Below are 72,089 nucleotides of genomic sequence, written 5' to 3'. Positions count from 1 at the left end.
AGGCTGCTCATCCACGCCAATCTATTCACAACTTCATTCCCTTCCCCTCTGATGAAATTTCAATTGCCTTTAACTCCATCCTTCCGACCTTTTTCATCCCATTCGGGGACGAACTACTTGTCGTTAGGCTCAAGATGGATGGCCAAAAAGCACTTTCCGTAAACCTTTGTCCATAATACATGCCGCAGCATAGCTGTGGACAGCTAGTATTTGCAATTATCTTCTTCTTTAAAACAGAAGACTTCAGGTAAGAGTCCATTTCGGCCAATTCATTTTTTTTTTTTTTTCAATTTGATGCTGGCAGGGGTATCTACAAATGACGACGTCACGGTGGTCCAAGCAATTACAGAGGCTATAATGTGCCTAGCAGTCTGCAAGATCACAGAAACTCAAAGAGGTTCAAGAAGACTTCTTTTTCGGTTTGGTTGTCCTCACTGTACTGGTCTACTGGTTATCATAGGCTCATGACAAATCGTGCTTCTGATGCAATATCTAGACCCTAAAACGCTCTCAGAAGCTGTAGACGGTTGTTATTGGATTCTACCAATGAAGCAGTATTTAGTTCAGTACCTCATTGTCTTTTTGGCAAAATTCACAGAGAAGCGATATTGGGATCCCCACAGATACTGTGAATATCTTCCAGGTAAAAGAATGGAGGCTAAAGACTACATCACCACCTCTTATTTAGTACTATCATATTAAATCCGAAAAGCAGCGTAAAGGAATTCTTAAACCCATTTTCAAGAAGTTTAAAGATGGCTTCCTGACAGTTATACCGGTTGGGGTTTTGTGTCATCTGTCAACTCTATAAATATTTATGTCTGTAAATTTCAAAGCAGAAGATAATGAGCACAAGCAGAGTTATAACAAGTCACTTAATGACAATTAAATAAAAAAAACAAGTTTTTTTAACTGAAAGTAAGGAGCGACATTAAAACTTAAAACGAACAGAAATTACTTCGTATATGAAAGGTGCTGCTTCCTCATCAACGCCCCACTCTTTACGCTAAAGTTTGACTCTTTCTCTTAACTCTACTTTTTTAAAACAGTAAAAAACTCTTTAAACAGTAAAAATTCCAGAGGATAACCAAATTAATTACCTAGGTCTCAAACTTAACAAAAAACTTAATTTCCAACTTGACATCAAAACACAATAAAAAAACATGCTATAGAAAAATAAAAATAATATAAAGACTACTATACACACCCTGGTTGCAATGAGAAGACTTTACTCCTATTTATAAATCACATTATGGGTTTATTGTTTATGGTTCTTGTGCAAAGATCCTGATGCAAAAATTGAAACAACCCGAAATGATATAATCTGTCTCATGTTTGATCTTAGAAAACCAACAAATACTAAGTTTTTGTTGTGGGAGGTGAAGACCTCCCTTCACAAGAGTGCAGACAGTCTAGTCTAGTATTGTTAACTTCTATTAGCATTAAAGCTTGTTCAAATAGGCAATGCATTAAACATTCCGCTATAAAGTCCCCCAGACCCAACCCCAAATACTCCCAAAACAGTCCCACAATCACCCCATCTTGGCTAGTCAAGTCTCTATCAAAGCTCACATGACGAGTTATATTCAATGGATAAGACAACAATTGAAGTGGGGGCGCATGTAACTATCCAAGATGAAAAGGAAATGACTTTCAAGAGGCCCTTTCAAGGAGCTCCAAAAAAGAAAAAACCTCGCAAATAAAAAACAACTCCCCTCCCCATGCACCAATCCCACCCTCCACATGCCCTGGAAGATATATATATATCTATATATATAAAAATAAGTTGTCTGTCTGTGTGTCTGTCTGTCAGGTGACGTCATGTTTCTGTGTCGACTGACGTCATGAAGTTAGTTGTCGTCATTTTTGCTATGACGGTGACGTCATTAAAGATATTTAAGACATATATGTTCACGTAGAAATCTATTAATGTTTAAGTTTAAAATGACTCATGAACTTACAATGGCAAAAGCCGATGAAGATGCTCAAAGAGTCTATGCCAAAAAACTTGCTGCTGATAGAGAAAGTCAGAAAAGAAAGCGTGCCGAGGAATCAAAAGAACAGCAAGGAAACAGGCTTGAGGCTAAAGAACGCAAAACCGCGCAGTTAGATGAAGATCCACCTGGACAGCGAGAGTCAAAACATATCAAAACTGAAAATGATAGCGATGATGATTGGGTTTGGGATTTTGACTTGGATAAGGTCATCAATGCCTACCAGATTTTAGTTAAAAAAACAAAGGTTCGGCGATATGTATTTCATAGTGAAGCTGAAAAATAAAGAAGAAAAAGAAAACTGAAAAAAGAAAAAATGTAAAAAACTAAAAAATGCTAAAAAGAAAAAACACTCAAAGAGAAATTACAGACCGGGACACAAATGACGACCGGGACAGAGGGAATATAAATAACAACCGGGACACTCAAAGAGAAATTACAGACTGGGATACCGGGACACAAATGACGACCGGGACACAGGGAATATAAATGACGACCAGGACACAGGTATTTAAGAATATCGTTCAAAGACAAATTTTTAATTGTAAGAAGACCGTTGAAAGAGAAATTTCTAATTGTAAAATGACTGAAGAACCTACAATGGCAACACCCGAGGAAGCTGCTCAAAACGAATGTATTCAAGCCGAAGTAGCTGAGTTGGTAAAGCGTTATGTTTCAGGTTCTAGGTCCGAGAGGCTCCAGGTTTGAACCTTGGCTTTAGCATTAATACAAAAGAAGAAAAAAACTAAAAAAGGTGAAAACTACAAAAAAATGTTTCTGTGTCGACTGACGTCACGAAGTTAGTTGTCGTCATTTTTGCTATGATGGTGACGTCATTAAAGATATTTAAGACGTACATGTTCACGTAGAAATCTATTAATGTTTAAGTTTAAAATGACTGATGAACTTACAATGGCAAAAGCCGATGAAGATGCTCAAAGAGTCTATGCCGAAAAACTTGCTGCTGATAGAGAAAGTCAGAAAAGAAAGCGTGCCGAGGAATCAAAAGAACAGCAAGGAAACAGGCTTGAGGCTAAAGAACGCAAAACCGCGCAGTTAGATGAAGATCCACCTGGACAGCGAGAGTCAAAACATATCAAAACTGAAAATGATAGCGATGATGATTGGGTTTGGGATTTTGACTTGGATAAGGTCATCAATGCCTACCTGATTTTAGTTAAAAAAACAAAGGTTCGGCGATATGTATTTCATAGTGAAGCTGAAAAATAAAGAAGTAAAAGAAAACTGAAAAAAGAAAAAATGTAAAAACTAAAAAATACTAAAAAGAAAAAACACTCAAAGAGAAATTAAAGACCGGGACACAGGGAATATAAATAACGACCGGGACACTCAAAGAGAAATGACAGACTGGGATACCGGGACACAAATGACGACCGGGACACAGGTATTTAAGAATATCGTTCAAAGACAAATTTTTAATTGTAAGAAGACCGTTGAAAGAGAAATTTCTAATTGTAAAATGACTGTAGAACCTACAATGGCAACACCCGAGGAAGCTGCTCAAAACGAATGTATTCAAGCCGAAGTAGCTGAGTTGGTAAAGCGTTATGTTTCAGGTTCTAGGTCCGAGAGGCTCCAGGTTTGAACCTTGGCTTTAGCATTAATACAAAAGAAGAAAAAAACTAAAAAAGGTAAAAACTACAAAAAAACTAATATGGCGCGTAACGACTTACGCGCGCGGGGGGGGGGGGGGCGCGAAGCGCCCCACCAACTAGGTGTTGGGGTGGCGCGATATATATATATATATATATATATATATATATATATATATATATATATATATATATATATATATATATATATATATATATATATATATATATATATATATAATATCCCCTAAAATCCCCTTTGACATAAATAAGATAATTCTAATAAGGGTTGCAATTTCAAGTTGTTAAAATCAAAGTTTTCGCTAAACATCAACCGTGATGAATCTTTGCTAATAGCTCACCAAGATTCTAAATCAGAGGAGATACTGCTTAGCTTATAAACCCTTCTTAACATCCCAATAAAGTTTTCTCTTTGGACCCCAAATCCCTACCCAACTAAAATAGCTGTGTATAACATTCCTCCAGGGATACCAAATCAGGAGCTAAAAGAAAGGCTCTCTGACAGAACTAACAACCTAATCCCGGTCACATATGTCACCCAACTGGGAAAACCAGACGCTAATGGTCGAATATCATGCAAGTCTTTATAATTCACACTTGGAGGAAACAGCAATATCACAGGCCAGATTTTACTCTTTGAACAAATGAAACCACACAAGCCTTACAAGCCAAAATCCATCCAATACCAAAAATGCCTAAAACTGGGACACTCAACAAATAATTGAGGTGAAATCTTACAAGCCTGCAGTAAATAAAAGACTACCCACCCCAAAAGGAATACTAAATTGCAAAAATAATCAGCCAACATGCATAAATTGCAAAGGCCTCTACGTTTCTTCCAATAAAATATTATGCCCTACATATGAAATCGAGCACTAACGCTCCAAATAGCTACAGAGAAAGCTGTAGCTTATCCATTTACAGCTCTCGAAAAAAATGCATCCCAACCATCCCAAAATAAACCCCATATGAATCCACCCAATACTAACACTCACAGTTAAACCAACCACATTCTACCCAAAACAACTAGTACCCCCACAAGACTCTTTCCTCAAAACAACCCAGCTAACAATCCTACCAGAGAGAAACACCAAGGTTGAGTCAACTGGCCTTCTCATCCCATGAGAAGAGGTCTGCCTGGCCACCCCTCCCAAGCAGTACTGAGTTAGAAGCAGTACCGGCAATCAATCCTCTAGATAATGTCAACTCTGATGAACAACCAAACAAGCTAAAACCTCTTCATACTAAACTCCAATACAGTTCTGTCCACGAACCTTACAACAGCCACAGAAAGCAAAAATTAAATAAATGAATTGGCAAACATCTACCTACCCAATGACATGCTCATTCAAGCAAAAAAGGATCTTCCTTTGCTCCAAGCAAAGCTAAATATTGACACAGAGTCAAATGAAAACTAAAGCAACAAAGAAGCACACCTCAATAATTCAGTGGAATGCAACATCACTTTCAGAAAATAAGTTAAATTAGCTAATATCTTTTATGAATAATAATTCTGTTAATATTGCTTGCCTTCAGCAAACCCATTTGACCCAAAACCAATAAACAAAGTATCTAGGATACAGTATCCTGAGAAAGGATAGGTCGGATCAGAGAAAAGTTGGAGGTGAAGCTTCAATTGGATAAGTAATAATATCAAATTTTGTAGAATTAATTTTCCCTATTTTTAAATGATGTTGATACAATTGGAATTAATGTTTGGCTGAGTGATCCACTAAAACTTACATAATAAGCTTCTATAATTCCAATGGCCTTACTATAGATGCTATAGATTTCCTCAGTTATTTAAGCAATTTTAATATGCTAAAAAATATAATTGTTTGCGGAGATTTTTATACCAACAGCCCTTATTGGGGGATCTCAGATAATACCACAATTTCCAAAATTAAATACATATTTTAACCCAAAAAGTGGTAAATTTTCCATAATTGACCTCCAATTCTGTCAATTTACATTTTGAATGAAATTTATAAAAAGAAAATTGATACCCTTCACACAGACCGCTTTGCCATAGTTTCTTCAATAAAAGAACCCGCTAAAAATCAGTCACATACCCCCAAATATATTAACACTAAACAAGAATAACCTTAGTGATGAAATTATAAGTCCCACCCAGGAATCATATATTTCAAAATAAAACAGCTGACACACATGCTGAAGCTTTGGCAGCTATACTAACAAATATAGCTACCCCCAAGACAACACCTAGGAAAGCAATCTCTAAACAAACCCTTAAAGCATGGTGGTCGAATGAGTGCCAAAATTAATGGAGAACAAAAAGGCAGCTAGGAGAACTTATCTAAAAAAATACCCTCTCTTGCACTATGTTTAAATAAATTAAAAGCTAAAGCTAATCTCAAAAAGGCTATAGCAAATGCTAAATATAATTACTGAAATAATTCTGCAAATAGTCTATCCAGAGAAACACGTGAGCCCATTATACATAAACTCATAAGCGACATCTTTGGAAAAACATCACCCAATCCACTCCAGTATGAGCTATTATATGATAATACATATAATGATAATGAAAAGGCAAAGTTATTTGCAACTCTTTTCTCCAATAGTAATAGCAACACCAAAGCCATTTCCATAAAATGTCATAAACCAGCCCCCCCCCCCAGGGTCAAAGTATATAACCCGACCATTCACAATTTATTAACTGAATCTTTTCTTCTTTTTTTCTTTTTCCTCTCGTTTTTCTTATTATTTTTATTTGTACTTGTACTGGGGCTGTAAGTCCAAACAAGCTCTTCGGGTCATTTGGCTGTTTTGTCTTGTTTATTTATATTAATAAACCCATCATTCTCTCTTCTCTCTCTCTCTCAAAGTACAATGCAATATAACACGTTAGCGCTAATGCTACTAGTAGCAACAACAACATACACCCTACATTGATAAAGAATCTCATCCCTTCTTATAAGCAGGAGCTCATAAATTGCTATAATCATGCATGGGCTATATTCACATTCTCCAATGTTTGTAAATGTTCCTCGTCCCTTCTATCAATTATAAAGATAAATACACCCAAATATGACCCTGAATCTTAGAGGCCTATAATGATGGCTCCTGTGCTGGGAAAAGTAATGGAGCAAACGATTTACAGCCAACTCTTTTGGTTTGCTGAGCAGAATAATATGTTATCTTATACTCAGACTAGCTTCAGGAAACACCATTCCTCAACAGATGTTTATCTCTTGTAAACAAATGCCATAAATCAATCTCTATCGAATTAAAATGTCTTAGTTACTGCATTCCTAGATTTTGAAGGGGCATATGGCAATGCGAACCACCAGATTCTTTTAGTCAAACTTACAAATCTTGGATTACCCCCAAAGCTAGGATCCTTCATAAAATATTTCATTTAAAATCAAAAGTTCATTGCTTGTTTAGGTTCAGCTTCCTCACCCAAACTACAACAACCAAAGGTCTTCCATAGGTGCTTCTTCTTCTCTCTATTTCCCTGGGACATGAACCTCCCACACACCAATTTACAATATACTGATGATCTAGTATTATGGGCAATAGGCAACACTTTTGAGATTGCACATTCAAAATTCACAAAGTCACTTTTCTTATTGGAAAATTTTTTCTCAAAAATCTGATTTACGCATTGCACCTACAAAGTCAAAAATCATCCAATTCCACCATAAGCGAAAAAACATTAATACAAAACTAAAACTAAATGGCGTAATCATTCTAGAACATAATCAATCAAATTACCTAGTTCTTATACTTGACCCTTGGGTACTTGGGGGATGGCTGGCCCCCAGCCCCCATTGCACTTCCTGGCTGAAGGGCCAAGAAACGGAGATCAGCACCGCCGGTACGGATTGTAAAGTCTAATGCCGTATCCTTTACCTTACCTTTTTTTTTATACTTGACCCAAAACTTAATTTCCACCTTCATATCACAAATACAATAAAAATCTTATAGGAAAATCAGAATAATAGAAAGACTACTATCCCCACCTTGGGGTTGCAATGAGAAACCTTTACATCAATTTTATAAGCACATGTAAGACTCCATATTGATTGTGGGCTCATTGATTATGGGACTTGCGCTAAAACCCAGATGCACAAAATAAAAAAAAATAAAAAAAATGATATAACCCGTCACACATTTGGTCTTAGGAAACCAACAAGTACCAAGTTTCTGATTAATGAGAGTGGATTATAAACAATAAATGAGAGGGGAAGATTTATTTTATGAAATTATCTGATAAGAAAAGCCTATAGCTCACATACCCTGCATAACTGGTTAAGGAATCCATCCATATATAGAGGCATTGCAAATAAATTTGCTAAAACCCACAAGAAACTCCTAGTGCCAGCAGAGTCTATTGGACCTATATTCTCCCCCCCCCCCTACGGAGTTGGTCAATCGCCAAAATAAACAGTAATTTTTCAAATTAGACTTAAGAACTTAACTCCATTACTTTAATCCAGAAGAATTTTGCTGAATTTAATACAAACCATAATACATAACTGTAATACATAACAGTTACATATACAAACCATTGCCCATTTTTTTTTTTTTTTTTTTTTATGGGTCCAAAATGTATTAGAAGGTGATAAGTGAAGAAGGTGATAGTTTGATGACCCTAAACAATTGTTCAGGTAAACAGGAAAATAGACCATTATTATAATTCTGACTCTTTATAGGCTTGAAAAGAGCTCTATTCTATTTAGGCTGAATAGAGCAGCCTAGAGCTGCTGTATTCAGCTTTGCAGCATAGGTACATACCTTCAGTATGTTCTTAGCTGCTAAGGTATAGCTGGTAATCATCAGGCAAACAAAATTGCAAAACAATGCTCTAAATATTGACCATCCAAGCCCAAGACCAATCCCCATTAGACATTTATCGCTAAATATTACCAGAGGTTATGTTAAATAAGAATAAACCAAATTTATCTTTCTTCCCCAATAAGCACGTTTCTAAAATTTATCACAGAACTTGGTTAGCCCACAAATGGAAATGTATGGGAACTAACTAAAAAGCTCTATACAGATATATATATATATTTATATTTGCTAATCACCTCAAACTTGCTCCTTCTTCTTTTCTTATTACTTTACTGGCATTTTTCAACCTTTTACTTACTACTGGTTTAGTACCATCGTCATTCTATATTGGCATAGTTACGCCTATTCCTAAGAGCGGGAAAAAAGACTTGTCATCTTGTAGTTCCTGGAGGCCAATTACTAGGGGTTCTATGATTGGGAAAGTGTTTGAGTTGTGTTTGAAGGATCTTCTTGAAATTCTTGACACTGGTTCTAATCAAGTTGGTTTCAAGAGAGGTTTGGGATGTGACCATGCCCATGCATCTTTCAGCAAAGTTATTGAAGAAGCAAGAATCTCTGGTCAACCGCTATACGCCCTCTTGAATGATATCAAAGGGGCCTTTGATAACATTTCTCATGCATCCGCTCTGCTCACTTTAATCCATGCTGGATTGCCCCTAGCTGTCATACGAGTCCTTCGCTCTTGGTATTCTGGTTTAAAGATCCGTATCTGTCCGAGTTCGTCTTCATCTCAGTCCAAATTAATTCAAGTGGGTAGAGGAATTATTTCTCCTTATATATTCAACTCTTGTTTAGCTACTGCCCTTAATTCCCTTTCCTGCTCGTTTGTTTCATTATCTCGAAATCTGTCTTACATTGCATATGCTGATGACATTATCCTTCTAAGCCGGTCCAAGTCTAGTCTTGTTTCTAATTTTAATATTTTAATTAATTGATTAAAAGGTTTGGGCCTTTCTATCAGTTTTGAAAAATGTCAATTTTTTGTTGTAAATTGTTTAGAGGATAATGTCAGGGCGACTCTCGATTGCGGCAATGGTGTTACTTTTCAGTCGTCGCCAATAGTCACTTATTTGGGATTACCTTATGCTGCTTCGAAAAGAGATTTCAAACCAGTCCTGGTTCAGCATGTTCAAATGAAACTACGCAAGGCATTTGGTCTTTTAATTCGTTTTCGGGGTCTTTACCGTCGGGACGTCCTTGGTCGTATGTATAGCGCTGTTGCTCTGCCTCACGTATTGTTCCCGTCCCTCCTCTTCCGAAATTTCAGACCTTCTGATCTTTCGCCCATTAAAGTTGCTTATTTTAAATTCTGTAAATTTTTACTTGGTTTCCCCCTTTCTTTTAGTAACACTGAGATTGTTTTAAAGCTTAATGTGAAGGATCCTGTAGTCTGTATAAAGAAAAAATATAAAACATTTGAAGATAGGGCGAAAATTAGCCTTTTAGGCCACAATTTATTTCCGTTTTTTAGTAACAGTTCTGGCCCTTCATGATTTATAGGCTAATCTAAGTGTTCGATCAATATTTGATAGGTTTTGATTGTAAGTGTTATCAGTTGTTTTTTTTTCTTTATATTATATTGTAGCGTACTCCTCATTTTTTGAGGGAAATAAAGAAAATAAATAAATAAATAAAAAAGGCTCCTCAATCACTGTTTCTTTAAGTTTCGTTGAGTTATGGCCTATAAGTGGGGATCAGCAGGAATCATGTTGAGAAACAAATTTATACTTTATAATATGCAGAATAAATGTAGCTATAATATTTTGACTGCAGCTCTACTATACTTTATCCCCCCCCCTTAATGAGAAAATACATAGCCCAAAGCACACCGCCATGCGCCTCTCTTGTTTCAACCTAACTCTCTTTTTTTACCCGTAAATTACATTTGTCCCACAAATGGGCTAAATTTTTAGACATATTTTTATCAAAATTCTAAGTCAAGTAGCTGAATTCCCTTACCCCTCTTTGCATACATTGCAATACAAAAAATGAAACAACTGACCATTGCCTATTGGAATGTAATATGTTGACATCTGCACAGTATACTTTACAATTTAAACTGTTAAAGTGCTCCAAACACCTTAAAAACTCACTATGATCAAAGAGTCTAGCTGACCATCTCTGTACACAGAGCATGGAACTCAATGTATGACCTCTGATATTTAAACTCCTAGAATCAAAAGATTTACTGCAAGATATCTAGGCTGATTCAAGATAAATAAGGAGCAACCATTTCTGTAACTCATTTCCACTCACAGAGTGAGTCAAAAGGAAAAGGGCTAAACAATCTCAACTGAAAACCCCACGTTTGCTGAAATAGAAGAAGAAGACACTTTTCATACCCTCTTTTTATGCCTCTCAAAGGCATCCTTCATTATTTCCTGAAAACTTTCATTATCTTCTGATGTGTGTGTGGCACAAATTCATCAAGACTTAGCTTTGGCTCTTCCTTGTTCCTTCTTATATCTTTGGACTTTTCATCATCATGTAGGGGAGTCCCTGGTTCTAAATAAGCCACTGGAGTTTCAAAAGTAGCAGGAGTGTCAACAAAAAATAGAAAGAAAGAAGATAATGATATTGGCAATAACAAGTAGTTTAAAGAACCGTCTTTTTTGCTACAGCTTTACATGTTGGCATTCTGAAAAACTTTAAAAAAAATGTCTGATGAAACATGAACATGGCATGCTTACGCGGGAAAAACGAGCATTTAACGCGGGAAAAAAAACGAGCATTTTGGTGATTATTTGAAACATAATATCTTACACTTTGTTATTATACCTTTGGAGACGTTTTGGCTATCCACTGTAGGACATCACTTGATTATTTTCTGATAGATATTGACTGGAAATTACTGACATTACCAATTATATAATACTCGTTATAAAATACTGTCTTATGCAATAACTGTTTACATAATACTGGGTGTTACAACTATAAAATACACCTTATGCAATGCTGATTTGAGTAACTGTACTCTTTTTTGGCTCTCTTTGGCGTTTCCCTAAAGTTGGCTAAGAAAAAAAGTATCCTCATACTTAAAGCATTTGCTTTTTTTGTGTAACTTTTTTTTGGCAAGGAAGAGGTAACAATTACAACACTTTACTTAAATTTTGAGAAAAGGAGAATTCTTAATTAATAAAAAGCAAATGATAAATCAATAAAAAAGCTACTCAATTTGTATTTTAAAAGCGCATAAAACATATCAATGAAGGATGACACATAGACCATACCCCACTCCTTCATTACCAAGATAGGCTACTTTCCACAATTTCTCATGTTCTTTTTTTTACCTTTTAAGATGTTTTGCATTTTTTTTACCTTCTAAGACCTTTTTTTTTACCTTTTAAGATGTGTTGCATCAACTAATCCCTGAAAAAAATTCCTGTAAACACAACTGTATAAAAAAAAATACATAATTTAATTTCCATTCAGTTCTGAATGGTACTACAGTGAATAAATCAAAGACTGTCACAGACAGACAGTCTATGATATCCTGCACAATAGTCAACCAGTTGCTGATCCTGAGCTTAAATTTTCAACCAGCAATTTGCATCTATTTTTTTTCTTCAATTCCAGTATTGTTTTTCCCCACCTCCTATACATGATGTATCAAATAATATGGAACCTATTCTGATTAATAAAAATAGTTCTAATGGAGCTCATGTCTCTCAAAATGAATAAATCTGCCGGTCCAGACTGTATTAATTCTTTTATCCTCCATGAATATTGAACAGTCTTGTGTCAACCTTTTTCCTTACTGTTCAAGTTATCATTAAATCTTTCCAGACTACCACTAGATCAGAAAACAGCAAATGTCATTCTAATATTTAAGAAAGGCAGAAAGGACCTTGCAGAAAATTACAGACCTATTAGCATGACCTCAGTAGTTGTTAAGGTTCTTGAAAGAATAATCAATAGTGCAATTAGACATTTTGGAGCAAGAAATCTCTTGCACAGCTCACAGCATGGCTTTTGGTCTGAAAAATCTGTTGATACCAAACTCCTTGAACCATATCACTAAGTAACTTGATATAGGAGTGCCTACTGACATGATTCTGCTTGACTTTTCTAAAGCTTTGACAAAGTTTGTCACAACCAACTTGCAATCAAATTACATGTTGTCACATGTCTATGGATAACATGTCTGGTATCCATAGTCTTTCTTCATTTAGGCATGTTTCGGGTGGAGTTCCTCCACTCAAAACATAGCATGTTTGAGCAGTAGCGTTTTGGGTAATATAATCACTTTCTAATATCTTGATCAATCATGCTCCTTCTACTAACAGCAGTAAACTAACACTATGCTGACGACCTCATTGGACCAGCCTTGGCCTGTGAAGAGCATGCCCTTCAAGAAAAGAGCATGCTTCTTAAATTCAATATTGTCAACTGCCATGTCATTCACTTTGGCAAAATGAACACTTGCCACTCTTATTTCTATTAGGTCGCCCACTTTCCTCTGTAAATAATGAGCAAGATATTGGAATCACTATTGATAATTAATTAAAACTCAGCACTCATGCTAAGAAGTCAGCTGCTGGTGCTAATTTAATGATGGGGTTGATTAAGCATACTCTTTCTAGTTGTTCCCCAAAAGTCATCAGTCTTCTGTATAAGGACTTCTGCATCCAAAGCTTGAAGTTGGAATGTCTCTAGCCTCCCCTTATTTTAAAAAAGCCATAAAAGTGTTGGAAAGTGTGCAGAAACATACCACCAAAGTGATATCTGGCATGAGGGAATTTTCCTACCCTACTAGCAAAGCATAAACTCACTATTCTTGTATACAGGAGAAATAGAGATGATGCCATTTTAACCAATAAGTTAATGAGGGCTAATACACTCCCAGAAATATTTCTCACTGTTGGCCCTAACTCAAGAACTAGACATCCTGAGCTGAAACTTGTTAAGCAGCCTACCCTATCCAGAGTCATTGCTCCACTCTTTTCCTCAAGAATTGTCAACAGTTAGAATAAACTCTCTGATGAAACTGTTACTGCTGAATCTGTGGACATCTTCAAATGAACACTGGATGTTGAGTGGTCCTCTGGGGAGTGTAAACTCAACTAGGAAGCTATGGATCAGCACAGTGTACTTGTTCACTATACAATACTGATTACAACTCAAATAGTCAACTCCTGAGCTCTACAAGGATATCTCCTTAGATTGCTCCAAGCTTCAATGTGTGCAACATACACTGAGATGGTATGGCCACCTTTTCTGGATGTGTCAAGAAAACCCTTACTGTGTCATATATGATTTTAACCTTGTGATTGCTGGATGGAAAAAAAAATCATGTGGTTTCCCAAGAGCAATATGGTCTGGCAGTCTAAATCATTTTCAAAGTAAGGCAAGAATAAGACCTGAAGATGCACCCATGGCAGCTTAAGACTGGGTTTATTGGATAAAGATAGTGTCAGCTCTCTTAATGCTGGCACCAAATCAACAGGAGAAATGAAGTCAAAGCAGGTCAAAAGTAACACAAATATATGTATGTAAATATATTTATATTTATATATATATATATATATATATATATATATATATATATATATATGTATATATATATGTATATATATATATGTATATATATATATATATATATATATAATAATAATAAATAATAATAAATATATTGGAAAAACCCGTCACAATTGAACAAAAGACGGATAAAAAACAAAAGAGAAGAAAACCCACATACAAAACACAACGAAACTTCTTGAAATGAAAATAATCACGAAGGAACTATAATACAACTATGTAAGAATGGCGGTCCACTGGTGGTTACTCGCTTCTACTCTATCACGGTACTTTTCAAGACACGCTTCCACCGCAGTAAATGGGTCAGGTACTGAATACCGCCTCGTTAGGTAAGAATTACTTGTTCTTAATGGCATCTCAAGTAGGAACTTGAGGTACCTGAAGAATATTCTTCTTATAGTTACTTTATTCGAATTTGTAAGTAACTTCCAGAACGGCGAAACGTAAAGAACATGGGGGTAAGGCAACAGCAACAAATATTTGTGCACGCAGCGACCTATTTAGATTACGCTTGGAGGAAACCGAAGCTCCATAAGCTGACCTGATCTTCTTCTCGATGTGCTTTACAAGCAGTGCTCGTGTATGCTGAAGAGTTTCACCGATCGGCAGACCCAGGTATACAATTGACTTAGAGGGCATGACCACCTGTGACCCTAGTTGGATTTCGGGTTGAGAGGCATTCCAGTTAAATAACAGTACTTCACATTTTGTCACATTAAAACTCAACCCAATTTCATCATACTCCATCTCCAAAATTTTAAAGTTAGATTCCAAAGAAGACAAAATTCTTGAAAAGTTTAGAAGGTCATCTGCAAACCCAACTAGGGACACGTCAATGCCTTTAAAAATACAGCAAGGGGCCACTTTTGACTGGGCCGTCGATATGCTGTTGTTGAACAGATCAGGTGATGATACGGCTCCCTGTTTTATACCTTTCTTCACCACAGCAAACTACGACTTAATTTACCTGACAGTTTAATACGGACCTTGAGCCTACTATACATGTCGTTCAAGGGTTTGACAATAGCACGGTCAACTCCGGACTTTCTCAGCTCAACCATATTCTGAGAATGGATACCCGAATCAAAAGCCCGCTGTACATCATATTCACCTATAGCTAGGCTTTCTTTCGAAATGTGGGCATCCAGTAGAACATTTGCAGCTACATGCAAGGCATGGGCACATCCTAAGCCAGCTTGGAATCCAAACTGGTGGGGAGGCACTTTACAACTAGCTTTAATGTCCGAAATTATGAGCTTTTCAAATAGCTTGCAAAACACAGATGATACAGTAATGGGTCTGTATGACGATGGTTCATGAGCAGGTTTACCCTTTTTCAAAACTGGAGTGATCACACCTAAACAGAAAATGTCCGGTACAATACCATGTGTTAGTATAATTTGGTAAGCTATTGCTAAATGCTCCGATAGAACTGGACCACCATTCAGTAGGTGTAGAGCACAGATTTGGTCGGCACCGGCGGATAATTTCTTCTTTAATTTTTGACAAAGGTGGGTTATTTTCGCACTAGAAATCACGAGGTAATTATGCTCTTTCGTCATAAGCTGATCGAGCTCTTCGCTAAACTTTTTATTTTTCACTTCATCTGGTGGGGAGAATTCAGCAGCAAAATAATCTACCCATATTTCCTCATCTATATCACTAGCATTTTGTCCCGTACTTTCTACAGGCCTGGCACGGAGCTTCCAGACCAAATTAGGGTTTTCAACGATTTTTGAAACTGTTTCCCGTTTGAGGCTACTACGATGTTTTCGTAGCTCTTTCGCGAACCGCCGTTTTGTATAAACCCGCAATTCATTGACTACCCCGCTTTTTGGCCGGTCGCACTCGTGCCAAACCCCCAGCCAGAACTTGGCAGCTGCTCTTGCCTTCACAAGCTCACTGTTAGAGGCCCATCCTTTCACTCGCGACCCACGTCGGACGCTACGTAATGGGACAGCAACCCTTTCAGCTACTCTCAAGGAGTGGCAAATTTCGTAGAAATACATGTTCAGTTGCAGGCGTATCTCGCTTTCCGTTAGGTCACAATCCCACTGTAGGAGGTGGAAAGGCACTTTAATTTTCTTCAAAATTTGTTCACAATTGAGCTGGAACTGCTCACGGACTACTTTTTTCCAATCACGTGCTGGCTCAGGCTTGGTTTTTGGAGCACACTGGGGACTGACGGCTGGTATTGCAAAAGAGAGAGGTAAATGATCCGAATAGGCACCGTCAGATCCAACCGAGACTGACTCTAGGTCCAGTTTGTAAGTTACTACATGATCAAGATTTGAGACGGTTTTTGCGGTACTGATATAGGAATAGCACTTATCCTTCTTAGCAACTTTAAATCCGCTTGGTAAGGCGTTCAGCAATAGTACAGCCCGAGGGCAGGAATGATCGTCGAGATTGCAGTTAAAGTCACCAAGAATTATAACAGGGCATGATTTCTGGACTAAACTGAGGAGGCACTTTCCGAGCTTCTGGCATGCTTTTGCAAACTTCTTTTCTGAAGCGATGTCATTGTAATTGGTTGGTAAATAAACATTTACGAAAAACACGCCATGCATTTTGGCAGCTTGGAACCATTCATTCTGCTCGACACACACGGGGGGCCCCGAGTTAGAGCGCGTGATTATGGCTAGGCCACCAGAGGGACGACCCCGAGTCCCAGATCTTCGCGCAGGTTGAACGAGGTAATGCATATCCGAGGAAAACTTTAGAAGGTTTACACTATCATCGGTCAGAAAGTGTTCCTGTATGCAAATACAGTTATATTCTTTAGAAAGGTCAGTTAGAAGGGGGATTCTGTCCAACACTTTACCGTTCATATTCCAGCAGAATATTCGATTTTCCATTTACGTGCTAGTGTTAGGCTGGGCTTTGTTAAAGGGACAAGCAGCATGGTAGCAAGAGTGTCTACTAGAGCCGCAGTTTAGGCATTTTTGCGGATTACTACATGGGTTGTCCTTACTAGAGCTGTGACCATCGCCACCGCAGCGCGAACACCTTTCTGGTTGTGAACAGTCAGCTGCTAAATGACCAACAGCATGGCACTTGAAACACCTCCTCGGTAGAAAGCGGAACTCTTCAATCCTGAACAGTTCTAAACAAATCTTCAGCGGGTTCGCGATAGCGTTTTCAAGTGTTTGTCGACTTGCATAGAATAACTTGAACGCTCTCGTAGATCCGCATTGCGCCACTTTGTCGCAACCAGCAATTTGACAGAGTTCACTCTCGCTAACTGAAGAGGGTACTCTTTTCATGATACCGACAAACTGGGGAACTTTGACTTTAGTGGTTATGTTCTTCCTTTTCATTGCTTCTGCAAGTTGGGTAGCGGCATCTCGAGACTGGACAAGAATCTTCCATTCATCGTTGCTACGTTTCAGAGTAAGAGAATCGGAGCTTACGTCGCTAGGGCAAACCTTTGCAAAGAAGTCTTTCCGGGATTGTGGGGACGTTAACTCAGGCGGCATATCGTTTGCTTTCACAACCACCGAGTAAAGTGGCTTTGATGGCGGATTCGCTGCTGAACGGGGAGTGGGTGAGCCCTGGGAAATAGCGTCGCTTATGGTAGTACATTGCTGCGATACCCCGGCGAGCTGCTGAGCACACTGTTCAGATGCAAGTTTGATCTTATCCGCGATAGCCCCTAATCCGGCATCAAACTTTCGACACATCTCGTTTACTTTTATTCTCACGCAGGCACTGACTTCATCAGGGCAGGTGGGCACTTCCTGCGGATCAAAAATTACGAAAGTAGGCAAGGGCTTTTTCTCTTTAGCGCAAAGGGCTAGGATTTTCGCCATTTCCATCACGTTATCAGAATCGTTTGCCGTTTTCCGATAGACGTAATCATAACCAATCTCATTGGCAAGCGTTATAAGTTTCTCCTTCGCACTAAGAATTTCAGCATGATCAAAGAACTCCACAGCTCGCTTAACAATGCTTTCAATTTTGTTCCCCGCTTGCATGGATCGCGTGAGAAAGTTCAGTACAGCATTGCGTACGAGAGTCCCCATCGCTTACGTCACAGCATTCAACGCAATTTTCGGATAGCGTACACAAGTATAAGGGAAGCGTCGGGACCTGCTCACCTATTCCCCGCAATTTAAGGGTAACTAAATACCAGCAGGTACGTACGGCTCTTGCGGCAGGCACCCGCCCCTCTTCTGCTTACAACCTGTGTACGTTTACCTATCGGGAATATTATTTCGCGGCTCGCTTTGCATGGAAAATTCTTCAAAAGAATTTGATTTTAGATCCAGATAATTCTTCAGACAACCAATCCTCACTCGACAGCCGATGAAATTCAGCAGAGTAACCTTGACTAGACTGAAGCCTATGCTGAAGTCATTTACTATCTAAATCTCTTGACAGAGGTCTTGTAAGTTTAGCCTAATTAGACAAACACATTTAAATCACACAATCTTCAATTCTCTGGTCTGTTGGTGGCTTTTTGACGAAATTTCACTGGACTTTGAATATGATAACCAAACTTTCCAAACGTTTTCGGCTGCCGACTTTTTGGCTGATTTTTCAAATTCGCCCAAAAGAAATTATATTGGCAACTTCGGAGCGGCAACAGCGACAAAAAAAAGTCGAAATCAGGACACGTTGAAATCTCTAGGGAATTACACTTATATATCACCAACTAGAAACAAATCAAACACAATAAAAATCCAAGGTAAGTAAGTATAGTATAACACTTTAGGGTCTATTAATAAGGAAAATAACACAAAATTAACATGAATTCTATAAATATGTTTGTAGTGGCCTATGTATTTATCCATCAGGGGATAAGGATTACGTGAGACTATGCATCTTATTGTTGACAATAATCAGCCTTGTATTTATGATTATCAAGCGATTTTATGAGTCTAATAGCATTCCCTGTACTTATATGTAATAAAACCACACTTTGTTCTTGATCTGGAATGAAACTGGTTTTCTGTGTCCATTTGGAGATAATCAGCTTAGCCTAAGCAAATAAAATACTAATTAGTTATATTCTAATTAAAAACTTAATATACAGACATGGTTATGTTACATGTTTAATATAATATGTTCTGGGTGACCTGTTTTCCATAATTCTCTGTTGTAGTTTCTATGATTTTGCTACTAAAGTGTTATATTTTCATCATATTTTGTTATATTTCATTAAGATTAACCTAACATCACTTCTTTGGTGTGGTCACTATCATAGGCAGTGCAGTAGTGCTGCATAAGTAAAGAGCAAACTGGGCACAATGTATTTCTTTTAGACCACTGCACTTTGTATCAAAGGAGTTAGACCCCTCATCATCATAGAAACAGCCCTCCCATGCTAACCATTTCCCCAAGCACATTCAATTGAAATTTTGAGATAGCGACATTGTTCAACATAGTTCAAAGGTCCAGAATTAAGCCTTTTAGGATGACACCCCCCCCAAAGCCCTCAGGGCAAGGGTTAAGTTATGCCCTAGGTATATATAAGATTTACATAGAAAGATTGTACAAACTACAGAGGAGGTTCATTGGATTGCTAATCAGAAGTTTAAGCGCCCTATTTAAGATTCAGAATAATGGTGGGGTGGATATCCCCCCCCAGCCTCTCACATTTTCCCAAGATGTATCTGATAGAAACTTTGAGATGGCTATTGGTTGTCCTAAAAACTTCTAAAAAGGCTTATTCAATTGGAAATTTAAAGGCCTAGTGCCCTTTTCAATAGTCAAAACTGATTAGAAGCAAATAAACCTCCTCTCATGTCCACCATTTCTCCAAACACATCCAATCAAAATTTTATAATTGTAATTATGTAATTACAATTTACAATTACAAAAATGTAATTGGAGGGTGGATACCCCCCCCCCTAAACTCATATTTTCCTTAAATCATCTGATAGAAATTTCGAAATGACCATTTGTTGTTGTAGATACTTCTAAAAAGGCTCATTCAATTGAAAATAAAAAAGGGTTAGTGCCTTTTTTAATAGTCAAAAGTGATTGGAGGACAGCTTCCATGCCCACCATTTCCCCAAACACATCCAATCAAAATTTTGAGATAGCCATTATGTTCAACATAGTTGAAAGGTCTGGAGATTATGTGTTTCACGATGACAACACTAATACAGCCCTCAGGGCAAGGGTTGCAAGTTATTTTTGACCTGGGGGCATATTAGCTTTAGATAGAAAGAGTTTTATAGAAAGGGTTTATATGGAAAAGAATTGTATAAACTTCAGAGGGTGCTCATTGGGTTACTAGTCAGAAATTTTAGTGCCCTTTTTGAGATTCAGAGTGAAAGAAGGGTGAATACACCCCCTGCACCTTGTACTTTCCAACAAAGCATCTGATAGAAATTTTGATATGGCCATTTGTTGTCATTGAAACTTCAAAAAAGGCTCATTTGATTGGATATGGAAAAGGCTAGTGTCCTCTTTAATACTTAAAAGTGATTAGAGGACAACTTACCCCTCTCCCATGCCAACTGTTTCCCCAGACACATCCAATGAAAATTTCAAGATAGCAATTTTGTTCAAAATAATTAAAAGGTCAGGAAATTATGTCTCTGAGGATGACAACCCCCCTGACCCCTCATGGCAAGGGTTATAAATTATGCCCTGGGGCATACAAGGTATATAATAGAAAGGGTGATCATATAAACTTCAGAGGGGACTCATTGGATCCAGATGATTCAAATTCACTGATTTTCACTCAGTGAAATCAGATGGTCTAGAGCTCTTTTTAAGATTCAGTGATTGAAGGGCGAGTACCCTGCCCCCCCCCACACCTTGTATATTTCCTGAAATGTTTCTAATAAAAAAATTTAAATTGCCATTTGTTGTTGTAGAAACTTCGAAAAGAGCTTATTCGATTGGAAATTGAAAAGGGCTAGTGTTCTTTTTGATTATTATTATTATTTAAGAATTAACAACACTTCTTGACTACTATGCTCCCTGCGTCAGCCCTGCAGTGCATTCCTGCAGCATGATTCGATCTCTGGGTCCCGTATTACCAAGCTAAGGTCAAATCCACTGCGCCACCACAGGACGTTCTTTTTGATGGTCAAAACTGATTGGAGGGCAACTATTGCCCCTCCCATGCCTACCATTTCTCCAAACATATCCAATCAAAATTTTGAGATAGCCATGTTGTTCAATATAAAAGTTCAAGAAATTATGTCTTTGAGAATGATAACCCCACATGGCCTTCAGGGTAAGGGCTGTACATTATGTCCTGGGGGCATAAAAGATATATATAGAAAGGGTGGTTGCACAAACTTTGCAAGGGACTCATTGGATTGGTAATTGGAAGTCCTACTGCCCTTTTTAAGACTCGGAGCAATTGGAGGGTGGATACCCTTCCCCCTGTATTTTTCTGAAATGCATCTGCTAAAAAATTTGAAATGGCTGTTTGCTGTCATAGAAACTTCTAAAAAGGCTCATTCAAATGAAAATTGAAAAAGCTAGTGCTCCTTTAAATAGTCAAAAGTGATTGGAGGGCAAACATTTCCCTAAGCACCCCCAATCAAAATTTTCAGATAGCCAATTTTGCTCAACAAAGTTGAAAGGTCTGGAAGTTATGTATTTAAGGATGACAACCCCCAACAACCCTCAGGGCATTGGTTGTAAGTTATGCCCTGGGAGCATATAAGATATATATAGAAATAATAATTGTATAAAATTCACAGGGGGCTTATTGGATTGGTAATCAAACATTCTAGTGCCATTTTTGAGATTCACAGTGATTGGAGGGTGGACACACACCCCCCCCCTAATTCTTGTATTTTCCAAAATGCTTCTGATAGAAATGTTGATATCATCATTTGTTGTTGTAGAAAATTCAAAGAGAACTCATTTGATTGAAAATTGAAAGGGCTAATGCCTTTTCAATAGTCGAAAGTGATTGGAAGGCAACTAACCCCTTCTCCCACCTCCAACATTTCCCCATACATATCCAGTCAAAATTTTGAGATCGCAATTTTGATGGAGGGGGTGGTCATGTGAACTTTAAAAGAGACTCATTTAATTTGCAATGCATAGTTCTAGTTCCCTTTTAAGAGTCAAGCATGATGGAGAGCAACTACCCCCCGCCCCTGACATCCTCTTCTCTCAAAAAACATTCACAGGGTGACCCAAAAAGATCTGTAACCATATTATATTCAATAAAAGAATCCATTTTTTAACAAATATCCTTTCTGTTGCAGGACATGAAAGGTGAACCTTTGGATGATTGTTTGCAGCTATAGTTACCCCAAAAATTTCTTGGACCAATCAGCAGAAGATATTCTCCCTGGAGACCTATTTTGCAACAAAATCATACCAGAGTGTACAAATTCAGTTTTGAAAACTTTTCCATTGTTCCAACTTTCCACCAAAATCACAATTGTTAGTTGGGTTATGAAGTTCAGTGAGCATGGGACTGTAGTGGACTTAGTTTTAAAGCCACAGGGGAAACTTATTCAGGCAGGAAAGAGAGAACAAGGAAATAAGAAAACATTGCTGTAATGGGGGAATAAACTGTTCAATTAAACATGAGGACACGCTATAGTGACTCCCTTGTCATTCCAAGGTCTTGGTTGTGTCTACGCACTGATTTTCAAGTGCTGCGTCCTACTGAGTCCCTTACTGTGGCAATTTTTTCTTCTGTCCTTGCATTCCTTGCACTTCCTTGTCATTCTAAGTTCTTGACTGTGTCTATGCACTGATTTTCTAGGGTTGCATCCTAGCCTTTTCCTCCTATGGCTTTAGAACATAAGTCCACAACTATTTTGGAGACATTTGTCCAAAATAGGTCACAAAATAAGTTGCAACAATGGAAAAGTTTTCGAAACTGAATTTGTACACTCTGGTATGATTTTGTCACAAAATAGGTCTCCAGGGACAATATCTTCTGCTAATTGGTCCAAAACATTTTTGGGGCAACTATAGCTGCAAACAATCATCCAAAGGTTCACCTTTTATGTCCTGCAACAGAAAGGATATTTTTTTTTAAATGGATTTTTATCAAATAAAATATGGGTACAGATCTTTTTGGGTCACCCTGCAATTGAAATTGTCAGACAGTCATTTTGTTACTTTAGGGTGGACACAGTCCCCCAGGGCCCACAAGCAAAGGTTGTAAGTTATGCCCTGGGGCATATAAGGTTTTTTGGGAACAAGTGGTTGTAGAAGCTTTGGATTGGATGGAGCTCATCTGATTGAAAGTCTGAAGTTATAGTGCCCTTCTTAAGAGCAAAACATGAATGAAGGCCAATCATCCCCACCCAAGTCTATCATTCCCTAAAATAAATCCAGTCAAAATTTTAATAGATCGATTTTATTTAGCCTTTTTGAAAGATTCAGTAATTATGTCTCTGGGGATCTCAACCTGCCCAAAGTCGTCAGGGCAAGGGCTGTAACTTAGGTAATTTGTTCATTGTTTATTCACAGCATATATTATTGAGAAAAGTATGTGTGTTTGAACTTTACTTTCCAAGAAGACAAAGGGCATTTAGGTGAGCCTTCCAGAGAATGTTTTGAACTAAATCAAAATGCATTATGTGTATAAGGATTGTCAAAAGGATATAACACTGGAATAAATGAGTTTGTTAATTTGGAAAATTCAGGAAATGATAAGGGAGATGATAAAAAAGGCAATATTTTCATGCTACAAATACTACTACAGCTACCACCACTACTGCTACCAGATCAATCTGGTTACAGTAATGAAGTGAAAGTCAAGCTAAATTAAAAGACACTATATGCATGCAAACTGTCAAAACAGCATATCTCAAGAATTGATTTTGGTATTTAGTTGGAACTTTTAGAGAATGCTTAAAGGACAATATCATCTCCCCAAAAGACAATATGTGCATACTACTGCTAATACTACTGTTACTGCTGCATTTACTACTACTACTTCTATTGATACTACTTGTGAGGCTAAGAGTACTGAGAGGAAAATTTGATAGCATACAGGTTATCAAAAGGATATATCAGCAATGTCATAGCAATGGCTAACTTAATTAAGTTGAAACCTCTAGGATTTGATGAGAGGAATGTCCTACTGACCATAAGGCAATAAATTAATACTATTACTAGTAATATCAATACTACTACTGACATTACTATTAAAACTATGCCTAAGGGTATGAAGGTAAAATTTTCACTGAATTTTGAGGGGGGAAGGTGAAATGAACCACAACGTGCTGTATGCATGAGGGTTGTCAAATGGATGGAACAGCAATATGATAGGAAGAGTTTGGTGTGTGAAGTTAAAACTAACAGGGCTTCTTGTGAGGGATGTTGAACTAACCAAAAGAAAATATTTTCAACCTAAAACTACTACTTCTACTTCTAATACTATTATTATTACTACTTCTATTATTAGTACTGCCACTAAAGTTTAGGCTACTACAATTAATTCTACTGCTATATTACTTCTGCTGCTGCTAAAGCTAAGGATATTAAGGTGAAAGTTTTGGAATGCATACTAACTAAATGGAACTAAATTGAAACATATTATGACTCACAGGTTGCCAGGCAGATGCATCAGAAATGCTTCAAGAACAGTTGATGGTATTAAGCTGAGACTTCTAGAGTGTGTTGAAGGAGATGTTGCAGAAACCAAAGATGCAATGCATCTATTTCCACTAATACTGCCACAAAAATTGCTACTGTGCAATCTAAAGGTAAAAGGTGAAGCTTTTGAGGAGAATTTACATGGATGTTGAAATGAATCAAAACAAACTATGATCATGTGTGCCTTCAAAAAGTTGACAGAGCAATATCTGAAGAAAAAATTATATTATTAAATTAGACCTTTAAGTGTAAGTTTTGGGGGATTTTGAACCAGCCAGAAGGTACTATGTGTATACTGTTAATACTACCACTACTGTCACTTTAACTAATGATGCTAAGGGTATTAAGGTGAAACTTTCAGGGAAAGTTTAGGAGGAGTTTCAGTTAGACAAAAAAAATTGTACACATGCAGGTTCTCAAAAGGTCATATAAGCAATATTATAGGATACACTACTCTATAATAGCTAAAAATATTATTGACAACTTTAAAGGAGCTAATTCAATTCAAAATTAAAAGTCCTGGTGATCATTTTAAGAGTAAAAAGAGATGGGATGGCAACCAGCACTTCTCTCAAGCCTATTCATTTCCCAAACACATCCAGTCAAAATTTTGAGCCATTTAGTTCAGCAAAGTAGAACAGTCCAGCAACTGTTTATTTAGGGATATTAGGTATGCCAACCCCCCACCATTGTGCAATTGGCCCCTTATGCTTTAAAGCTAAATGTTGCTTTAAACTAAATCAAAAGGCATTTTCTTATGGTTGCCAAGAAGAAACCTTAGTAATACATCAAGAATGACTAGGAGTATAAAGTTAAAACTTATGAGGCTAATACTATAACTACTTCTGCTCTTATAATTTAAGTAAACAAAAAGAGTGTAAGTCTATCCTAGTTGTCAAAGAACATAGATAGAATCTTTTGGGAATAGTACTAAGTTTTATTTTTCAGGTCAATTTCAGGAGTTTTAAAGTTAAATTAAAAGATACTCTTTGCGTCAGGATTAAAAATTGTTAAAAAAAAGTTTCTCCAATGTACAAATAGCAACCCAAACTATGGATTCTTATATGAAAAACTAAAAGGATATAAAATATTATTTTTTGCCATGAAAAACACTAAGTCAATAAAAAACAAACAGAATTTAATTAAAAAAAAAAAAATCCACAAACAAGATTTTGAAAGAAAAGTAAAGAGCTCTATTAAGCAAAAAAATGGGCAGAAATAAAGTCAAATAATATCCTAGTCATTAGTCTCCTTATCTTTGACTTTAATTCTGAAAATGCAATTTCTGATATTTTGAGTAAAATTTTAATCCATTTAAATTGATTTTTTATTCTAAATTTAGGAAACGTATTTGCAGATTATTGAAACCTAAGAAATTAGGATTGAAAGTTGTGAGGCTGAAAACAGTTTTGCTGTAGCCTACTTTGTTTAAGCATAAGATCAATTTTACAAGGTTGTACTTTCATAAAACCAAAAAATTAAAGGTCATCTAAAGTCACTGCCCTCTAAAGGGAGGAGTGTAGGTAGGTACTTCAAAATACCTTCCCAGGACATACTTTAGTTTGTAAAACTGTCCCTAAAAGTTTCATTTTCCAAATATACACCTTTTCTAAGTTAGCAAAAGCATCTAAACTATAATTTTAGGTAAATTGCTGTTCATATTACTGACTTACAATAAAGTGAGCACAACATGTGATGCATTTTTTATGCTAAATGCAATAATCACTTTTGCCACAAATTAATTTTACCCACCCCTTTATACCAATTCAGGGTATACATTTGAACATTAAGGGTGGGGGAGCTGGGGGTCAAGTTTTAACTCATCATCTAGGCCTAATAAAATTTACCAATTTAGGCAGCTGGTGTTCCTCTGAGGAGCCTTAGTGAGAGGTAATCACTTGGAAATATGCTGTTAGATTTAAGGTGTTAAGCATGTAAATTTACAAGAGTTTACAGTTATTAATGAAAACTGTGTAGGCATTTGAACATTGTGATTTGGTTGAGAGTTTTTTTTATACTGTTTAGTGAAAGGTAATTGGATAGATAGCCTAAGTAAGGTCAAGACCTTGTTCAAGAGCTCATTTATCTCAATTGCTGGATTATGAAGAGTTTTTTTCTTCTTCATTTCTCACCTTTTTTTTCCTAAGCATGTAATAGCCTCTAATGTAGCCTATTATATTCTGTGTGAGCCTAGCCCTAGGCTGTTAGGGCTTTGAGGTAAAAATTATTTCATTCATATCTCCTTCTAAATAGCACTAAGTGTCTATTATTGCCATAAAATTCCTCCACAGCTGAGAAAACTAGCCTACATTGAATTTCAGACAAATACTATTATTCCCAGCACAAGTCAGACAACCATTACCTTTACATATTTGTCTTCATCCATGACTTTCCTTGCCTTTTTAATAGGACACATGGGCCTCTTAAATTGGTTAACTTTAAGTACATTACCAGTAATGTCTCTTTTTGTATCATTTCATTATTAATGGCGTTCAGTTTAAGCAATTATACGTTTCTTCTTCCAAAAAATATGAACAGTGTTTCCAGATGAAACGATAATCAGACGTAAGCTTTCAAACATTCTGTCATAGGTATAAATTCAAAATTTGTCTTTACTTGCACCAGCTTTTTGGTTTTCGATCCTTCTAGAAGATACTCGTTTTCCTATATTACCAGACCAATATAAAACCAATCTGTGGACCGTATAGATGGGAGATTCCTCGTGTTTTCTTCTTAATTTCTATTATTCAACAAAATTGTATACATATATGGATATATATACATATATCCTCAGAAGTTTGAATATAGTTACTATTGAATCAACCATTTTATAAGCAATATTTGCATGTCTATCAGTAATGAGATCAAAAAATTGCAAAATTTAGCTCCTATTAAAAATTTGTGCATGATTTTAATTTCCAAAATGTTTCTATCCACTACAATTGAGACAATAATGGCTTAAGCATATTGCCTCCTTATCGAGTTTAGACCGCAGGAGTTAACTCTGACCAAACATTTAAAGAAAGGAAAAAAAGATTTATGGACACTCGAAATAGTCGAAATAGCTATAAATCAAATGAACATACATATTATTCATATTCACAAATAAACTATGTATTCGATAATTCCTGTTCTTCTTTCAATAATGTACACGAAAATCAGAAAACTTTACAGAAAAACCTACACATGAAGGAATTAAAGCGATTATCTCAAAATGAAGGCTCTGGACCCATCCGTTTTTTAGTGCTCAAATTGGTATCTGTGAAATTATAAAAACCTTTCGTGATTATAAACTCACACAAAGTCCTTATTGGTTATAGTAAAGTGAATCAATTTTTGTTTAGCATTAGTAGAAGTAATTGTTCAACTCATGACTGTGGTGATAAAGAGACTTTCTATTGTCATCTTTTTGACTGTAAGCTTATCGAAATTGAAAGAACGGAAATTTAATTCAGATTCTAAGAATTTTCAGATTCTGGTATTTTTAATGTTAACACTATTTGTTTTTTAAAAAAAAGCTTGGCAAATTGTTTTAGAAAACTTGGTTCAATCAAAAGAAGCAGGATATTACATATATCTTACATTTTTTTTAGTAGATCTTGCCTAATATTATTTTTTATTCTTGCTTTGTGCTAGTTGATATTTTTGTAAGTTTTTGATATTTCTTTGCTCTATTTTGTAGATTATATAGTGATTTCCTCTATTAGAATTTAATCAAAAATAAAATCATTCATTCGTATAGGTGTATCTAAATAATATAGTTTCATTGTAAAAAATATCACGCAAAATGCTTTCAAATTCAAATTCCTTTTATTATCAATATCCATCCATTTATAAACAAAAATATCCCAAAGGGCTCAATGGCCCGTTAGTTGGGAAAAAAAAAAACAAAAAAACAAAACATAAATAACTAATTTGTCATTGGAATCTGGAAAATTGGAAGTACAAATACTACTGCTGTGACTACTATTACAACTATAACTAAGGTTAAGAAGGTGAAACTTTCAGAGGAGATTTAGGGGGAAGGCAAACTGAATCGAAACCCGTCATCTGTATGTAGGTTGTCAAAAGGGTATATGAGCAATATCAATATCAGTTTTGCATGAATTGAAACTTACAAGGCTTGTTGTAGGGGATGTTGAACTAACCAAAAGACAATATTGGTATCATAATGCTACTGCTTCTACTCCTAGAACAACTAGTACTGCAACTACTATGACTGCTGGTGCTACTGCTATTGCTGCTAAAGCTAAGGGTATTAAGGCGAAGATTCTAGGCAATATTGAAATTGTATTGAACAAATTCGAAACACACTGTGCCCAAATAAGTTGCCAAGAAGACGTATCAGCAATGCTTCAGAAACGATCGATGGCACTAAGTTGAAATTTTCATCCTGTTTTGAAGAGGACATTGACAAAAACAAAGAAAAAAAATGCCCAAAGATGCTCTGTGCATACTGCTACTAATGCTAATACTGCTGTTACAACTATTGGCACTACACAAGCTAAGGGTATCAAGGTGAAGCTTTCAAGATATATTTAGGCGGATGTTAAACTAAATTAAAACGAACTATGATCACAAAGATGGTCAAAAGGGTGACAAAGCAAAATCACAATAATGGCTTACATTATTAAGTCAGACCTTTCAGGGTAAGTAATGGTGGATTTTGAACTAGTCAGAAGACACTATATGCATACTTTTAAAACTTTTAGGGAGGGTTTGGGACTAATTTCAATTAAACAAAAAAAACTATATGCATGCAGGTATTAAAAAGCCATATAAGCAATATCATTGGCAGCGCTACTCTATCATAGCCAGTAATGTTAATGATATTTTAAAGGAGTTAATTTGATTGAAAATTAAAAGCTTTAGTTGTTTTTTTTTTAAGAGTCAAGAGGGATTAGAGGGCAATCAGCCCTCCTCTAAACAGAAAATTTAGTATTTTCAAAAATAGGAAAAACAAACAATATAAATTATCTACAGAAAAAAAGGGACCACAATTATGAAATACGAAAAACTTTCAGAGATTTGCAAATATCGCTCATAATTTTTCAAAAACTTCCAATCAAAATATTTAGACAACCGTTTTGTTGACAAAATTTAGACAAAATTTAAACAATATTTTGACAAAATATTTAGACAACCGTTAGCATAGCCGAACGGTCTAGCAACTAGCAATTATATCTCTAGGGTTATTGGGTAGGTCAACCCTCCACCCTCTACCCTCTTGTGTACCTTACCCAGTATGCTTAAAAACTAAATGTTGCTTTAAAATCAAATCAAAACGCACCATGTGTCTACTAGTTGCCAATAAGACAGCTCAGCAATATCCCATCTAAATTCATATATTTTTATTCCTATCTCATTTTTTAAAATGTAACGAAATTAAAAGTGTGTAAACGTATCCAAACTGTCAACAGGCATGGATTAAATCAAAACGCACCGTGTGTCTGCTGGTTTCCAATAAGACATCTCAGCAATATCCCAAGATTAACTGAGGATATTAAGTTCAAATTCATATACTTTTATTCCTACCTCATGTTTTAAAATGTAACGAAATCAAAAGTGTGTAAGCGTATTCATAGTGTAAGTGTACCCATAATCGTTGACAACTTGGATTGTCAAAGATTATGGGTAGAATCTTTTGGGAATGGTATTAAGTTTTATGTTTCAGGTCAACTACAGGAGGTATAAAATTAAAGTATACACTACAATTTGTGTCAAGAATTTCAAAAGTGTACATTTTGTTAAAAATTGTTGAAAAACTTTTTCCAGCATACAAATAGCAGGCAAAACTATAAGCTCTTAAAAAACTGAGAACATTTAAACTATTATTTTATTTTTCCCTGAAAAAGACTAACTCAATATAAGACAAACAAAAACTGATAAAAAATATATAAAAAGAATTTCCGCGAACTGATTTTTTCAAAGAAAAGTTTAGAACTCCATTAACCCAAAAATGAGTAAAAATAGAATAAATAATCTACCTAGCGTAAAACTACCACAAATCAGCATCAATAAATATATGAAACCCAAAAAGAAAAAAAAGAAAATTTTTAATGTTTTCACTTTTATAACTGTAATATATAAAAAAACATTAAGATTTTAAGGAATAAATATCAGCATGTGTATATGCACAATGCACATTCATTTGGATTTCTTTTTTTAGTAAACTGCAAATTAAGTTCTTTTCTTTAGAAGACAAAGGGGCTCAAAGTCCTATTCATGTTAAAATCTGCTCGCTTTGAGTTTGACTCGTGGATTTATTGTACTCCTGTTCGTTTTGGGTTTCATTTATTTATTGATGGGGATTCATTGATGGGGATTCGAGAATGCTTAGATCATCAGCATAATCTAAGTCCAGGAAAGTTGTGTTCTTCCATAGCCTTTTCCTTGCTCCTTAAGATAAAGTACATCAAAATGATCCACGTAAAGGGGGATAGGACACAACCCTGCTTAGCCCCCGATATAATAAGAAACCAGCTGCTAACCTCATTTCCCATCTTAACTGAAGCAGTGCACTAGAATGTTACACCTTTAAAACTGCAACAGTCTGTAGCCATTACTGTTTCTTTTTCCTACACCAAATTCACCTAGGTTAGGATACCTGGGTGCCAAAATCTTCGAATAAAAATGCCATATACCTGAGACTTGATCTATTTGTTCTTGTAAGGGTAAATAAAATTCATCTGAGTCAATACTATGTCCGTCAGTCCACTTTGCAGGGGTTTATGCTACTATAATTGATATCCTGCAATGTTTAGTCATAAAATGAACGACTAGTATTCTATAATTAATTCATTTCCAATCTATACAAAACTTAGCAGCTTCCCTGTTCATCATGAGTTCTACTCCCTGTTTATGTACCCCATTCGGTCTGCCTGATTAAATAAACTCTGTTTCACCTCATTTCATGCTTCCTATCCCGTGGATATGTGTTTCTGAAACTCCTGATAAGTCTAGTCTGAATTATCCGAATTCGTTTGTACAATATCGATACGATATTGTTTTTTAACGTCGTAACATTCCAAGTTGCAACTTTCATATTATTGAAGTTATTTTAGCCCCCAGAAGGGTAATGGTCCTGGATACGACGACCGATATCCGAGGGAAAAGGAGCAAGTAAAACCAAAATATACAAGACAATTTGGTTGTACCGAAACATTACCAAATATACCGCATTGTAGAGCATCCTGTTCAAGTCTGTATCCAGAATTTTTGTGTGGAAGGGTAAAATTTTTATTCATTTTTGTTATTTTTTTTTGCAAACCCAAACAGAAAATTCGGGGGGGGGGAGGTATACCCCCTCCCCTGGGTATGGTTCTCCTCCAAGCTATCTGGAGACCTAAAAGTGTGAGTTAATCGATCGTGCGTATTTGTCTAACAGGATGTGGGCTGTAAATGTACTCTTAATGGAAAGCAGCAAATGATGCCCACTTAACAACTACTATCCATAGGCAATATTTGCCAAAAGTTCTTTGGCCAATGTCTGGGGTCTTACCCCAAAAACAAATTATTTTAATCATTTTGAGCCAGCAGATGATCTGACACACAAAACTTCCAACGAAGTGTACACCCAACATCAAAGAAGACCCATAACAAGTGGCGAGGGAAAAACATATAATTGGTTGAAGTCCCATGATTTTTTATATGGGCAGTAGTTCTACTGTGCTGTATCTGGTGCCCAATATTCAGCAAAACAAGAAATCAATGTTATGATACAGGAGAGCGAAAATGGATAAATGAGTTGCTCATTTTAATGGCTGTTTCGTTGTTTTATTTGTATTCAATGAGCTGTTTCATTTTAAAGGTCGAGCAATCTTCGTTTCTGATTCAACCCAGGACTGTAAGGTAAGACAGTTACGAAAGCATTTAGTGTTAGAAAAGTCATTGAGAGATAATGCATGCATTTGGAGGGCTAATTAATAGTGTTTGGTGAATTTACCAGGGCACAATACTAACATCTTCAATAGCCTAAAATAGAATGGTCATTAAGAATGCAAATGGAGTCCATTCAATCGGTGAAATATATCGGTCAATGGGGGAAATTAAATTCGCTTAGTTTTTTATGTTATTATTAATATTTACTTTAAAGCTGTTTTGCTCATACATAGACTCGAAACAAACTCGTACAAGTGCGAAACTTGACATTTTCAATGAAGAAAAGAGCACTTAAAATTTTGTATAAATACAGGGAATAACGAAGCATTTTAAAAATTGCCATAAACGGGGATTTCTTCAAGATAAACAAATTGAAGCATGCTTAAATACAAATTATAAGACAATAAAAGTATGTACTTAAGCAGCATTCAAAAATCAATGGTGTCAATCCCTGTATATCTAAGGGGTAGGATAAAACATGTTTTTCAAAATATAGGGGGAAGAAGTGAATCTTTCTGTTTTTAGTTTTTCAATGAAAATACCAAAAAATATTTTCAAATGGAAATACATCCGAAGAAAAGTATTTTTCAAAATCTGAGGCAAACGCCTCCCGCGAGCCCTTCCCCAAGTGAACACACCGTCGAAAAGTAACCGGATTATATCCAATTTTCAGCAAGGTATTTTTTTTTATTAGGAAAATAATAGAAGCAAATCTTTTTTTTCCTTTTTCTCTTTTAATATTATTTTTTATGATTATTGCTTGAATACTTCTAGGCAATTATTATTTGCCTGAATATTTTGTATTAGTGGGACAGTATCCCGTTTTTACCGTACTTTGAAAAAACAAATATGGAAAGAAGAAGAAAAAGGTCTTTGTTTGTAACCGAAGGCTCCGTTAGAAGGCAAATTAGTTGAGTTTTGAAAAGTTCCTTCCCATGTTTTGTATTTTAGACAGATGAGACAAACTGTCTATTTTCAACTGAATATACTCAGATTTCGACACCGTATTGACACTCTAAAAGTTGTCAATGATACAGGTGACGACAAAAGGTAACTTATAAGACTGAAAACTAGTGCTAATGTCGAAAAATACCATCTAACAGTTTATGGAGGATAGCGCGTAAATTTTATGGTTACACCCTAGTACCACCACCTCGAGTGGGTTCCACCTTGGAAAATCACACACACACACACACACACACACACATATATATATATATATATACATATATATATATATATATATATATATATATATATATATATATATATATATATATATATATATATTGTCACTTAAAGAGGGACTAAAACTTTTAATTGCCGTTCAAATGAGCCCTCTCGCGATATTCTAGTTCCACCATGTCGATACGATCACTCCTGGGAAAAAAAAACAAACACACATTCGTCATCTTTCTTCTGGCAAAAATACAAAATTCCACATTTTTGCAGATAGGAGGTAGAAACCTCTACAATATGGTTCTCTAATACGCTAAATATGATGGTGTTATTTTCATTAAGAATCTATGACTTTTAAGGGGGGTGTTTCTTTATTTTTTCGAAAATTAACAAAATATTCTCAGGCTCATAACTTTTGATGGGTACGTGATGAAACTTAGCAGAAAAATTGAATTCTTTTGATGCATCTACTGGTATTAAAATTCCAATTTTTAGAGTTTCGATTGATATTGAGCCGGGTTATTCCTTACTTACAGTTCGTAACCACAAACTGTTTGATTCAGATGCCTTATTGAAATCCAGCCTATTTACTATTCAACTTATTGGTAATCCAATAAGGATCTGAAAATTAAAAATGTTTGTCTTCAAAAAATCAAAACTCAAGTTTGGGTTTGTAAATGCATTCCCCATAAGAGTTTATTGGTCTTACCTACGCCAAGTAAGTATCATTGAGATATCACTCCATGATTCTAAGACAAAACTAGCTTTCAATTTGTACTTAAAATGAAAAAAATATATAACAGTTTAAAAATATTTTATTACAAAGTGAAAATAGAATATATATATATATATATATATATATATATATATATATATATATATATATATATATATATATATATATATATATATATCATGAAAAGAGATATCACCAATGCAACAGCACAAACACAAAAAAAAAAGAAAAAAAAAAGAGAGACAGAAGGAAAAAAGGAAGACTATATATATATATATATATATATATATATATATATATATATATATATATATATATATATATATATATATATATATATATATATATATATATATATTAGGAAATATATATATTATTATATATATATTAGGAAAGATATTATCCTAATATCTATATATATATATATAGTCTATATATATCTATATATATCTATATATATCTATATATATCTATATATATCTCTAATATCTATATATATATATATATATATATATATATAATATATTATATATATATATTAGGAAAGATTGCTCAAACTAATTCTTTAGGAAAGATTGCTCAAGCTAATTCTTTAGGAAAGATTGCTCAAACTAATTCTTTAGGAAAGATTGCTCAAACTAATTCTTTAGGAAAGGTTGCTCAAACACTTGAAACGCGTTGAATTTAGATGAGATGTATTTTTAAAGAGCTTTAAGACTTTAGCATTCACAATATATCGTTTCTTAAGCTTTCATGGTGGTGACTATTGCTACACAGAGTCGATGTATCACTTATAAGTTACGTATATTGATGGTTTTTGTTTAGCAAGCTTGAAATATATCATTTAGGTCAATGTAAAACAAAACTGTTTGTCGCCAATTACGACTGTACGATTGATAAGAAGAACCTGAACTATGGGGCGGCCATAACATGTTTAAAAATATATCTAAAATTCTCTTTAATATCTAAAGGCTCTTGAGAGTAAAACTTCACCATTTTCATCACCAATCTCACTTCTTGATGGCTGTTCATCAAGACTGAATTCTGGAAAGAAATAACTAAAGGCTCTTGATAGTTGAACATCAACACTAATCTCACTTCTGGACGGCTGTTCATCAAGACTGAATTCTGGAAAGAAATAACTAAAGGCTCTTGATAGTTGAACATCAACACTAATCTCACTTCTGGACGGCTGTTCAGCAAGACTGAATTCTGTCAATGTGTGAAAGTCAAGTTCATTGCGTTGCTCATTAATTGCCATCATTTCCTCCCCCATTTTCATTAGCTAAAAAAAAGACTTGTTGTATATTTAAATACTTATTATCTATCAACTTTCTTTAAACGAGCAATAATTGTTTGTGTATATATTTATTATGTTTATATTTAATATATATATATTTATGATATATTTATCTATTACCTTAAGAAAGGTAATAAAAAGTTACATGAAAGGTACATCTTTATGGGGAATGTGGTAAGTAAACTATTTTGTAATGTTTTGAAATTTAGGCTTAGAGATTGGTTTGATAAGGAGGAAATACTCAGTCCGGTGCAAGCGGGATTCAGATCAACCTTCATCACCGTTGACTATATTTTTACTTTGGAAATATTGAGAAGGAAATTTGTAGCTATTTATTTAGCTATTTATAAATTTGTAACTAATTATGACTATTTGTGGCTCTTTTAGACCTGAAAAGTGCTTTTGACTCAGCATATAGGAGGTTGTTAATTTTAAAGTCTGTTAAAAACAGGCTTGCTGTATTATTTTCTAGAGGTCCTAGCTGATATGTATCGGAGGATGAAGTTTGTTGTGAAGTTTATGAGAAAATTTTCTAGGCTGGTTACATCTCATTTGGGTGTGAAACAAGGATGTACTTCATCTCCTAAGCTTTTCTCCTTGTTTGTTAATGATTTAGAGTTTTATGAAAAGTAATGGATTCCCTTATTTATCTTTGGATTGGTTTACACTATCATGTACGTTATTTACGCATGATATAGCTCTAATGGTGGAGAGAATCTTCAGAAGCAATTAGATGTAATGAAATAAAATTTAGAAAAGAAGGATTTAGGGATTTAGTATTTGGGAGCAAAGGGGAGGTAGATTCTGAGGTTGATTTGATTTTGGAGGAGTGATGTTAGAGGTTAAAGAGGAATTTGTTCATCTGGGTTTTAAGTTTTAGCGCGCTAAAGGGAATGTTTAGGCATGTACAAGATTGTGATTTAAGGGGTAATTGATTAACAAATATGTTTTTGAGAGGTAATTTAGGCCAGCTAGCTCCTATGAGGATTCCGAAAAGTGTTCCAGACAAAAGTAGTTTCTAGTCTACATTGGCGGTCTGAAGTTTGGGGTTTCGGTAAAGCCACTAAGTAAGAAGTATTTCATCTAAGATATTTAAAGGGAATTTTAGGCTTGAAGGATTCGTTTAGTTCAGTGGTATTGAAAGGAGATTTGAGGCTTTCCGCTTTGAGGAGTGTTAGATTAGTTAGAACAGTAAAATTCTGGGAGAAAACAATTAGGCTATCTGAAGTTCGGCTTCTTAAGTCAGCTTATTTGGAGAGTTTGAAGGACGGTAGACATCCTTTGTGGCGAAATCAGGTCAAAAATATACTCAACCTTTGTGGCCTTTCAGAGATGTGGAATAAAGGAAAAGGCCCAGTGGATGAGAGCATGTCAGTATGGAAGGAAGTCCAGCGAACCCTAACCGATCAAGAAATCCAAGAGTCGCAAGCACATAAGGAACAATCTATGTGTTTGGATTGGACGACATCCTTATTAAATATAATTCATGCTGGCTTAACAACCGGTAACAAACAAAGCACAAATATGTTTTAAAAAGATCTAAGAGCTCATTTGACACTTGTGACGAAATCAGAAGAGCCAAGAGCTCATATGGTATGAGCTCTGGCAAAATTCTAAAAATCAATAGGTTGCTTTAAAAGGAAAATCAGAAGCTTAAGGCCGGTCGGGATTTAAAATAAGAGCTCTGAGTCACGGGGGCCTTCTAAATATCAAAATTCATTAAGATCCGATCACCCACTCGTAAGTTAAAAATACGTCAATTTTCTAATTTTTGCTCTCCATTCAGCTCCTCAGATGGTCAAATCGGGAGAAACAACTTTATCAAGTCAATTTGTGCAGATCCCTGACACGCCTACCAATTTTAATCGTCCTAGCACGTCCAGAAGCACCAAACTCGCCAAAGCACTGAACCCCACCCCTTAACTCCCCCAAAGAGAGCGGATTTAGTTCGGTTACTTCAATCAGGTATCTAAGACATTTAAAAGCCTTTTCCAAGATTTCCGGTTTCTCCTTCCAACACCCTCCAATGTCAACAGATCTGGTCGGGATTTTAAATAAGAGCTCTGAGACATGAGTTCCTTCTAAATATAAAATTTCATTAAGATCCGATCACCCGTTCTTAAGTTAAAATACTTCAATTTTTCTAATTTTTCCAAATTAACAACCCCTAGCTTCCCTAAAGAGAACGGATCCGTTCCAATTATGTCAATCACATATCTATAGCTAGTGCTTATTTTTCCCAACAAGTTTCATCCGAATCTCTCTACTCTAGATTTCCGTTTTCCCACTCCAGATCCCCCCAATGTCACCAGATCTGGTCGGGATTTAAAATGAGAATTCTAAAGCACAAGATCATTCTAAAGATCAAGATCAAATTTCATTAAGATCTGATCACCCGTTTGTAAGTTACAAATACCTCATTTTTTTCGGAATCACCCCTCCACCCACTTCCCCAATTCCATCAAAGAGAGCGGATCCGGTCCGGTTATTTCCGTCACATATCTTGGACTTCCCACCAAGTTTCATCCTGATCTCTCCGCTTTAAGGGTTTTCCAAGATATTTGGTCCCCTCCCCCATGACACTGTATCCAGTCGGAATATAAAATAAGAATTCTGAGTTACGAGGTCCTTCCAAAGATGAAATTTCATTAAGATCCGATCACTCCTTCGTAAGTTAAAAATACCTCATTTTTTATAGTTTTTTTTAGAATTAACCTCTCCCCCCCAAAAAAAACCTCCCCCAAAGAGAGCGGATCCTATGTCAATCAAGTATCTAGGACTTGTACTTATTTTTCCCACCAAGTTTCATCCCAATCCCTCCACTCTAAGCGTTTTCAAAGATTTCAGGACCCCCCCCCCCCAATGACACCGGATCCGGTCGGAATTTAAAATAAAAGCTGAAACACAATGTCCTTCCAAACATCATATTTCATTAAGATCCGATCACTACTTCGTAAGTTAAAAATACCTCATTTTTTCATTTTTTTAGAATTAGCCCTCCCCCCAACATTCCCCCAAAGAGAGCGGATCCATTCCGGTTATGTCAATCACTTATCTAGGGCTTGTGATTATTTTTCCCACCAAGTTTAACCCCGATGCCTCCACTCTAAGTGTTTTCCAAGATTTTAGACCCCCCACTCCCCCGCAATATCACCGGATCCAGTCGGGATTTAAAAAAAGAGCTCTTAAACACGATATCCTTCCAAACATCAAATTTCATTAAGATCCAATCACTCCTTCGTAAGTTAAGAATACCTAATTTTTTCTAATTTTTCCGATTTACCCCCCCCCCCCCCTCCAGATGGTCAAATCGGGGAAATGACAATTTCTAATTTAATCTGGTCTAGTTTCTGATACGCTTTCAATTTTTTCCAAATTTCCAAATTTCATCGTCCTTGGTTGCCTGGAAGTGCCTAAAGTAGCAAAACCGGAACAGACAGACCGACAGAATTTGCGATCGCTATATGTCACTTGGTAGGTACCAAGTGCCATAAAAACGCAACCAGTACATAATTACTGAATTATACAACGAATCAAATCATCACTGAAATAAACACAAACACAGAACAATAAAAAAAAGAGATATTAAAAATAAATATAGAATAATAATAATTAAAAAAAAATCATAGGCAACGCTAGACGTTGCCTATAGCAAAGGCAACGTCAGTAAAAGAGTCAGAAGTGATCGGAGGGCAACTACCTCCACCCCCTCACGCTCTTTTATCCCAAACGCATCCGATAAAAATTTCGAGATAGCCATTTTGTAAAAAAAATAGTTCAAAGATCATATAACAAAACTCCGATATCAACAAAAACCCCCAAGGACCCGGGGGCAGGCGTTGCAAGTTATGCCCTGGGGGCATACATGGTTCTTATGGAAGGGATACTCCTATAAACTTCAGAGAGGGCTCATTGGATTGAAAATTGAAAGTCTTAGTTCGGTTGGCCTGTCAAGACGTATTTTTTGTAACAAATGACACCTGTGATTTTTAAGTGAAGACGCGAGATCAGCCTTGTTGAACTTTTCTCTAGCAAGTAAAAGTGCTAATCCTGGCTTAGGCAACCAGGTTTCAGTTGAAGATATAGTTTCCAATTCAAGGTCTGTGTCTCGTTTTTGTTCCTTAGCCTAGAATGTCCCATCCTTGTAATGATTGCTACAGAAAATGTGGAACTGGGTCATTCCAGTGTTCTAAGTGCAATGCATGGTTGCACCCAGCTTGTGCTGGCATCACAAAAAGTAGTCGCCTAAAAAACCCTAAATGGTTATGCGTACAGTGCCGATCAACAATGGTCGTAAATGACGAGATTATTACCAACGATAACCAACCTGAAGTGATCCAACCACCCGAGGTTAAAAAGCCTCACCTTATTTCTATTGAAGAAAATTCAACTAATTCCAAGGATAATCAACTGGAAGTGATCATTCCAATTGGTATTGTTAATTCCCCATCCGTACCTCTTGTTTCGAATAATGATAAAAACAGTTCCCCTGGATCGATTGATTCTGCAAAAATTACCACCTACCATCAACCCCAAATTACCCCACAAATTTCTTGCTCCAGTAAAGATGAAGTCACGTGCAATGCAAAAAAGGCTAGTGTGTTTGAGCCCCATACCTGTGAAGATTGCCTAAAAAAAGATGCAGAAATCGTCAATCTCAAGAAACGGATTATTAATCTCGAATTTCTTTATGATAGCTTGTCTGATCTTTACGAGCGCCAGAATAGTAATCTCTTCAAGGACAAAGAAATCAAATTGTTAAAAGTCGGTTTTCAGCTCGCAATTATTGAAGCTTTACATACTTTAAATTCCCCTACACAGTCCAGAATTCCTCATTTAGCTGATACTTCCGCAAATATTCATTACCAAAATTCTTCGGTTCATCAAGCAAGGGCTGGTGAACTTCCTTCGTCAGAATTTTCTCAAGGGATTAAAAAGGTTACGCAACCTAATCATACTGACCTCGCTTCAACCGAAGATAATTTATTGTTGAAATCCAGTGTTAACGACACATCTTTGAAAAGTGACAATGCAGTTGAACTGACAAGCGGAAATCCTTACACAATGCAATCAAATATTCAAAAAAATGAGCTTAATGATTTTACGCGTAAGAAACCTAATGTGTGTTTTAACTTCTTAGATAGTAGATGTATTTCTAATAATTGTAAATATTTACACATTTGTAAATTTTTTGTTTTTAGCCGTTGTACAAATAATCTGTGTAAATACCCCCATGTTGATATTTGTAAAAAGTTTTCAAGTGGAAGGTGCTTTGGCTGTACAAAAGCTCATATTGAATCGCCAATTAAAGGTCGTAGTAGGCTCCACAAAACTGGGCTGCCCAGAAGCCACCTTAATCCTGCTAAATCTACTAAGCATTTTAAGTCGTGTAATTTTGCTCATGTATCATCAGACGAGGGGGGTAGGTTTAAAACCCAACCTTTTTTAGGGCAGCGTCGAAGGCACTCACGACCCCCTCCTCCCCTTGGTCAGGTTCCTGTCGACTTTCATTCTTATCCCCCTGCATTCTCAGATCAACAATTAATAAACCCTTCCCGATTACATACTCCCCCTCCTTACCCCTTGTTATCTCCTCTCCCTCTCCGTATACAGAAGTCATATTTCCTTCCCCCTTACAGTATGCTGCCCCATACCCTCCCTACTCCGCCGCAAACCAGCAATTTCTTGACGGACATGAATCACTATTCCCACCCAGCCCCCCTTTCCCAGCACCTTACGAAACCCCAGCCCATTCGTTTTATCCTTCGTGCCTACCCTGTAAACGTGACTCAGGTCTGAGACTTTTTCCGTCCAATAATTGTCATATAATAAGTCCTCGTGCTTCGTCCATATCCTTGCCCGTCCCCCCACATCCAAATCCCCAAAGCAAATCCTTCTCTTACCTTTCTTCTCCAAAGCATAATAAAATTAAATTAAAACCCTACCCCCCAGGAAATTCTCAAACCCATCAAGTTTCCCTGTCGCGATTCCCCAATCGGTTTGTTTTTCCTAAGCTTTTAGTTACTAATGCTGAAAGTCTTAATTTTGAAAAGCTTACTGAACTCGAGGTGGTTTCAGAATCACATTTGATAGATATTATAGCTGTTACTGAAGTTCAATCCCATGACCCAGGGTCCCTACACCTGACAAATTATTCAGAGTTTATTAAACTCCGTCCTTCAGACCACCCACTCGGGAAAAAAGGTGGCGGAGTTCTGTTTTTACTAAGAGTCACCTTTACCCAAAGGTTATTCTAGTCCCTAACTTATCCGAGTATGATGAAATCCTCTGGCTAAGTGTTAGACCAAAAGTACTCCCTCGTCCATTTAGTATTATTGTAATAGCTGTTTTCTATTACTCCCCAAATCAAAATATCGAGTCAAAACGTAATTTTATCCAGCAATTACAGGCAAGTGCTGATTTTGTTATTTCTAAGTACCCCAATGCTGGCCTTTTTTTAGTTGGCGATGCCAATGACCTTAAAATGGATTCCTTGTGTGCTTCACTTAAAGTAAAGCAAATTGTTAAAACACCGACCACTCGGGGAAATACCTCTCTTGATGTTATTTTAACTAATATGTATAATTTTTACACCCCTCCCTCAACTTTGCCCCCATTAGGTGGGAGTTATCATCTTTCCATTCTTTTCTCCCCCTCCTCAACTTTTAAGCATACTTTCTCAAAGACTTATAGCACTTACCGCCCCCTTCAAAATTCTGGTCTTCTTTCTTTTGGTATGTGGCTGAGTACTGAAGATTGGTCCGACATTTATAGCTTACAAAACCTTGATGAGAAAACAGCCACGTTTCATAAAAAGCTAATTGATAAATATCAAATTTGTTTCCCAGAAAAAAGGTTTAAAAGGTGCTCAAGTGACAAACCCTTTACTAATCAAACAATAAAAACACTAATTAGAACCAAATTGAAGCTGTTTAAGAATGGTAAACTCGATCAAGCCAATATATTAAGAAAATCAATTAAAAGAGAAATTCGTAAATTGGCACGATCATACTACAAAAATAAGATCGAAGAATTGTTCACTAATAAGCCAAAAAACTGGTATTCCGAGGTTAAAAAGCTATTTGGCAGGAGTCTTGACCAGCTTAATTTCAACTTACCAGAGCCCCCTGATGTTACTGCAAATAGTCTAAATAAATTTCTCGCTTCCATTGTCCAGAGCCTTCCAGCATTGCCAATCCAATTATCAACAGGAGCCCCATCCCCTCTTTTCCCGACTATTTCCCCGTCTGAGATTGAAAGAAGAATTGATAAACTAAGAAAGACAAGTGTTTGTCCTTTGGATATCCCATTTCCTCTTATTAGAGCCTTCGGTGATTTCCTGTCTAAGCCCTTGTCTGTCCTGTTTAACAAAATTACTAAGTCTGGGCAAATTCCAACAATTTGGAAACAGGGTTTTATTACCCCTTTGAAAAAGAAAAACGGAAAGCCTGGCTTTGATGGCGTTCGACCTATTTCGCTTACTCCTATTTTTTCAAAATTGTATGAAGGATTCCTTGCAGATTTGCTAAAGGAAAAAATCCTACCTCTTACTGACCTGAAACAATTTGGAAACCTAAAATCAACTTCTACTTCCCACTACCTCGTTTCTCTTATTGACCACATCGGGAAAATCCTCGAAAAACCTAATTCCTGGCTAAACTTAATTTCTATTGACCTTCAGAAAGCCTTTGACCTTGTTAACCACAATATTTTAATTGAGAAACTAGAAAGCGAGTTCAATATCGAACCCTTACTGGTAAAATTGGTTGCCTCCTTTTTAACAAATAGATCACAGGTGGTTAAATACCAGAACCATTACTCAACTCCTCTCCCTATCTACAATGGCATACCCCAAGGAACTCTCCTAGGCCCCCTCCTTTTTTCAGTCATGATTAACAGCCTTGCGAAGGAAGTTCCAGACCGTTGGAAATTTGTTGATGACCTAACGATTGTTGAAAGTTGCTTCAGAAATTTACTAAGTGACCCTATGAGTATTCTCAATGAAATTGGAAGTGAGGCTTTGGACCTAGATATGACCGTAAACCCCTCTAAGTCCATGATAATGCCGATTTGTTTCCTCAAATCCTCGCCCTGTTTTCTTAATCCTATCCCTCCTGAAATTTATGCATCCTCGGTTAAATTACTTGGAGTCACAATTTCTTCAAATTTAAAGTGGGATATCCACGTTAAAGATATCATCCTTAAATCTAATGCGTCTATCGTCCTCCTTAAGCTCCTAAATAAATATAGCGTCCCCCCTTCTCACTCCTTAAGGTTGTACACGTCTTTTGTCCGTCCGCATCTTGAATATGCTTGTCCAGTTTGGCACCCTGGCATCTCCCGTGAAGAATCAGACAAAATTGAGTCAATCCAAAAAAGAGCCTTGCGAATAATTTTCAAAGAAGGCAAGGTGCCTTACTCTCTGCTCCTAAAAAAAGCCAGTTTGGAAACCCTTGAGCGAAGGAGGTCGTCGTTGTGCCTCCATTTTTCAAAAAATGCAATAACGAACCCTCGGACGGCAAGTATTTTCCCCAAACGTCACTCACCATCCAGATTACGACAGCCTTGAGCTGTTTCTGAGCCTATCCCAGTTTTGTCTCCCATTCGCTGCGTTACTTCCAGATATGAAAAAACCTTTGTCCCCTTCATCACAGAAAAAATAAATAAAATAGCCAACTAGTTTCTCCCCCCCCCCCTTCTTTTTTTTTGTGAGATGCTTTAGGTCGTTACACTAATTTGCTTGCCTCCCGCTGTTTTGGTTTAGTTTCCTTTTTAATTCATATGTGTTTTTCATGTGTTTTATGCTTCGTTCTTTTTTTTGTGAGTTTTTGGACTTTTTTTTAGTGTCCCTTTTAATTTGTAGATATATATGTTTATTTCTTGTTTATTTCTGTGTTATTATACTTTTTTGTCCCCTTTCCTTTTTTTTCTGACTTATATATTTTTTTATTTATTTTTTTTACTCATAATTTGATTATTTATTATTATTAGCTTTGTGTTTTTTGCTTTGTTTGTTTTATTAGTCGACTCCGAAGTCCGAATTCGGCCCTTTGAGGGCTTGTGATAGTGATTTTTTTGAAATAAATATCTTATCTTATCTTATCTAAGGGTAATAAGAGATCAGAGGGCAACTAGCCACCCCACGCTCTTTTTCCTAAAACCCATCTGATACAAATTTCGAGATCATAATTAAAAAAAAACTTTCAAAGATCATTTGACAGAAATTCCGGGGTTGACACAACCCCCCAGGGCCCGAGGGCAGGCATTGTAAGTTATACCCTGGGGGCATAAATGGCTCTTATGGAAAGGATGCTCGTATAAACTTGAGAGAGTTCTCATTTGATTGGAAATTGAAAATTCTAGTTCATTTTTTGACAGTCAAAAGAGATTGAAGGGCAAATAGCCCCCCCCCCACGATCCTTTTTCCCAAATCCGTCCGATAAAAGTTTTGAGATAGCCATTTTGTAAAAAAAAGTTGAAAGGTCAGATAACGAAACTCAGGTGCCGATACAACCCCAGGGCCCGGAGGAAGGCGTTGTAAGTTATGACCTAGGGGCATATATGGTTAAAATGGAAGGGCTACTCATATTACCTTCATAGAGGTCTAATTTGATTGGAAATTAAAATTTCTTGTTCAGTTCTTAAGAGCCAAAAGAGATCGGAGGAGGACTATCCCCCCACACCTCATTTTCCCCAAATGCATCCGATAAAAACTTTGTGGTGGTCATTTTGTTATAAATAGTTCAAATGTCAGATAACAAAATTCCAGTGTCGACAAAACCCCAGAGCCCGGGGGCAGGCACTCTAAGTTATGCACTGGGGTAAAATACGGTTGTTATGGAAGGGATGCTCGTATAAACTTAAGAGAGAGCTCATTTGATTGGAAATTGAAAGTTCTAGTTCAGTTATTAAGAGTAAAAAGAGATCTGATGGTGACTAGCCCCCCCCCCCCCCCCGTACACCCTTTTTCCCCCAAACCCAGCCGATAAAATTTTTAAGATCGCTATTTTGTTAAAAAATAGTTCAGAGCTTAGATACGAAAAACTTGGGTGTCGATACAACCCCCCCCCAGGGCCTGGGGGCAGGCGTTGTAAATTATGCCCTGGGGGCATATATGGTTCTTATAGAACGGATGATCGTATAAAGTTCAGAGAGGGCTTATTTGATTGGAAATCTCCTTTTAAGAATCAAAAGAGATCCGAGGGCGAATACCCTCTCCCCCTGCCCTAACCCCTTTTCCCCAGACCCATCCGATACAAATTGTGAGATAGACATTTTTTAAAATAGTTCAAACATCAGATAACAAAAGCTCCGGGGTCAACAAAACCCACCAGAGCCCTTGGGCAAGTGTTTTAAGTTATGCCTCGGAGGCGTGTAAGGTTCTATCTAAGTTCTGGTCGTATAATTTTCGAAGGTCGCTCATTTGATTTGAAATTGAAAGTTCTAGTTCACTTATTAAGAGTCAAAAGATATCCGAGCAAAACTAGCCCACCTTGCCCTTCCCCCCCTCCCCCCTAATCTTTCCGATACAAATTTTGAGATGGCCATTTTTAAATATTTCAAACATCAGAGAAAAAAGTGTTTTTTAAGTTATACCCCGGAGGCGTATAAGGTTTTAATATAAGGGGTGGTCGTATAAACTTCGAAGGCGGGTCATTTGATTGGAAATTGATAGTTTATATGATACATTTATATGAGTCAAAAGTTAGCGGAGGGCATCTACCCCTCCCCCTGACACAGAAACCCTTTCCCCAAATGCATCAAATGAAAATTTTGAGATAGCCAGTTTGTTTGAAATAGTCCAACGATAAGATAGCATGATCAACCCTCCCTCCCAGCCTTCTGTTCCCTTATTGCATCCAATCAAATTTTGTATATAGCCATTTTATTCAAAATAGACCAAAGATAATGTAACAAAAACTCCAGGGATAAAACAGGCCCTCCCCCAGAATCTAGAGGCAAGTGTTGTAAAATATGCCTTGGAGGAATATAAGGTTTTTATGGAAGGGATGATCGTATAAACTTTGGAAGGGCTTATTCGATTGGAAATCATAATTTCTAGTGTCCTTCTCAAGAGCCAAAAGTGATCAGAGGGTAACTAGCCCCCCCCCCCACCACCTTTTTTCCCTGAATGCATCTGATGAAAATTTTGAGATAGTTTTGTAAAAAAAAAAAAAAAAAAAAAAAAAAAAAAAAAGGTCAATTAACAAAACTCAGGTGTCGACACAACTACCCAGGGCCCGGGCGTTGTAAGTTATGCCCTGGGGGTATATATGGTTCTTATGAAAGGGATGCTCGTATAACTTTCAGAGAGGACTCATTTGATTGGAAATTGAAAGTTCTAGTTCACTTTTTAAGAGTAAAAAAGATCCGAGGGAAACTTTGTTCTTTTATTCAAAATAATTAGAGATAAAATAACAAATCCCAGGGTCGACAAATCCCCCCAGAGCCTGGGGGCAAGTGGTATAAGCTATGCCCCGACGCCATATGAGGTTTTATGTAAGGGTTGGTCGCATAAACTTCAGAGATGGCTCGTTTGATTGGAAATTGAAAGATTTCCAATCAACCAATCAAGTTACCGTTTTAAGAGTCACCAAACGAGATCGAAGGGTATCTACCCCTCTCCCCTCACGTGTTTTTCCCCGAATACATTCGATAAAACTTTTAGATAGCCATTTCGTTCAAAATAGTCCAAAGTTCAATTACTATAAATTAGGGGTTGAGAAATCCTCCATAGTACCCAGGACGAGAATTGTAACTGATCTAAGTTGTAAGTTTTTTAGAATCGAAAGTGATTAAAAAGTAACAAGACCCCCCCCCCTTCTCCTTGTGCCTTTTTTTTCTCCAGATGCATCTTATCAAAATTTCAAAATAGCCATTGTTCAAATAGTCCAAAATTCAAATTACTATAGCTTAGGGATTGAGAGATCTTCCCTAGTCACCAGGGCAAGGATTGTAACTTGTGTAAACTGCCCATTATTTGGACTTAGTGATTTACATTTTAACTTTGATTTACTGTGCAACGGCTGTTGCACAGTAAAAAAGTTGTACTGTGCTGTTGCACAGTACAAAAGTTGCTTATTATTACTGAGCTTTCAGCAATTAATATCGCTATATATTCAATATTCAGTTTAATTTATTACTTCTTATCAAAACTGCTAATTTATTTTGGAGTAAAAAAAATAAAAAAATAAGGAATTCGGAAAACTTGAAACTTTGGCACAAATAAACGAACAGAAATTAATTTTAAGAAAACTTTAAGAAAAAATAAGCTTTCTAAAGAAAAGTAAAGGCCATATTAAACTTATGATCAGAAGAAATAGAAACCTACAATAACTCAAACTAGGAAAAAAAAGAAGAAATTACTATTAAAAATTAACAATCAAATTATATAATAATTAAATTAAATAATTAAATGTTATTAAATTAAATAACAATCAAAATTAAATAAACAATCATGGCAATCATACGATAGGCACTTATATAAACGAATAAATAAATCTTAAAACGAGTACAGCTTAAGCTGAATATGGAAAGCAAACTTGAAACGAACAAAAATCTCTACAAAAAAGACTTTGGGTTTTGCCTCCTTCTTTCACTGTAAAAGCCTAAAACCTATTGCGTCATTGGAGCTTTACTGAAAACGAATTATGTTACAAATATTTTCTTTTGTACTTATTACAACATTGAAAACGAACACAAACATTACAGCAAAATTAAATTTAGAACTGATGAGCTATCAGCAATTAATATCATTATATATCAAATATTTAGTTTAATTTTATAGTTCTTTCCAAGACTGCTCAAGACAAATATAGCTTCACTACAAACAAGAGTTTGGATACTGCCCCCTTCCCTAAGTGTAAAAGTTTAAAACTTACTACGTTATTGGTGCTTCATTGAAAACGAATTATATCACAAATATTTTCTTTTCCAGCTATTGCAGCGTTGAAAATGAAAATAAATTACAGCGAAAGAAAATCTTGAACAGGTGATCATTCAAAAATTAATAGCATTAATTTAATTTATTAATTAATTAATAGCATTATATATCAAACATTGAGTTTGATTTTGTTTGTACTTTTCAAGACTGTTCAAGACACATATGGTTATAGTAGGTTTCAGGTACCCCCCCAGTATCACTATTTTGGGTCAGTACGCTTGCAGAGTGTTAAGCACATTACACATTAAGCACATTTGTTTACTTTAATACTTGTTTACTTTGATACTTTGATACTAACTGTTAAGCACACTTACACTCACAGCATAAATGCACGAAGAAACCGAAATATGTTTAAGAAGAAAGAAAAAGAAGAAAACCAAATGACATGCTGCTACCTGATTCGCTGCTAATTTCTATCTCCTTGGTAGCAGAAGAGGAAGGCCGAAAAACAGTAGATCTGAGTCCTTCTTCCACAGCTACAGCCAAACCTGTAGTTCTTCGTCCTCCTAATAAAGACCTTCGGAGATCTGCCACTCTCTGAATACTTTCTGGAGCCTGAGTGACTGGCTCTTGAGAAAGTTCTTCTTCTCTGGGACGTTTTTCTAAGAATTCGTCGGGTGTAGAATCAAGCTCCCTCGTGCGTTTTGGCTAGAAAATACGAGACTTAGAATGGTGTTGTCAAAACTATGGCAGGAGATTCGCAAATGTCTTGTTAATTTTATTATTAAAAAATAATGAGAAAAAGATTGAGATGGCTAGGGAACGATCTGAGGATGAAGTTTGACAGATTGTCCTTCTCATCCAACCGTTTAAGGCTAAACTGAAGGGAGATTGTCCTCATTTAAGGTGGGGGGAAGGGTGTCGTTAGGAAAGGTTTAAGAGAAATTGTAATTTCCTGATAGGGAGTAAATACGGAGACTTTGGATAGATTGGGATAGAAGAGGAGCACGCGTAGCTGTGTTGCCCTGAGATGGCTTGGTGCTGCAGTAGAGTATTAGTTGTATACCCTAAGGGTATACAACACTCCACCTCTGTAAACATGAGTACGTAAAACTAATAATTTGTTTAATACTGGTAACTAAAATACTGGTATTAACTGTTTTATTTTAACTTTTTCGCATCTGTGTAGAGCAGGAACTGATCTCCTGATTTACTATCTTCGGCCGCGAGTGCAATGAGTGGTTGGGGGTTAATCCTGTGGTGACACTGTGGCTGAGCTTACAGAGTCACACCTCTGACAACCGTTCGAAACCAAATAACCAGTTACAATAGGACTCAAACCCCTGTCCTCGCACACAAAGGATGTTAAGTCTAGCGCGCTAACCGCTCGGGTCAGACGGCTAATAAGTGTTAAAATGTAGCCGAATTATCCAAATGCCTATCCTCTCTTTAATTGTAACAGACATAACTTGTTTCCTTATAAGCGGTATTAGGCCAAACAAGGAAACAAAAGAAGAAAATAAAAGAAAACCGAGAAAGATCAATTTTTGGAATAATCTTTTTTTTTTTCTTTTTTTTTTAAAGAAAAATTATAGCCTTAAGCACAAGCAATCGTGTATATTTTAGAAAAACACATTATATAGCTACCAATTTTTATTAGAACGACACAAAAACAATTTTTTTGTTCTTCACTTTTTGAAAACTACAAGTGGCAATATTTGCTGTTGTAAAAAAATGCTGGGTATTTTTTCTTTCTATGAAACTCAAACTAAGAAACTAAAAAAATAAGAAATGAGGCCAAACCACCCCTATCATGACAAAATTAGATTTGACGAGATTAAAGGTAAAAAAGGTTAAAGCAAGATACTGGTATTCATAAATTTTACTAAATTAGCATAGTACAACTTATACATGCCATCTTATACAAGTCTGACAGAGAGGTTAAACTCGACTCGTCTGAAATGAAAAGTACTGAATGAGGTACTAAGCATTGACTGAAAGCCGATAATAAGTGAACTTACACTTTTATAACCGATATTAAGGAAAACAAGGACAATGATAGTATTTTCCTAGCCATTAAATTTTAATTTTCACAAAAACACTTTTGCAAATGTTGTGTGGTAACATTGTGTGTTATGGGCTCTTCTGAAGAAAAAAACACTAGACTGACAAAAGAGTAATAATAAATAATAAAATTTATGAATAAATAAGAATTATAATTATCCGTTGTTGTTCATTGCTTGAATTATTTATTTGTAATCTTTAAATACCATTTATTTTTATCTTTTTAATATATTATATTTGTTAACGAGAACTTTTATTCTTATATGAATCTATGGCCCAAAACCATTGACAAAAATGGGAGCAGTTACATATATTAGTTACACATAAGATATATGAGTTACATTTAAGATAAATGTAAGATAGCTATATTATTTTAAAATGATTTTAAACGTGCGTAAAAATAAAAGAAAGCACAAGAATCTAATTAATAGAAAGATTCCGCATAATATAGAGAGAATATAATTATTAAAACGTTTTCTTGGCAATATGTAAAGGCTATATATGACTCTATTGGAGGGATGAGGCATAACTGTTATTGTAGCAACCATCATCTTGGGAAAGAATGTTCAACGGGGAATTAAATGGTACTATTCTATTGTTATTATAATGTTTCCATTAAAAGAACTCATAGAAAAGATTTATACCATTTCTAGCCGACTTCAGCAAATTTGGTTTTAAATCAACCACTTGTTCTATTCCTATTTACTAATTTAATTATCTTTTTTTAGTAATTTACCAAAAAAGTTCTTGGTTATGTTAATTATCCACTTCAAATTAATGTTTCTTTAGTCAGCTGTTAGTTAGTTGAAAGCTACAGTGGTTTCTGACAGATGGTGTTATATATTTTCTCAAGGGAAAATGGACTACTGTATTTTTAAAATATTTGAACAATAATTTAATGCACTAAAATTTACAACTATTATTTTCCCAAAATTATTAAAACAATTAACTAGTATTACCATTATTTAACAGATACCATTTACTAATGTATCATAAAGTACTATTTAGCACTTATTCATTACTATATAATTTACTATAATGTTTCTTTAGCAATCAGTTAGGAAGTGAAAAGCTGTAAGCTTTTCACGCTACATCATTTTATCAATATTGTATTACAACAAACTAATTAGAATTTGCAAACATAAATTTTAGAGTAAATAGCATAAGTAAGTAAAGTAAGTAAGTGAGACGTCACTAGACCCCTAAGGTCCAAACCGGCGGTTCTGATCTCCATTTCATGGCCCTTCAGCCAGGAAGCGCAATGGGGGTTGGGGGCAACCATCCTGTGCTTTCACACACCCTTCCTGCTTACCTTCCCCAGATACCCATTTAGAGCTGGGTCCACTCTGGCTGAGCTTACAGTCACGCCACTGACCCCGTCCAAAACTAAATAACTGGTCACAACTGGGATTGAACCCGTGCCCCTTGGACACCGAATTCCCACGCCAGCGCACCAACCACTCAGCCAAGACGCTTGAATAGTATGCATAAATAGGATGCTACTACTATTACAAACAATGCACTGCAGCACGTAGCCGCCTGGGGTAAACACAGCTACCTACGCCCCTCCATCTCAATCTATTTAAAGCAGCCCTCTTTACATCCCTCAAGAAGTTCCCATTTCCCTTAAATATTTTCTTATGACATCTCCCGCCTCATACAAGGACATCCAGTTTTTCGTTTATTCTTGGACGGTTGGCAAACAAGGACTATTTTGACTATATAGACTATGCCAAGGAATAAGGGAAACAAATATTGGTTGGAAACAAAGGTTGGGATTGGTTGGAATAAGGGAAACATATAGTTGGGCGTAATAAATGTCTGCTTCATTATGTTCACTGTAAAACATTCATTATGCTTACAATTATAAAAAAGTGCCCAACTTGTCCTGTTCCTGCTCCGTTTTCGCTAGGCCCCCAACTGATTAAAGAATTTTGTCCAAAACATTATATACGTGAGAAGTAAAGAAGATTTATTCATTTCAATTACCTTTGGTGGTTGCAGTGGCCCCTTGATCCTCACTTTGGAAATCGTCTGAATCAGAATTACTGCTGCTACCGCTGTTAGAGCTGCTTCTTGACCCACTACTTGAAGATTCACTTGTTGAACACAGTGCTAGAAGACCAGAATAAGCGGATTTCCTATCTGGGCCTTCTCAGAATTAAGAGCGATAAAATACCCCTCAGAATTCTTATCTATAAAAACAGTTGCACACATTTCGTGACAATTTACAGAGAGAGAGATTTAAAGAGACATAAGACCAATTATAGCAAAGAACAACAAAGTCGTTGTATATTGTAAGGCCTATTATTACAAAACTGACATTGAATTTTTTTTTGTGTCAATCATTTTAGGTTGACTTATCTCGTTTCGTCTAGTCTGTTTTGCATAATGAAAAAACAGCACAATGTAATTAACAATAACAAAGTTCTTCTTATAAGTGAAGAGAAAATCAATACAAAATCAAAACTACAATTTCTTAGCAGATCAAATAAGCCAACTTGCGATACTTCCTTATATTTAAAATTAAAAACTACCACTTTTCTGCATGATTATTTTAGAGTGGAAACAAGACTCTTTAGCTATGTCTTACGATAGAAAAATTAAATATTTTAGGATGTTTTACGTGAGTTTGAACATACTTAATTTGATGCATATCGTAGGTCATCATTTTGAAGAAAAATATGGATAGATGGTGGCTAGGAAGTGCTTAAAATATAAACCAGCCTCTTTGAATGCCTCATAGCTTAAAAATATCAATACTATGGGCAAGGCAGCATCCAAGGTTTTTTTTCGGAGGGGGTTTTACAAAGATGATATACTTTCAAGGGGTTACACAAAAAATGTTCTAAAACGCATAAGAAATTTGTCTATATTCATTTTTGTTACGTTTTTACGAGTCGGGAAAAGATTTCGGGTTGGGGGGGGATGGGAGGGGCAGAGTCAAACCCACCAGGTTTCTCCCTGGATACGGCCTTGACTATGGGCAATAATAAGACTTCTGGAGTTTATATTAACGTTGATTAAATCTTAATTTCGAATATTACTTAAGTACGTTTCTACAATTAAAAATTAATAAAAATATTTAGGCTACAGATAATTTTTATTAAAACGGCAGAAAAACAAATTCTTTGTTCTCCAGTCTTTGAAAAATATGAATGGCAATATTTGACATTGTACAAAATGAGTATTTTCTCTTTCCAGGACACTGATGAAAATGAGGCCAATATACACCACCATCATGAGAAAGTAGGATTTGGTGAAATTAAAGCTTAAATGGGTTAAAGCAAGATGCTGGTACATACAAGTTTTCCTGAATTAACATAATACAACTTATACATGCCCAACTTATAGAGGTAAAACTCGACTCGTTTCAAATGAAATGTACTGAATGTAGTAATGAGCATTGATTGAAAAACGATAATGAGCAAAGTATGTTCTCCTAGCTATTAGATTTTATTTCCACAAAAATAAAATGGAAAAATTGTCTTCCGCAATAAGCTTTTGCAAATAATACACGATAGAATTCTGTTCTATGGGCTCTTCTGAAAAAAAAAAGAAGAAGAGACCATGAATTGGATTGTTATGAATCAATTTGTAAGTGTTAATCACGTCACCCCTTTTTCTTCAGTAAGTCATACTGCATAAGTTCAGAGTTTGCAGTCTCATTGGGTAAGGAAGATGTTAACAATGGGTAACAATCTGGCAACCTAGAAACAAATACCCAATGAGGTTTCTTATAATTCAGCTTTTAGGTAATTAATTTTCATCCACTTTTCTATCCTTGACATACTATCTCTTGTCATAGCTAATAATTCACTTTTTAATTTAACATATTTATTTCTTGCTGTTCATTGTTTAAATAATTTATTTTTATTCTTTAAATATCACTTATTTTATTCTTTTAATATTTTCGATTCGTTAATGAGGATTTGTATTCTTATGTGCAGGGGTGGCTCGAAGTGGAGAGGGTGAAGGAGGAAATGACTTACCCCCCCCTGATTTTGCAAAGTCGTATAACGCGTTTATTTCAACCTTATACAGCACTTTGAGAAGGACAAGTAAGATTTGGCTGTGTGCTCGGAATTTTTTCCCCAGGACAGGAGTGCTTTTTCAGACGCTGGGATAGCTCATTAAAATTGGAAGGTAAGTTTTGCCTGGGACAAAAGTAATGAGCAACCTTGAAACCTTGGTAATTTTTTAGAATCATGTCACCGATCTATATAAATGGTAAGAAGGAGTGAATTATAGGGCAAAACGCTTCCGATAAAAGCCCCGACGCTGGAATACACGAAGCTGGAATACACTGTATCATTAGTTCCTAGTTCCAATGACATTGTTGACACTGCCTGGGAAAATTTTACGTTGAATGCAAGAAGTATTTTGTTGGAAATACAATCTATATCTTCTGTGTTTGAGCTATGTAAATAGCTATCAGTCGATTGCACTCTTAATACTTCAACAATTAGTAGAGTTGTTGTCAAAAGTGGCAATGACAATTTGCACCCTGTGCCTTATATTCCGTGCCACAGACTAAACATTGTTATAGAACCTAGTTGCAACTCATCTCTCTCGATAGTCTAGCTTTTCATCATCCTTGACGGCATGTACATTTTCTTCCTTCATCTAGAAAGCATTTTGCCATACTTAAAAAAAAACTCTTCAATTGAAAACATACTTAATTTCCAAAACTTATCACAGATTCGGTGAACGACAAGGGCTGAAACCATACAAGCAGTATCTATATTCGTTTGAAGCAATATTTGTTCTTTATACAGATAAAGATCACCGATGCGACGAAGAAAGTAGTAGCTAGCGGCCTTCTGAAAAGGACAGTAAACTTTGGATTTATTGCTTGCCTTAACTTTGACGAAAAAAAAAAATTATCCATAAGATCAGGATACAAACTGAAAAACTTGAAGAGGAGAATATGAAAATCATCGACACAAAGGAGATGCTTGAAGCATCTTGTTCATCGTATCGTAAAATCATCGTAAACACTGAGGGATGCCGAGGCTGCGACTTCACACTGCTTTTTCTGAATCTCCTGATGTTCCAGCACACCCTTTACTAATTTTGCTACATTTCCTACTTCTAGTCTTATCCCCTTCTCTCAATTCCAGACTCCTAATAACCCACAACTTTTTAAAGTTGATCTCACCTGGGAAGCCCATAAGCTTTTCCTTCTATCCTGCAACACCACCAGATAAGTTGTATTTACTAACCTAATGTTCGGAGTCACTTTTTCCCAGGATCCCATCATTCTCCCCTCAATGAAAACAATCCTAGATCACCCTTTAACACCAAAAATCTCCCTATTCGTTCCCCTTTTTCAAACTCCAAAACTTCCCCACCATAGCTCAATACTGGGCCTAATTTCGTCTCAAATATCCTCATCTGAAGCTTAGTATCTGCTGGTCCTAGATACCTAAGGGGGCTCTTCAATAACGCCCATGAAGTTTCCTGACCCTTCTAAATTGCCATTTGCACCGGCTCACTCCACCTCCCTGAACTTGTAACCTCTTAAGCTTTAACCTGTTAAGTATAAAATACTTAACTTCTTTCACCTCTTTTCCTTTAAATAAAACTTGTTCATTTCAATTTCTTTTTTTTTAAATTAATGTAACTCATTTATCGATAATTATAACTAATTTTTTACTCCCAAAATTACTATCTTAAACCTCTAACATATTCTGCAAATTCGGAGCCAATTTCGTAGACAATACAATGTCTTCTGCAAGTAATAAACAAAATAGATCCAGCGACATTAATTTTAACATAGGGACATTTCTATTTCTAAATTACTCCTCAATATAATTTATAAAAAGAGAAAACGAACGCGGTGATAGAGTTCATCCCTGTTTAAGGCCTACCATAATTAAAACTGGCCTAGAAAAGGAAACACCTACCTTCACTACTACTTTAACCCCCTCACCCATTTTCATTATAGCTTCTACTAACCTATTTGGCAATCCTAATTTCAATAACACCCTTTCAACATACTCCTTGAAACTTCATCAAATGCTCTCCCAATGTGCGGGAACGACGAATATAGCTTTTTCGTCCTATACCTTGTATATTTACTAATTGAAACCTGTAAACAAAAAATATGATCTATTGTACTATAATTTTCCCTAAGCACTGCCTGACATTCAATTAATCTACCTTCATAATGCAACCATTTTTACATCCTTTTAGACAGTACTCTACAAAATAACTTACTAATAGAACTTACTAGAGTTATCCCCTTGCAGTTCTTGTGCAGGTTCCTTTCTCCTTTCTTAAATAATGAATCATAATCGATTTCTGCCAATTTTGCGGCCACAAACATGTGCTTAAAATAGCCGAGAATATTGATGCAAGGACTGACAGTATCTCTGCTCCTGACCCTTTCGACATCTTAATAGGTACTCCATCCATGCCCGTTGCTGAGTTCTCTCGCATACTTTTCAAGGCACGCCATATTTATTCATGTTCAACTGACTCCAGTTATTTAGCGTTCTCTAAATCCAACTTCATTTTGGCCGTCTCTTCTAAACTACTCATCTCCTCATCAAATCTCTCTTAGTCCTTTTTGGTGCATATCTTTTTTGTATTTTTGTTCTAAGTATTCTGGCAAGGTATCGTTCTGTGGGATTGAATTAGTCAATCTTCTATTTTCTGTTGATTTTTTAACTAACTTCCAGAACTCCGATACATCATTCACCCTAAATTTATATTTGTAAGGAATAATAGCTGAGAAATTGAATGGTAACCTTCTTTAGTTATTACAATGTTTCCGTCAAAAGGACCCACAGAACGAAATGTTACCATTTATAGCAGATCTCAGAACATCTGATTATTACTTATAAATCCCCTACATGTCTTACCACAGAAACCAATTAGTCTTACCATCAAAAACACACCGGAAACAAATAACAGGTACACCAATTAGCAAAAGTTGCGAACCCCTCATTGCCGAAGATGATGATGAGCTAACAGGCGACTGTTGCTTAAAACTCGGCCTATTTTTGGTTTCAGTGTGTATCTTACTACTGATGTTGTCAACCCCTTTAAACTTTTAAACTGGTATATCTCATGAAGAAATTTTTATACCAAAAAAGGATGACATATACTTTGATCAGATCATCAAGAGCTATCGACTGCCACCAAAAAAAAAAAAATCTATCTGTCTTAGTTCAAAAGTTGACTTTTTTGCCGTAGGCCAAGTTTCTAACGTCATCACTTAGAAATGAGTAAAGGATAAACCCTAATTTCTTTAGCAATGAGAAAACTATTTAAGTTTAAGAGGCACATCTGATAACATTTCTGTATCGGCCTATTTTTGGTTTAGTGTGTACCTTACTACTGAAATTGTCAACCCCTTTAAACTTTCAAAGTATATATCAAGAAGGAATTTTTCCACCAAAAAATGGATGATTTATACTTTGATTAGCTCATCAATAGCTATCGACTACCGTGAAAAAAAAAATTATCAGTCTTAGTTCAAAAGTTGTTTTTTTTTTGCCGTAGGCATAGTTTCTGATGTTTTCACTTAGAAAGGAGAAAAAGGATAAATTCTAATTTCTTTAGGAATGAGAGAATTTTTAAAGTTTAAGAGGCACATCTGATATCATTTCTCTACCCTAATCCTAAGTGCGAAAACCGAATGATAAACTCAACTGAAATCTAGAACAGAAATGGGTAGAAACAATAGATGGCAGCGCTTTCGGTCCCCACTTTTTGTTTCTGTAATTTTTTTTATTTATCACTCTAAGAAGATATATTTGGCTGTGGGGCCAGGTAACTGCCACATATATTTTACACTTTGAAACTGTGCCTGCCTGCTTGCCTGCTAGAACGGAGCTTTCCGTCCGAAAGCAGAAACATGGTTTGGTGAAGCAAAAGCTTGACTGCATAACTTCAGATAGTTCTCTCTGACATAGGCTATAAAACTCTAAGTCACTTAACACACTATAGGTTCTGGCTCAAGGACAAGCAAAAACCATGCTTTTTGGCCCCAGGCAAGAGCTCTACAAAGCTTTCCAAAATGCTAAATCATATTCATCAATCCAGCCTGAGGTCCACACTTTCCGTAAAAACCGCAGAGGTTAGACCTTTACCACTTTCTAGGAATAAGGTGAGATCAAGGTGCTAAAAAAAAAAAAAAAAAAAGAAAAAAAGAAAAAAAAAAAAAAAAAAAAAAAAAGAAAAAAAAACACGACAAAACCAAAGTGATGCTCTCGCAACACAATTACAGAATTATTTTAAGTTCTATTGACTTAACGGAGGTAGAGTCCGAAAAATGTGTAAGGTAAAAAAATTAAAATATTTTGTTCTTAAATCATACAAATAAATTTGTATCTTTTATAAATATCTTAAAATTAATCTAATAAATTTTATAAATATATTTACGATTTAAATCAGAACCACTACTGCTGTTGCTGCTGCTGCTTGACCCGCTACTTGAAGAATCACTTGTTGATGACAGTACTACAGGACCAGTGACTTTGTATCCTAATTTACTCGTTTCTGATTGAACCTCAGATCTTCCAACTGTAAAGAAAATTGCACTGATTTAGTGGGAATTTACAGAGAGGTAGGACAAAAGACCTATTATGACGAAGTACAACAAGGCCCTAGTATAACGCAGGCCGTATTATAAAAAAAAACTGACGTTGAATTTTTTTGACGTTGAACTTGCATAATAACAATGTTATAACAACATTTAACAATAGTAATCACTCAAAAAATTACTGGAATAAAGTGCATTAAAATCCTTTAAGGAAGATATAATGAAAGAAAGGTAAGAGAAGGAAAAAAAAGAAAAAGGAAGAATAAAAAAAGAAGTAAACTTAATATCTGATTTAGTATAGCCTTAGAATGTGTAGATCAGTGCCACAATAATGCATGGGAAGATGAGGAAAAAAAAAACAAATAAATTACATAAGAACCCTTATCTCTGTAGGCTTCCAAGGATAGTTGAAAAAAAAAATGTAGAATTGTTCTGCCCGTAGTTATTTTCACAGACCTTAAACACTACAAAAGCCAAAGAGCACTATTTCAAATGACCTCCATGCCATGTTTGACGTGAAATCAAGAAGTAAAAACTGATTGTGTTGTATATCTCTTTTACACGAACTGAAGTATTAAGAGGTAGTATTAAGAGCTAACTTCATTTTTTCTTGAAAAAGTAGTTGAATTGGGTGGCTTTGGTGTCAAAATTTTTACATATCATGTCTTTGGTGCCTCAAAGACATCCTTTTTACAAAATATTAGTCCTTAAAGTACCAATACTGGTTATAAAATTTAAATTACTAACCAAAAACATTAAAATGACAACATTTTTTTTGCCCACAGGTTCTATCTTTGGTCTATTCATAACTAAAAACCGGTATTTTCTATATTTCTAGAAAATCAATTAACTAGCACGACTGAACCAGATGGTAGAGCATCAAACTCATGATTTGGGGTATCAGGTTTGGATCCGACGTTAGGCTTTTTCTTTCATTGACAAAAAGGACTTTAAGGTAGGGGAGAAAAAATCGGTATTAGAGAATTTTAGACGTTTAGACAGATGCAGAACTCGATTAAATGATTGGCGGGGACTGGGACTCTTTTCTCTTTGCAAATTCCAAATTCTTAGTTTCAATAAGTCTGTCCGGTTTTGTCTCACAGCTGGAGGGTCCATTCAAAAATTCATGAATGGGGAGGGGGAGGCTGAAATGAACAAGCTTGTACTGGGATACTTCTCCACAAAGGAGTATGAACTGGGTTTCCTCAATAAATGACTATTCGTTGACTTTCTTCAAAAAGGAGCATATGCTGACTTTTTCAACTTTGCATGTTTTAGGCCAGTATACAGGAATGTATTATGGGGATGAAGGACTCGAAACGACACAAAAAGTTAACAAATTAGATAAATATGCAAGAGAATATGAAAATGACCCTCAAAATTCTGACATTTCGACACAAAAACCCTAAAACATTAGTTGTTTGACAGAGGAAATAAAATTACTAAGGTCCGGAACTATGTTGGAGGGACAGGCAAACATCACTTCTGGGCTAAGCATCTGGATGAACTCTAAAGTAAAGAACTTAACTACCTAAAGAATACTTAAGGACTATTCTTAAACAAAATATCTATGCTTAAAATTATAAGTCCACAAACAAAAAACTAAAATCCCCCCCCTAAATCATTAGCAGTCTGGAATCAAAACCAGTGCAACTTTTTTTAATTATTTTTTTTACTTTTTAAACTTATTTCAAATGGTTAACAGGCTAAAAATTTGGCAACTAGTCTACCCAATTGCAGTTTAAAAACAAAAGATAAAATTAAACAAAAAAGCAATTAACCATCAAAGGATGGCCCCAATTTAACCATTGAAAGTTTTGCCTCTCTTTGTCCAGAATTCCCCCTCCAAATCAATGGTAGATCATAACCAAAACAAGTGATGTATCTTCTTAGTTTTCCTAAATTGACAGTTTAAAGCAGTAAATTAATTTAGCCTAATTCTAGTTGAATAAACAACAAAACAAACAAGTTAGGATAAAAATAACCATTGAAGTGTGACCCTAGGTAGACCATTGATACTACTGATGTTGCATCAACACCATCCTTTTGCTTCCCACAAACAGCAGGGAAGAGTCTCTTCTTTGGAAGTCCTGAAAGAAAAAAAAAAATAAATACAGAATTCGGGCATTGGCGAACAAGAATCTCGATTCTAGTGTTACCAGAAAAATTAACTGTAGGACACTAAAGTGGATGATTCTTTAAATTCCCGTTTGCACATGTGCAGTCATATATATTTGAAGTGAACGGTGACCTTCAAGATGAACGAAAAAACTAATATTTTTACCTTCTAAAAACAAATATTTACCTTTTACCATTAATAAAAATGAGTTTTTATTGAATATAAAAACTACATGGAATATAACATAACAAAATAAAACTTATACAAACGAGATTTTGACATTTAACTTGACTTCTACACATCATGACTGCAGCCTACAGCATGACCTTGGAGAGAACAACTCTATCTCATAGTAAACAAACTGTTAAAAATATGTATAATATCCATAATCTCCTTTATAATCTCCAATACTGATTACATAATATAGGAGTATTGCACTCTCAAAATATAGGAGAATCCGCACAAGACAATATGGGTAGCCTATAAGAATAGAAACTGGCACTAGTGTCGGCAAAAAAAAAAACACTGAAACCATCTAGCGTCTGGTGAAACTTAGCATTTTTCAAGCTTTGTAATCGTTTTTCTGTCCGAATCTGAGATTAGACACTTATTATACTACACTATTTCTACCAACTGCATAAATTCAAATGATTTTTCATATTAATATACTTAAAAATACCAAGTGCCACCAAAAGCTAGATGATATTGGGGTTTCTCGTCGACTATCGCCAGTTCTCACTTTTATAGTGTAACCATAATCTTTGATGAGCACTTTTCGTTTTTTTGTTTACTAAACCTGCTGATATTTTGTAAAAGAGTTAAGGACTAGTGGCCTAGCAAATTAATAATGTTGAGGCTTTTCTAAACTCAACACTGATTGTTAGTCAACATTGATAATTAGCAAAATCCGTTTCCTAAGCTGCTATCAAAGGAAAGAATATCAGAACAATGTGTATTCAGTCAGAATATTATTCTCCTGATTTACATCACGCTGCTGATCTTCTCTTCGAGACTAGCTCAGTAAATACTTTCAGCAATTATTTGCAAAGCTTGGAAAAGTCAGATAAAATCTTTAGGCGCAACAGCAGTATCTGGGGAGCATACGGTAAAACGAATTACCATTTAACATAAGAATTTAAGGTGTCAGGCGAGTTGCAAAATGCCTGATCTTGTTACAAGATGAAGAAGAAGAAAAAGAAGAACGGTAACAATGGCTTTGTTAAATCATCTAACTTTCAAACAGACTATCAAAAGTAAAAGGTGTCTACAAAAGGCTAACTAATAAAAGATAAAAGGAAAATTTCTTGAGTCTCGTTTTTGACAGTTTACAAGTCAATTAGCTCATTCTCCCTCTCAACATAGCACCGAAAAAAATAAAGAGGTTAAAAGAAATTAAGCAAAATCATAGCCAAATAAAAGATTTATTGCTACAATAGCAACGAGAAAACGCTCAGGGCCCAGAAGCACAATAGGACTTTCTGAACATATTTTTGGGTTTTAGAACAAAAACAAGAGCTCATATGGCACTTGTGACGAGGCCGGACGAGCCAGGAGCCAAGAACCAAGAACTCATATGGTATGAGCTCTAGCAAAATTCTAAGAATCAATAGATTGATTTAAAAGGAAAATCAGAGGCTTAATGCCGGTCGGGATTTAAAATAAGAGCTCTGAGTCACGAGGTCCTTCTAAATATCAAAATTCATTATTCATTTATATTTCCTCTCCCTTCAGCCCCCCAGATGGTCTAATCGGGGAAAACGACTTTATCAAGCCAATTTGTGCAGCTCCCGGACACGCTTACCAATTTCGATCGTCCTAGCACGTCCAGAAGGACCAAACTCACCAAAGCACTGAACCCCACCCCCTAAATCCCCCAAAGAGAGTGGATCCATATGGTTACGTCAATCACGTATCAACGACATTTGCTTATTCTACCCACTAAGTTCAATCCCGATTTCTCTAAGCATTTTCCAAGACCCCTCCAACTCCCCCCAATGTCCACAAATCTGGTCGGGATATTAAATAAGAGCTCTGAGACATGAGTTCCTTCTAAATATCAAATTTCGTTAAGATCTGGTCACCCATTCTTAAGTTAAAAATTCCTCATTTTTTTTTTCCAAATCAACACCCCCCAGCTCCTCCAAAGTGAACAGATCCGTTCCAATTATGTCAATCACGTATCTATAACTTGTGCTTATTCTTACCATCAAGTTTCATCCCGATCTCTCCGCTCTAAGCGTTTCCCAAGATTTCTGTTTCCCCCTCCAACCCCCTATGTCCCCAGATCCGATTTGAAAATGGAGCATCTGAGACGTAAGATCCTTCTATATATAAAGTTTCATTAAGATCCGATCACCGATTCGCAAGACAATGATACCTCAATTTTCACGTTTTCCAAGAATTCCGGTTTCCCCATCCAACACCCCCAATGTCTCCGGATCTGGTCGAGATTTAAAATAACAGCTCAAAAGCACAAGATCCTTCTTAATATCAAATTTCATAAAGATCTGATCACACGTTCGTAAGTTACAAATATCTCATTTTTCTAATTTTTCCGAACTACTCCCCCCCCCCCCAACTCAACCAAAGAGGAGTGATCCAGTCTGGTTATGTCAGTCACTTATCTTGGAAATGTTTTTATTCCGCCCACCAAGTTTCATTCTGATCTCTCCGCTTTAAGCGTTTTCCAAGATTTCCTCCCCCCCCCCCTATGACGCTGGATCTGGTCGGGATTTAAAATGAGAGATCTGAGTTAAGAGGTCCTTCTAAACATGAAATTTCATTAAGATACGATCACTCCTTCGTAAGTTAAAAATACCTAATTTTTTCGAATTTTTCAAATTTAACCCCCCCCCCCCCAACTCCTCCGAATAGAGCGGATCCGTTCCGGTTATGTCAATCACGTATCTAGGACTTCTGCTTATTTTCCCCCCAAGTTTCATCTCAATGCCACCACTCTAAGCGTTTTCCAAGGTTTTAGCCCCCCACCCCCAACTCCCCATATGTCACCGGATCTAAAGCGGATCCGTTCCAGTTATGTCAGTCACGTATCTTGGACTTATTTTTATTCTTCCCACCAAGTTTTATCCTGATCTCTCCGCTTCAAGTGTTTTCCAAGATTTCTGGTTCCCCAGCAACCCCCCCTCCCTTAATGACAATGGATCCGGTCGGGATTTACAGTAAGAGATCTGAGTTACGAGATCCTTATAAATATGAAATTTCATTAAAATCCGGTCACTCCATCGTAAGTTAAAAATACCTAATTTTTTCTAATTTTTCAGAATTAACCTACCCCCCCCCCCCCCACCCCCAACTCCCCCAAACAGAGCAGATCCATTCCGGTTATGTCAATCACGTATCTAGGACTTCTGCTTATTTTTCACACCAAGTTTAATCCCGATCCCTCTACTCTAAGCGTTTTCCAAGATTTTAGGTTCTCCCTCAAACTCCCCCCAATGTCACCAGATCCGGTCGGGATTTAAAATAAGAGCTCTGAGACACAATATCCTTCCAAACATTAAATTTCATTAAGATCCCATCACCCATTCGTAAGTTAAAAATACTTCCTTTTTCTATTTTTTCTGAATTAACCGGCCCATCACTCTCCCCCCCCCCCCCAGATGGTCAAATCGGGAAAAAAGACTATTTCTAATTTAATTTGGTCCGGTTTCTGATACGCCTGCCCAATTTCATCGTCCTAGCTTACCTGGAAGTGCCTAAAGTAGCAAAACCGGGACCGACAAACCGACAGAATTTGCGATTGCTATATGTCAGTTGGTTAATACCAAGTGCCATAACAAAAAATAAACGGTTTGAAAGGCTTGGGACACGCTTTATTAATGGAAAACACATGTTTTTTTCAAAAAAAAATAACTGACACATGACTCCTGAATTCAAATTGATTCGAGTTGAATTAAAATCAGCTTGGTGAATTATGATGAAAAAGTTAAGAGCCATGGCTAGTTGGAGAAAAAGCCAAGGCAGATAGTTTGAGTGAGAATCAAACCTGGTATAGGCCTTAATTCAGAATTGTGCATAAATGATGTCATTTCACTAGTTGATAGAGAGTCTATCATTCATCCATCCTAGGGCAGAACTAAGGTAGATTCAAAATATACTAATAAATATAATATAATATAAAAACTATACTATATAAAACCTATAACACTGGTAATACTTTGAACAGGTTCAAAAGAGTTGCATAATGCAGTTCTAAAATCCCAATCTTGACTCTTGACTATTTAACTTTAAAATCATTTTATATTGAAGATTAATTACAGTTATTAGTTAACTAGTTTATACGAGTAATAATACTTGTATATACTTACTCGAAGAACTAAAGTTATCCTCTGTATAGTTAATCGAATAACTAAAGTTACTGGTATACACTTATGCATAGTTATTCTAAAAATCGAAGTTACTAGAACTCAAATATAGTTATGTATAGTTACTTGAATAACTAAAGTTACTCAAACTCGAATTTACTTATGCATAGTTACTCGAACAGCTAAAGTTACTCGTATATACTTACGTATAGTTACTCGAATAATCACAATTACTTGAAATCGAACATAATTATGTATAATTACACGAATGACTGAGGTTACTCGTACTCGAATTTACTTATGTGTAGATACTTGAATAACTAAACTTACTCGAACTTGATTATACTTATGTATAGTTAATGGAGTAACTATAGGCAGTAAAAAATACTGACTTAAACGTCTTTTAAACTTCATTTCACGGTAATCTGAATATTTATAATCTGGAAATACGTTCTCATAAAGAGAAAACTCATAAGATGGTAGTTATATGTGCATTCAAAACAGCCTATAAAACCAGAGCTTCTAGCAACAATAAATGTTGTAAGTTTAATTAAATATTTGACGATCATGAGGGGTGAAAAAGCTGTAAGCTTTAGGTGTTCTTTGCCATTCTATGCCCAGCCTTTTAGTATATACTGGTTGTGTTGCTGTTTTAGCCATTGTTTTTAATTTTCCATAATATTAAACTTTTTTAAACATCATTTTCCTCTCAATATAAATTCGAATGAAAATGTGCAAGTGAAGGTCATAGGAATACAAATCAACAAAGCAATATCTCGATTCATTGGTCCAATTATACAAAGCAAAAGAGTTGTGAATTGCAAGAAACGCAAGAGCATTTCTGCGGGAATAATCCACATTAAGTTGGACTTGCTTCAACTTAGGTTTTTTCATGCAGACTGGCAGATAAAAGTGTCTTTTTACGCCGATCTTTTTGGCGCTTTGGACCAGATTTTTAAGCTACGATCTTGATAGATTATAGATTGATCCTGATAAGGTTATTGCTAAAAAAAATTTTGCATCTACTTTTCCAGCTAAAAATTAACATTTGTCAGCATCATGGAGAGAAGACTATTGTCAGACATTTCTTGACTAGGCGAAGGCGTTTCCGGTGCAAGCAATACGTATGGTAAATTCGGACACAAGGTTTCCATTAAATTTACTTATACACTTTATTTATTTCCGTATTTCCGGTGCATATTTCAATATTACACTTTATTTATGAGCCAGCCAAATATAAACCATGAAAAACGAATATGTCATTATGTGATCAAGAATACCTCTAAATGCAACTCCCAAGAATTTATCATTAATTTCAAAGGCAAGTGTATTCTCTTCCAAGTCCAAGATCACACGGATTCGGTCTCCAATCTGAGAATGAGAGAAAAAAGATAATTAAACTAATGTTTATGATCTAAAACAAACACAAATACAATAGTTTAGAAGTTGGTCATAGCTAGTTCTACTGTACCTGAAAACTGTAGTTTTTAATGATTTCCCTTTTAGTTGTTTCAAAATTGTGAAGCTTTTAGAGCACTATCACCTTTTCGTCAGTGTTGCCATGTTGAAACGTGAAAAGAAAAAGCAAAATTAAGTAGATACATTGGACAACGTTTTTCATTCGCCAAAATTTCCCAAAACCATCCCATCTTCATAGGAGAGGTGTACATTTTTAACCTGTTTTTTTTTTCAATTTTTAACAATATATGTGGTAGCAAAAGTTTCCACAAGATCAATTCAAACAATCACATTTAATTTCCACTATCCTTTCTGCTCTAAATAATAAAAATTTATAGTTGATTTTTTTTCATATGATTTAGTTGAAATTTTGCTCTTTAGTTCTGGACACGCATCTAGTACTACATCCAGAACCGTTATCTAAGTTCAGCCCCCCTCCTCCCCTCAATAACAATACCATGCATACCAACTTCCTCTCCAGGTCCTGCAGTGTTCTTTTTTTTTAGAAGAAAAGCAAAGTAAGATTTATCTTTTTAATCCTCCCTTTTCAAATTAAAGTTTATAGTAATATATACAAATTACGTTTTAACTACTAAATACAATAACTAAATCTTATAGCAGCCAAACACCACTTCAATCTAATACCGAACCATCCTTCACTCTACATCCTAGCAAAACACCAGTCATTAGCAACATGTGCTAATAAACTTGATTCACATGGGTCAAAGAATGTCTTCAATTGATTGGTAGGTGATAATGGTCTATAAAGCGACTAAATAATGAATACAATGTCACTAGGATTTATTGCTCAAACAAACCAAGATATTTCAAGTTGCAAGTATTAAAAAGAAAACGTTAGATTCCCCCTCCCCCTCCACCTTGCTCTCAACTATCAAAATGATAACCCAGGAAAGTGGTGGTATAAAATAGCTTTGTTTTGTATTTTCAACCTTTTTTCTTACAAAAATCCTTTACCCATCCCTCCCTTTCCCAAGGGTTAAATATGTGCTAACCTATGGTGCAAATGGTCTTAGAAGAAAGGGGTAATTACTTTGCAGTTAAGGTACTATTTTTACTATCTCCATATAAATCCTACAATACATCTCCCCCAACTACCTTCATCGAACTATTTCCTCTTGAATGAAGTATTTTTGGGCTGAAATCTACTGAGGCTTTTTTGTTGGTAAATAGAGTAAAACATGTTTCAAGTAAGCCAGTAAAAGGATCCTGATTTAAAATATTTTCAACCTAATTCAGCAAACTGACTAACACACAATTTTCTAAACAATAGCGAGTAGCATGTTGTTATCTTTAAAAAAAATCTTTGGTAAGTAATAAAATACCCATTACTGGGAACATTTTCCTAGAAGATTTTCTATAAATCTTAAGCTTAATTTTTCATTTATAATGAACTTACCTGATATGTGGGCAACATTTGATAATTTGGGTCATAGCCATATTTGGGAGATTGAGGATAAAATACAGTAGCACCAGAATGGTGTGTCTGCACAAGACCATTCTGAATCAAATAATTTCTGGCTAAATCCCATCCCCAGCTTTCACCAAGACGTGCAAATAAAGTCTCAGGATTAGAATTGGAATCATCCTTGGTTGCTACTCCAACAGTTGCAGAACGTCCTAATGACCCTTCCCATGTTATTTCCCAGGAATGTCTTCCAGCTTCAAAGCCTAATTTTCCTCTTGCACAATCGTCTAATTAATGGTAAGATAGTGCTCTACGATAGTCTCCTATTGGATATGTGTAATCTAGAGTGTATCTAGAGTGTAAGATATCTTCTGGATATCTTAGAAGCGTAAAACCATTCGATTTTATGTAATTATGGAAAGCACAGTCATTTGGATTCCATGCATATTTAAAAGCCTTTAATCTGGATTTATGTGAGGACAAAGAACTCAATATCTCAGATCCTAAAGCTTCACATGGAACAGTTTTCCCACTGTGGTATTGCCAAAGTTCGGAATTGCCTCTCTCTAATATATAATACCATTTTTTACACACTTGCATACAATTGAGAACGTCACCAAGAGATAAATACGCAAATATCACATCATGAATCTCTTCAGGTAGATTTAAAATTGACATCATGTTTTTAATCAATATTCTTCTTTACACAAATACTTTTCTAGACCAGGATTTCCTTTCACCTTTAAAAACTTATCATGGTACAAAATCCACTATTTCCTTATTATTCAAATTGTGCACCTATTGTCTGTTCCTGCAAAATATAAAAGATTAGTTCAATAGTTGTGATAGATACAAATTTGGATACAAGTATTAGTTTAAGCTTGAACTACCCAAGAGGAATGAAAAATAATAAAAATAAAGACACAGCTATCTGTAAACTGCTTACAAATTCATAGGAAAAAACTGTTTAAAAAAAGGTAAGCCTTGGGATACATACATATGTACAATACGTGGTGACATTAATGAAGGTATGCCTTTTTCTAAGCATTTGTCAAAAGTTACAATTTTAAAGTGCGAATTTTTACTGGATATTGTTGAGCTACTTTCAACCATCTTGAATTAAAAATCCCCACCTAGTACTGTAGTTGAAACCACACTTACCTCTTAGATAATGATGTTAATAGGAGCATATGGCAACAAAGGTTTTATCAGAAAAAAAAACATTTATCTGCTTCTTTTTATGCTTGAGCTTCAGGCACATTTTATTTATTGAAAAAAAAAGCTTTTTTTTAACTGAAAGTAAGGAGAGACACTAAAACTTAAAACGAACAGAAATATTCCGTAAATGAAAGGGGCTGTCCCCTCCTCAATGCCCCGGTCTTTACGCTAAAGTATTTAATTGTTTTAAAAAGTAGAGTTGTGAGAAAGAGCCAAACTTTAGCGTATAGAATGGGGCATTGAGGAGGGGACAGTCCCTTTCATATACTGAATAATTTCTGTTCGTTTAAGTTTTAATGTCGCTCCTTACTTTCAGTTAAAAAAAACTTGCTTTTTTTATTTAATTTCTGAACGTTTTTGAATTAATGCAGGTTTTGATTTTGGCTCAACGTAAATGAATAATTAAAAAGAAATTTACATATAAATTTTACTTTTTTTGGCTAAATGGCTGGGTCAAAGTTTTGATCGTTTGAGAAAAAAAAAGAAGGGGGATGGGGCCTAGTTGCCCTCCAATTTTCTGGTCACTTCAAAACGCCACAAGAGCTTTTAATTTTATTAACGAACGTTTTTATTAGTAATTAAAAAAAAAAGGTTTTTTAAATGAAAGTAAGGAGCGACATTAAAACTTAAAATGAACAGAAATTACTCTCTATATCAAAGGGGCTTTTGCTCCTCAACGCCCCGCTCTTTACGCTGAAGTTTGACACTTTCTCTTAACTCTACATTTTAATAAAGTAAAAAAACTTTAGCGTAAACACCCCTCGTCGATACCTCACTCTTTAAACTAAAGCTAAAATTTTGTCCCAATTCCTTAAGAATGACCCCTGAATCACAAAGGTCGTAAAATAAATAGTTGAAATTACTAAAGAATAAAAGTAAGGAGCAACATTAAAACTTAAAACGAGCAAAAATTACTCTGTATATCAAAGGGACTTTTCCTCCTCAACGCCCCGCACTTTACGCTAAAGTTTGACTCTTTCTCTGAACTCTACATTCTAAAACAGTAAAAAAATTTAACGTAAACACCCCTCGTCGATACCTTGCTCTACACTAAAGCTTAAATTTCTTTCAGTTGAAAAAACTTGTTTCTTAATTTCATTTCTGATCGTTTTTCCTAAACGGCGCCAGAAAACCTGGCTGCGCCTCCACGGATAAATCCCTCGTCCCCATGGATATATTCTTTGGACTAATTCTGGTGAAAAAGTGCCCTTAATATCTCCACGTGTAAAATTGAGTCGACAAAAGAAAGCAAGGCATAAGATGAATTACATGTGGAAATTTTGGCAAATTTCCTAAGTTTAAAAATTTCCCTGAACCCCCCCCCCAAAAAAAAATGTATGTAAGTTCCCCAATAACAAATACTATATAATAAAATATTTTATACAATATATTTATACAATATACAATATAAAATATATTTTTATACAATAACACTATGTATGTGATTAAATTTGTTTCTTGTATTTCTTTTGCTATTTTTCTTTTGTATTTTACTCCACTTAACGTCTGTTTTGTGAAGTGGGTGATAAATAAATCATTACTATGATTATTATTATTATATGTAAACAATGGGGCAAATTTTATAACTCAAAGACCTTTCCCCTGAGGCTTTAGGGGTCATGATATCAGAGGCGCTATTTTACACTATTTGCTATTAATAATTGTAAATTTTAAAAGTAGGTTAGATTCATAATAAAAGTCTCAAGTTCTGTCAAATGCCTCATGCCCACCCCAAGATTTGGCCTAAATGGCGCCTCTGCATGATATCTGCAATGGCTTGGCTGTTCGGCTTTTCAACTGTACTGAACAAATTGACTATCTCAAAATTTTGATCAGACGATTTTGAGGAAAAAGGAGTGCCAGGTGGGCCTAGTCGTTCTCCAGTCTTTTTGGTGTCTTAAAAAGGTCACTAAAACTTTTGATTTCCGTTCAAAGGAGTTTTCTCCTGATATTCTAGGACAACTTGGTATGATATGGTGTCCTTGGTGTCAATAAAAGAAACAAAAAACTAACAAATACATAAACACGCATCCGTGATCTTTCTTCTGGAAAAAAATACGCGTTATTTTAGATAACAGCTTGAAACCTCTACAGCAGGTTTCTCCGATACGCTGGATCTGACGTTATCATTTCCATTGATAAATATGACTTGGATAAACACATCCAATCAAAATTTGAAATGACCCTTTCGTTCAGCGTTTTTGAAAGGTCATGAAATTATGTCTTTGAGGATGACAAACTCTCCCCCCAACAACCCTCGGGGCAAGGGTTGTAAGTTATGCCCTAGGGGCATATAAAGTTTTTATAGAAGGTGTGGTATAAACTTTGGAGGGGACTCAATGGATTGATAATCAGAAGTTCTATTGCCAAATTTAAGAATCAAAGTGATCAGAGAGCAGCTTTCTCTCCCC

The 72,089-nt window shown here is 35.8% G+C and overlaps 1 protein-coding gene across 2 annotated transcripts; it reads right to left on the bottom strand.

Moving 5' to 3' along the window:
• Positions 1-35,274: 35,274 nt before the first annotated feature.
• Positions 35,275-69,436, bottom strand: LOC136025930 (protein rtoA-like). Of its 2 annotated transcripts, none has more exons than XM_065702014.1 (7): positions 68,452-69,436; positions 66,857-66,947; positions 61,118-61,222; positions 58,973-59,113; positions 52,568-52,693; positions 48,967-49,222; positions 35,275-35,616 (listed from the first exon to the last, which is right to left on the bottom strand). In XM_065702014.1, the coding sequence occupies exons 1-6, from the start codon at positions 68,467-68,469 to the stop codon at positions 49,200-49,202; spliced, it is 504 nt and encodes a 167-aa protein (XP_065558086.1). In that variant the 5' UTR covers positions 68,470-69,436; the 3' UTR covers positions 35,275-35,616; positions 48,967-49,199. The 2 variants fall into 2 exon arrangements, with proteins under 2 accessions (XP_065558086.1, XP_065558085.1); XM_065702013.1 differs by having other exon boundaries at positions 48,970-49,222; positions 68,452-69,435.
• Between the last annotated feature and the right edge of the window lie 2,653 nt (positions 69,437-72,089).

Source organism: Artemia franciscana, chromosome 4 (genome assembly GCF_032884065.1).
Source record: "Artemia franciscana chromosome 4, ASM3288406v1, whole genome shotgun sequence".
Classification (NCBI taxonomy): domain Eukaryota; kingdom Metazoa; phylum Arthropoda; class Branchiopoda; order Anostraca; family Artemiidae; genus Artemia; species Artemia franciscana.
Note: the sequence above shows the minus strand (reverse complement) of the source record. Positions and strands in the feature narration are given on the sequence as shown.

Excerpts from the sequence above, each read along its gene's own strand:
- LOC136025930 (XM_065702014.1), bottom strand. Across the intron at positions 61,223-66,856 it reads CTTGGGAGTTGCATTTAGAG|GACTTCCAAAGAAGAGACTC; the intron begins GTATTCTTGATC and ends TTTTTCTTTCAG. Across the intron at positions 59,114-61,117 it reads CCTAGGGTCACACTTCAATG|TTGGAAGATCTGAGGTTCAA; the intron begins GTTATTTTTATC and ends TTTTCTTTACAG.